The 71,703-nt window shown below is 36.6% G+C and overlaps 4 protein-coding genes and 5 long non-coding RNA genes across 25 annotated transcripts; 3 read left to right on the top strand and 6 right to left on the bottom strand.

The window, feature by feature from the left end:
* Window positions 1-2,686: 2,686 nt before the first annotated feature.
* Window positions 2,687-4,638, bottom strand: LOC147515699 (uncharacterized). Its single transcript, XM_086593012.1, has 3 exons — window positions 3,474-4,638; window positions 2,876-3,385; window positions 2,687-2,736 (listed from the first exon to the last, which is right to left on the bottom strand). Exons 1-3 carry the CDS (start codon window positions 4,636-4,638, stop codon window positions 2,687-2,689), a joined length of 1,725 nt encoding a protein of 574 aa, XP_086449138.1.
* Window positions 4,639-6,827: 2,189 nt separating this feature from the next.
* LOC147515698 (uncharacterized) lies at window positions 6,828-7,385 on the bottom strand. The gene has a single exon (XM_086593011.1). The coding sequence runs from the start codon at window positions 7,383-7,385 to the stop codon at window positions 6,828-6,830; it is 558 nt and encodes a 185-aa protein (XP_086449137.1).
* Window positions 7,386-28,070: 20,685 nt separating this feature from the next.
* Window positions 28,071-32,272, top strand: LOC147515697 (uncharacterized). 12 transcript variants are annotated; one of them, XM_086588546.1, is made up of 10 exons: window positions 28,238-28,378; window positions 28,497-28,552; window positions 28,682-28,774; window positions 28,888-28,978; window positions 30,473-30,550; window positions 30,634-30,745; window positions 31,319-31,371; window positions 31,481-31,517; window positions 31,618-31,780; window positions 31,946-32,272. In XM_086588546.1, exons 3-8 carry the CDS (start codon window positions 28,753-28,755, stop codon window positions 31,512-31,514), a joined length of 390 nt encoding a protein of 129 aa, XP_086444672.1. In that variant the 5' UTR covers window positions 28,238-28,378; window positions 28,497-28,552; window positions 28,682-28,752; the 3' UTR covers window positions 31,515-31,517; window positions 31,618-31,780; window positions 31,946-32,272. The 12 variants fall into 12 exon arrangements, 7 of the variants coding, with proteins under 7 accessions (XP_086444671.1, XP_086444670.1, XP_086444669.1 ...); XM_086588547.1 differs by having other exon boundaries at window positions 28,682-28,787; XM_086588548.1 differs by lacking the exon at window positions 31,481-31,517 and having other exon boundaries at window positions 28,210-28,378.
* Window positions 32,273-35,760: 3,488 nt separating this feature from the next.
* LOC147515696 (uncharacterized) lies at window positions 35,761-36,340 on the top strand. The gene is made up of 3 exons (XR_015213499.1): window positions 35,761-35,899; window positions 35,981-36,148; window positions 36,244-36,340. It is a non-coding gene; the product is annotated as an uncharacterized LOC147515696 (long non-coding RNA).
* A 9,607-nt stretch (window positions 36,341-45,947) lies between these two features.
* Window positions 45,948-50,099, top strand: LOC147515695 (protein DETOXIFICATION 32-like). 4 transcript variants are annotated; one of them, XR_015210782.1, is made up of 8 exons: window positions 45,948-46,134; window positions 48,192-48,253; window positions 48,518-48,666; window positions 48,816-49,054; window positions 49,181-49,299; window positions 49,395-49,452; window positions 49,539-49,625; window positions 49,771-50,099. XR_015210782.1 is itself a non-coding variant. In XM_086588541.1 (8 exons), the coding sequence occupies exons 3-7, from the start codon at window positions 48,572-48,574 to the stop codon at window positions 49,594-49,596; spliced, it is 582 nt and encodes a 193-aa protein (XP_086444667.1). In that variant the 5' UTR covers window positions 45,948-46,134; window positions 48,192-48,253; window positions 48,518-48,571; the 3' UTR covers window positions 49,597-49,625; window positions 49,771-50,099. The 4 variants fall into 4 exon arrangements, 3 of the variants coding, with proteins under 3 accessions (XP_086444667.1, XP_086444666.1, XP_086444668.1); XM_086588541.1 differs by having other exon boundaries at window positions 49,382-49,452; XM_086588540.1 differs by lacking the exon at window positions 49,395-49,452.
* Window positions 50,100-54,183: 4,084 nt separating this feature from the next.
* On the bottom strand, window positions 54,184-56,376 carry LOC147515694 (uncharacterized). Of its 3 annotated transcripts, none has more exons than XR_015213497.1 (6): window positions 56,316-56,376; window positions 56,145-56,223; window positions 55,353-55,430; window positions 55,232-55,270; window positions 54,527-54,765; window positions 54,184-54,432 (listed from the first exon to the last, which is right to left on the bottom strand). It is a non-coding gene; the product is annotated as an uncharacterized LOC147515694 (long non-coding RNA). The 3 variants fall into 3 exon arrangements; XR_015213496.1 differs by having other exon boundaries at window positions 56,176-56,223; XR_015213498.1 differs by lacking the exon at window positions 56,145-56,223.
* On the bottom strand, window positions 56,376-57,608 carry LOC147515693 (uncharacterized). The gene is made up of 4 exons (XR_015213495.1): window positions 57,490-57,608; window positions 57,275-57,415; window positions 56,924-57,030; window positions 56,376-56,424 (listed from the first exon to the last, which is right to left on the bottom strand). It is a non-coding gene; the product is annotated as an uncharacterized LOC147515693 (long non-coding RNA).
* A 2,391-nt stretch (window positions 57,609-59,999) lies between these two features.
* LOC147515692 (uncharacterized) lies at window positions 60,000-60,667 on the bottom strand. The gene is made up of 3 exons (XR_015213494.1): window positions 60,574-60,667; window positions 60,362-60,438; window positions 60,000-60,064 (listed from the first exon to the last, which is right to left on the bottom strand). It is a non-coding gene; the product is annotated as an uncharacterized LOC147515692 (long non-coding RNA).
* A 2,668-nt stretch (window positions 60,668-63,335) lies between these two features.
* LOC147515691 (uncharacterized) lies at window positions 63,336-65,168 on the bottom strand. Its single transcript, XR_015213493.1, has 3 exons — window positions 64,746-65,168; window positions 64,500-64,649; window positions 63,336-63,755 (listed from the first exon to the last, which is right to left on the bottom strand). It is a non-coding gene; the product is annotated as an uncharacterized LOC147515691 (long non-coding RNA).
* Between the last annotated feature and the right edge of the window lie 6,535 nt (window positions 65,169-71,703).

Below are 71,703 nucleotides of genomic sequence, written 5' to 3'. Positions count from 1 at the left end.
TTAAATCATCCCAAAACTAAAAGTGATTTGAAGGAAAAAGAGAGATTGGACCGATGAAGGATTCTTTTTCTTATTTCCTAATTTTGTGGGTATTAGTAAGTGTTATAATTACTGTTAGATCATCCCAAAACTACATTCTCCCTAACCACTTGATATAAATACATAAAAAACCAAGCTACTTTATTATATAGAAATACTCTCTAAAGAGTTTGTCGATAAGAAGGCTATGCGGATTAATATCATCAGTACATTAGAATTTAGATAAATTTAGATAAGTTAGAATTTAAATAAGTTAGATAAGTTTCATAAATTAAGAGTTTGTCGATAAGAAGACTATGAGGATTAATATCATAAGTTACGTTAGAATTTAGATAACTTTAGATAAATTTAGATAAGTTAGAATTTAAATAAGTTAGATAAGTTTTATAAATTCTAGATAAGTTAGTAGTAATTTCTTTGAGTACATTTTCATAAAGATTGTTTTCTAATTGGAATCAACTTACTCTTTAATCGTGTCGGTCTACCGTTAGATATACTGATTGTATTAACTATTAGTCATCCGATGTAGGCTTCACACAAAGCACTTAAAAACCAAGCTGTTTTATTATATAGACTAGAAATTAACCCGTGGCTATGCCACTTGAGTCATAACGTTATTCATTTTTTTATTAATTAAATTAAAAACTGCAAAAGAAACACAAAAATCTAATAACTATTATTTACAAAATTAATATTGAGTGCTTATGGAGGGTGTATGCTACTTAGATTGTTTTGGATTATGATGACCTTTATTTTGTTATATAAACATATGCATCAAATTCATTCATTTATCAGAAAATTTAAGAAGTCATTATCCTATCAAATATTGTATTTTTTTTATCTAAAAATATTGTTGTCTAGAAACCAAAAAACAAATTCCTCTATCTAGCAAAATGCTACGACATAACAACCAGTTAGCTGATCTAGATTCAAATCCTCATATACAATGAAGGGTTCCTTATTTCCTAACCATATGTATAAAAAGAAATTGAGAAATAAACATCAAAGCTCAAAAGTTATGAAATACACCTTCTCTCAAACTAAAGCAGGACTTAAGGATACACGATATTAGTTGTGTGGTTTGAAGAATCAGGAAGGAGGATGACACTAATTCGTTTTGAAGAAGTGCATCTTGATAACGCCACATATAATTGACCATGGCTAAACACCTGGTTTCGCAAATCAATACCAATGTACTTAACAGACTGGCCCTGTGATTTGTTTATCGTCATTGCAAATGACAATCGAATCGGAAACTATCGTCTGGTCATTTGAAATGGTATTTTATTGGTCGGCTAAGCGCATCGATATTCTCGGGATAAAGCGTACATTCCCTGCTTTTTCTCCAGTTAAGATTAGAACTTGCACCACGTGTGGCTTTGTGCACACAATCATCAGGCGCGTGCCGTTACAAAGTCCATCTGTTGGCGCTATATTTCTCAGCAACATTACTAGGCATTCCTTCTTAAGAGTAAGCTTGAATGGAGGCAACCCAGAAAGATCGAGTGAGTTCAAGTACTATGTCGGATAGCTACTTGCATTACCACTATAAACAACATTGGCAGCGCCTAACTTGTCAGCACCTAATCAAACAATTTCTTCCCCAGGAAACATATCTAGTGCCGTAGCATTTATAGTGCTAACGTCATCGTTGCGTGCTGAAAGGATAGTCCGCTCGGTCAAATAATTTGGATCAGCTTCATACTGCTCACTTAGATCGGGATATATATTATTTAGCAAGTCATGAAGATTGCTACAATTTTGAATCTCTGGCGGCAATTGAACACTTTCTTTTGGTTTCATTCCAACTTGAAAATTTCAAATGAGAGCATATGAGATAAGTGATTGTGTATAATTTAAAATGGTCAGCAAAAAATATTTTTTTTTTCAAGAAATTAAGTAATACCTCCATCAAGAAATTGGAGAACAACACGTTAAGTCACTGTCTAATCTCATATTTTGTACCAAAGATAAAACATTGACGTGTTTCCAGAGCAAAGACCTTCTCAGTGATGCACCTACAATATCCTCACGTTCACTTTGTGGTACAACTGGCAGAATTTGTAAGAAGTCACCGCCTAGAACAACAGTGATTCCACCAAATGGTCTTTCATTGTTACAAACATCTCGGAGTGAACGGTCAACTGCTTCAATACAAAACCTATGCTGCATCGAGACTTCATCCCAAATTATCAGGTTTGGTTCTTTAAACAGACCTGCTTGGAGCGAATCCTTTTTGAAGCCGCACATAGAGTTCTCCAACACATCAAAAGGAATAGAGAAAGTTGAATGAGCTGTTCTACCACCATCTAATAAAAGTGACGCAATACCAGATGAGCCAACTGCAATCACAATATGACCTAGATGACGACATTTAGCTGCAATTGTATTATACACAAATGTCTTTCCTGTACCTGCAGCTCCATTTAAGAAGAAAATTCCCCCTGCATTTTGCATGACTGAATCAACCATGGTATCAAACGCATGACGTTGCTCATTGTTAAGACGATCAATGCTACGGTTGATTTGTCCATCTTGTAAATCAAACTAGAGTTGGCGTTGCTCCCAAATTTGTCTATTTCCAATCCCTTTGTTCCATTTTTTGAGTGGTCGGGGCATCGGGGGAAAATCTTCTAGAGTTTTGTTTTTAGATTCCATGAGGAACTGCTCCAATAGATGCAACCCGTAATCTGTCACCTGCAGGAAAATTGTGTATTAATAATATAATATAGGCTACATGAAGGAGGCATTAATATAATATATGTCACCTGCTCTTTTGATAGATTAGGAATGTTGAAGATAGTTCGTAATTTGTGCGTCAGGTCGTCGCATATACTTGTTGAGAATCTATCCCACAATAGATGTGGTTGCACTGGATTGCATTCCAACAGAATAATGTCGAACAATCTCCTTAGCTGATATCCAGTATTCATTATCGCCGCTTCTTCTAAACAATGTATCCACTTTCCATCATCTTCAAGAAGTCCATGTGCAACACACGCAGCCTTGAATGTTGGATAAGGAATACCTTCAAATTTGTGTAGATCCTCAAATGATGTTGGGCCCTTTACGATGGTCAATAGTAGACGCAAGTAAAACCTCTCTCCCTCATTGGGCTTGGCAAAATACATCCTGCCAATAACATAACCACTACTTCTTTTAGTCCATACCTTTTCTGTTTTGTGCCAAACAAAGTGCTCGGGGAATTCTTGGTAAGTATAGGCCCGAGCATATGGATTTGAAGCACAATGGTCAAAGAATGAAGTGAGACTCGACTTTTGTCGTTTCGCCCTCTCAAGAATATTCTCCATCGGTTCCTTAGGGTTGAACACAACATGATGCATACCTGGCAACAAATCATAACTTAACAGTATGGCATTCCAGTATAACTTAATAGTATATTGATGAAATTTGTTTAATCAAGTGTTAAATACATGGCAAGTGAAGAGATAACCTTACAACAGTTGGAAACTCTTCATGTAAGGAAAACCCAAATAGCCGCCAAGCTGCTTCTGGTGGTCCAATATATCTGGCATCAATGTACTGTTTAATCTCATTTCCGCCGTCCAACACCATTGTTGTTCTGTCATTGCCCTTGTAGATGTACTTGTGGATGTACTTAACACATTGCAATCCCGCACACACTTCGACATTAATGTGACAATTAAACATCCTCACCAACTGTGGATTATATGGGACAACGTTCCTATTGTCAACCTCTTTATCTTTCACCATATAGACACGTCCCGTGTTGCGGCGCATATAAAGTGGATAACTGTCTTTTTGTATGGTTGTCACGTCTATAAACTCATGTGGAAAATGTTTTGTGCACTTGCCATTTTCCATACACGGTGAGTTCATATTTTTAGCACCACACGGTCCATGGATCATATAACTCTTTATTGTATCAAAGAGCAAGGGATCCTTATCTGGGTCGGGAAATTCTGTAGATATAATTTGATCAATTTGGGCTGCGGTATGAATTTTATCTTCATGGTTGAGGAAAAAGAGTGCATGCATGCGCGGGAGGCCACGCTTCTGAAATTCAATGGTGTACACATGAGCTACTTCACGGCCAAACACATTTTTCTTCTTGATAAATTTCATTAAAGCTCTTCTCTTCAGTTCGAAAACACGGGCAAGAACATCAGGTCGATCAAACACATTTTGGTTCTCCAAAAGGGCTTCTTGCACTTCTGGCCAGTGAGGATTAGCCGTCATCGTAAGGAATATATCTAGATGCTTATTGTAACGTGTTATAGCCATCGAGTCTTGAAAGATCTTATACATGTACCTTGGACTTCCAATGAACGATGATAGCAAAATAAACCGTTGACCAACCTGATCAGGATCCGTACCCTCAGCTAAATCTGTCAAACTCATGTACACTTCAGCACGAAGATCCGTTTGGTGGGTATAATGATAGTATAGCCGATTTTCCTCAGTAGAAGCCCAAACATCACACAAAAACTCCTGAAATAATTTTCCACCACAGAGTATTGCTGCATATTCAGTATGACGTTCGAACAAACGATATGCATAGAACACCATCTGAGTCAATCGCCTCAAATCGTCGTCATTGACATCATAATGTTTCATTTTGGTTGACCACCCAATCTCACCCCGAGGGAAAAACAAAGGATAATGTAGGGGTAGATAAGCGGGATTACATTCATCAATCCGCTTCAGTGCATTGCCTGATCTATAATAAATAATGATATCTCTTGTGCTTCTTATTTCAGTTCCATCCCCAGGTATAACAACTACAATTTCATTTACTGAAGGAAGACTTTACTCACAAGGAAGGCATTTATTATAAAGAGAAGACTTATTATGGCACTTGTAGCTCATTATGATTTAAAGTTACACCAGATGGATATTAAGTTTGGTTTTCTGAATGGCAACATTCAGGATACTTTCTATAGTGGCAACCTCAGGGTTTTGAGTCCAAAGACACAGAACATTTGATTTGCAAGTTGAGGAATCTATCTATGGCTTAAAGCAGACATCTCGTCAGTGGTACTTAAAGTTTGATCACGTTATTGCCTCTTTTGGTTTTAAGTTAAATTAACGTGGATCAATATTTATATCATAAGATCAGTGGGAGCAAATTTATTTATTATGGTAATATATTTTGATGATATTCTACTAGCAAGAAGTGACATACGGTGTAGCAATTTTGTTATACGCATAAAGATCACTGTGGCTTTCACAAAATGCTTATGTCAATAAATGTGCTAAGTAGTTCCGGCATGCACAACAATTTACCAGGTAATGCACTTTTTGGTAATGGTGATAAAATTAAATTTGCTTAGCTATCCAAAAAACGATTTATAAAGAACAATTGAAAGATATCCCATATGCATTAGCAGTAGGGAGTCTCATATATGCTCAAGTTTGTACGCCTCCAGTTACTGCGTACGTAGTTGGAATGCTTGGCAAATACTTAATCCAAGAATGGATATGAAAGCGGCTAAAAGATTTATGCGGTATTTGCAAAGAACAAAAGATTTCACACTCACATGACGAAGAACCAATCATTTGGTAACCGATTGGATCTTATCGGATTCCGGTATTATGTTGTTAGTTTCATTTAGAAACTGTTAAAGATTTATTGTGATACTAAAACCGCTATTTTTTTTTTCTTTGAGAATGACAAGAGTTCATTAGCGTCCCGTAGGACACTGATATAAAGTTTCTTGACATGAAGAAAGGGTTCAAAATTATCATTTATCATTTGACAGTTGAGTATATTAGTATTGATCTCCAAAATATGGATTCACTTACTAAAGGCTTACCACTTAAGGCATTCAAAAGAGCTTATAGCTCGTAAAAGAGTGGTTAGTCCTTGTGATATTTCATTTCAGTGGGAGTCTATATTACTAAGTAACTCTTGCTTGTCACTTCAGTAATTGATGATTATTTTGAAATAAAATTATCTACTTATTCATTTATGGTTGCGCATATAAAGTTTGATTAAGTAGAATAAAGAAAATCACTTTAAATCATAAGGTTGGACCAGTTGAAAATGAACATGTTCAGGGATCACATTACATGTTATTTTCATGCTACACATCCATACTTAATCTATGTCATTGGAGATATTAGTATTGTGACCACAGATGGGTCTAGTCATGCTAAATGTGGCAAAGGCCGCTGTGATCCTATATTTTTGTTTTCAATGGACCAAATTGTGTTTTTGAGACGTCACTCATTATTTCGACAATAAAATTTAGAGCTCTTAAGGTCAACATTGTTTAATATCAGGTTATGACCTATGTGGTACAAGTGGGAGATTGTTAGAATTTTTCTCTTTAAGGTGTACCTACATAGATCATACACATTACACAATTGTTAATTGTCAAACTACGTCTGAGTGACATTAGGAAGACTCACTAAACCGTGATCTTAAAGTAACATGACTGAGTCATTTACATGTCTCAAATCACACATGTCAGGTCATGACACATGTATAAAGTGAGTATGGGCTTAACTATATGTGCAGATACTTTTTTTGGGCTTAAGCGTATTTCTATTATCATGATGGGCTATAATAGAAATACACCCATAATATATAAGTTGAGGTCCCCACCCCAAACCCTATTCTGATTCTCATAAGTTTTCCATCCAATGTGAGAGAACACAAGAAGGGTTTTGGAGTGGAAGACAACAACGTTCCGCTGCTGCTTATAGGACTTGCTTGATCAACGTTATGGTTTCAGGTATGTCCTATTATAATTTGGTTTTCTTTATTGATTGACATGCGATTCTATGTATTAGAGAAATCCTCACAATTGATAAGCTGCCAAGTCATTTTCCTTAGCTGTGCGAGCACTCAATATATCATATGCTTGACGAAATTTTTCAGCAAATCTATTACAATCCGACAGTGTACTCTGAATGACATCTAAAACATCACGTCTCAATTCTTGATTTCGGCGATGACGCACATCAAGGGCACTGGCTGGGTCATAAACATAAAGCTGAGCATAAGTCTGATCTTTCTCAGGTTCTGGTAGTAACGATCCAATTTGATGGCGTAATTCACCATGAACGGTGAATAGAATAGGACCGCTACCACTGAATATTCGGTCATCTGGTTGACAACCGAGACTGGTAAATGCATTAGCCAAGTTATACTGACGAAGATGTTGTCTAAATGACCTGGCTTTGGCATCACTACCATCATATAGATCTTGAATCGCAGGAGGCAATGGACTAAGTAGAGGAAGACTGACTTTTCCTTGTTTGCAACACATCCCGAAAAAGGGTCTTTTGACTAATGTATTTGCTAGCCTTTCATCTTTCCAGTGCAGAGCTTTACAAAAGGAGCATTCCACATCCATCTTTCCCAGATAATGGCGGAGACATTGTTGTGCATATTAGCGAGGTTACGCCATATTGACACCCGTAAGAGGCTGAAAATAATCATCCACATCCATTTCGCTTTGGGTGTCACTAACATGTAGGAAAAAAAATCCTAATGAGTTAGGAATGGATTTTTTTTTATTGAAAACAATGTTATAGAAAACACAATGAAATTCAACTTACATATATGAAGACATTGATACTGGAATATTGTGAAGGTCTGCTTCTAATTAAGTTCCTTCTAGTTCGCTTGTTCATTCTACCACTTATGTGCTCTTTTTCTCTTCTATTGTGTTGGGCCAACTTGCATCGAGAAGTATGAGAAAGTGTATAAGCATTGGTCGGACTAACACTAAGATCATCCACTTCTATTTTGTTTTAGGTGTCACTAACATGTAGAAAAAAAAATCATAATAGGCTAGGAATGGAAATATTTTTGACTGAAAACAATGTTATAGAAAACACACAAAGAAATGAAACTTACATATGGGAAGACATGGACACAAGTATATTTTGAAAGCCTACTTCTAAGTTCCTTCTTGTTCGTTTGCTGCTTCTACCACTTATGAGCTCTCTTTCTCTTCTATTGTGTTGGGCCAACTTGCGTCGAGAAGCCTAAGAGGGTGTAAAAGCATTGGTCGGACTAACATTAAGAGTGGATTGTGGAGGAGTAACTACAACCTCATTTTGCACAGGAGGTGATTGGACTTGATGACCTTCATTTCCTTGTTTTTCCAAAACCTGCATTTTATATTTGATAAAACATAACCATCAGAAGGCAGTAAACAACCACCGCATATAATGAGCGTATATATGTTACATACCTTAGCAAGGGTAGCAAGCACATGGTCAATAATCCGTTGTTTATGCTCACGTACTCGATTTATATAATCTAATTCTCTTTGCTGCATGATGCAAGGTACCTGAAAAGTGGCATAAAAAATTAAATGAGAATGCTGTCAAATTAACAAAAGAGTTTTCTTTGTTACAAAATTTAAAAGTTTGAAATCATGTAAGAATCAAACATAACTAAACTATGAAAAAGGAACTTCAAATACCTGAACAGATGCAGTAGGTTCATTGGTAGATTTAGGTGGTGCGTCAACAACAGAAACATCAAATGGACTTGCAGGTGGTGCCTTATCCATGGCTGATAATCAAACATTGATAAGGAAATTGCAGCAAATAAATGAAAGTGGTATACAACTATGATCAGGAACAACTATTAAGGGAGGTTCGGAGTCGTGCAAAATGCAACCATGTCACCAGTACCTCCAATTAGAGTTATCAACTTTTGTATAATTAAAATATAAAGAGTTCTGATCCAAACAACATATATAAAGAAAGTGTAAGAATTGAATAATGGCAATGTTCGTTTCGCAAAAGAAATAAAAACATCATATATAGCCTAAAAAGATTGATTCCCTTTTGCCCAACAGCATAGTCTAAAAAGATTGCTTCCTTTTTTCATGGGAAATCGAGTTTTCTAGTATTAGATCGGTACAATTATCTCCAACATTGGCTTTCTAATCTGACGGGTCATAACTTTTTGGTTTATGCAGTTGTTATTATACTGGGACAACAGAGTATGATAAAATGTACAATGCAGTATGAACTAAATTCGTCCCTGACTAATAAGACGCCCATTAGCCTTTAGGCACACAAATTAAGATTTTATGCTGGGACAAAAGTGATAATGGTGAGGTCGATGTAAGTAATTATATTTAGGCACACAAATTGATTTCTCATTGATGCTCACTAAAGCATAGCCTCCCTTAACTGAAAACATAATTCTAAGTTTCTAACACAAAGAATAGTAGAAGTTATCAACCATACTGGAGTTAACTGCTTAACAAAGTTTCTAACACTTTTTTATACCTTCTAAGCTATAAGGAAGGGCAAGACCGTCAGCATGAAGGACTCATAAGTGAATGTTGCTGATCTAGTATAACCAAGTATCCTTTTCCTTAAACTTTTCAAGAAGTCCACGCATGATGATGTACAACAAAATCTAGATTAGTATGTTGTATACCGTAGTTTTAAAATTATATTAAACTCCAAAGTTAAGATCGAACATTACCTTAACAAGAAGACAACATCTGCAAGGCAAAAAAAAAATAGAGAAGAAACAAAGATAGAATGAGTAAAAGTCGACCTGCAGGAGAAACGAATAAAGGCATATGTGTAAACGATACCATCAAGTCAGTTTCAGTGTTGCTTTCAGGAAATACTGATAGCAAGTTCAAATTTATGATAACAAACTAAAATATCAATCTTCTTATAATATAGTTTAATATAAGATCAAGAATCAAGATAATTGCGAGTGGCGACAATACCAAAATCAAGAAAGTTGAATTTCATACAGCACTTGTCAATAAGCTTTTAGTCATAAAGAAAATCTTATCCTAGAGTGTCAATGCAGCACTTGTGATCATGATGCATGTCAATTGTCACCAAAGAATTGGATTATAACTTATATTCAAAATAGAATCTGGTATGCACGTTAGTTCCAAAATTCATCTTTGTCCACATCGTAAGTTCATACCGATCTTTGTATAGTTTTGTTTTGTCTAAAGGGAATTTGTGAATAAAGTATAAAAGAAATTGATTTATTACCTTTATTACCGTAGGATCGTACAAACTCTACCACATGTCACATACTACCATTCCGTATCTTTATATAGCGTTGGATCAATCAGTATCTTTGAGTAGTAGTTTCCTAATTGGAATCAACTTAGATTAGATTTATATAGTTTTGGATCGCGTGGATATATATCCAAATGAAGATATCGATATAATTTAATATATATATATATATATATATATATATATATATATATATATATATATATATGAGGATTAATATCAAGTTGGACTCTTTAGTTCTAATTGGAATCAACTTAGATAAGATTTATATAGCTCTTAAAAGAAATTGATTCATCACCGTAGGATCGTCCCAAAACTACTTTCACCCCAACCGCTTGATATAACAGCATAAAAAACCAAGCTGCTTTATTATATAGATAGATTTGAGGAGTAACAAACCCAACTATTCTCGGCAACTTAAAGTACCGCCGAATGTGGTAGTCCTATTCACACGGTTACTTTTACCAAACAACCCATGACAGTTAACCCCCACTCTCTCTATCCAACTCGTCTCAACAATTTTGCTTGAAATTATTGAGCGAAAATCATCTGAGAAGGTTGGGTTTGAATTTTGCATTGTTAATTTAATTTAATTGTTGGGGTGTGTTTTTTGCTAGTAAATTATTATAATCCATCTTTTAAGTTATACTGAAATTCTGTGTTTGCTAGTGAATAGATTTACTACTTCCTCTACCTATATTTGGTTTTGGTTTGGCAGTAGATAATTTAGGGTTTCATTTAATCTGTTATTGATTGTTAAAAATCACAACTGTGAATGTATTAATTAGATAGGTGATAAGGTTCCAAGTTTGAGGTTTTGTGAATAATTCATGTACTAGAGTATCCTTGTATCTAGTGTTCATGTTTAGCCAGGGTATGTAGTTAACATAAAGTTTTAGTTCAATCAACAGTTTCACTTCAACATGTTAGGGCATCTCCAATGGGGGTGTATGTAGAAAGCTGTATATATATTCTAAATAGGAAACAATATATTTATGATATATTTAGAATATTATGTATTTAGAATAGTGTGTCTTGGTAGACAAGAAACTAACTTGTATATAAACCCATGTTTTGGGATGAATCATACAATACACTGAATTGAATTGAATTGAAGTCTTTTAATTCTACATGGTATCAGAGCATGTTCGATCCTTTGAACTTGTTTTTTCTTATTGAATCTTGAATCCGCTGCGTACTACAACCATTGAAATCAAACCATCCTTGAATTCTTGAATCTCAAACCCAAATATCAAACTTTTTCCCAAACCTAAATCTCATACCAGTTTTTTTTTCTGCAACAAATTTCTGCAATGGCTACCGAAAATCCAACTGTGCCAGAAAATCAATCATCCTCACAAGTTATTCATCACCACTATACCCCACAAGACAACTCGGCGTTTCCAAAAACTATTTCATTAGATGAGTCCAACTATACCATATGGGCTCCTCTCATGCGGATGTGTATTGGAGCAAGGGGAAAGATTGGTTATTTGACTAGCACAAAGGTTGAACTGCATATGAATTCTCCAGAATATGAAGTTTGGGCAACAGATAATGAAAAGGTGAAAAGTTGGCTTATTGATTCCATGGAGACTTCTCTTATGAACCGATATATTCGTCTTCCTACTACAAAAGACATTTGGGAGGCTGTGGAGAAGACCTTCTATGATGACTCTGATGAAACTCGAATCTTTAAATTGAATACGAAGTGCTTTGAAGCAAAGCAAAATGGGAGACCTATTCCTAACTATTACAACGAATTGGTGGCCATGTTCCAGGAGATTGATCAAAGGGTGACCTCCCCGAATAATAATGTTGCAGCTGTAGTCCATGAAACGTCCAAAATGTCCAGATTGCATGTTCATATGTTTTTGCGTGGACTAGATTCAAAGTATGATCAGGTGCATGGATAGATCCTTCGCAAGGAACCTAAATTTTCCTTGGATCAAAGTTATGCTTACATTCGCAAGGTACAATCTGAGAAACAGGCTATGGGGCGCTTTGTATCAGCTGAATCCTCTGTCTTGGCTGTTCATAGTAAGACAATTACTCCTCCCAGTTTTTCTGGTCCTTCACGCCACCCTAAAGGTAAATCAAATCCTTATGCAAATAAAAGGTGTCGTGTTTGTAGAGAATTGGGGCATAGCAAGGAGATATGTTATGAAGTGATCGGCTATCCTGATTGGTGGGTGATAAAACATAAAATGATAATTAGTTTACCTACGAAATGAACGATGAAACTCAAAACATAAGTAAACTAAAACTTTATTATGTGCCTATATTTATCAAAGATTTCTACTCTCAATCCTATTGAGATATAGTGGAGTAGAAAGTTCGTTCCACTCCTAGTCCTTCCGCATGGTAATGTTCTCTACGTATAAGTAATCTTACTAAAGTCTAATGAGAGATTTACGAAATGGCAACTAAACTACGATGCAACTACCCACAAGATGCAACTAGTCGACTATTTAAACAACTATGGGAATACTACGTTGATTCTATGATAAGGAGTTAGAGGGGGATTGATTCCACCTTAGCTCAACTTAATCCACTAACGACGAATCGTCGTAATCTGAATTGAACTGCTTCGTAGAGCAATCTGGTTTTTCCTAATCCCTAATTACACATGGCATTTCTACCAATTCATAACTAGCATGTGAACGATTACACCCATTCTCATGGTGAACTAATCATTTCTAGAGTGGAAAGGAAATTACGACTATTCAACATTAACACGAATCAAGCTTTCATCAAGGCTTCTCAACCCCCTCTAATGGAGGTTTAGCCGAGAATCATCACGCTATCATTCCCAATGGAATTCAAACAAGACATGATATAAAGATTTGAACTTACTTGTTTAAACTCAATTCAAAACTACTCATGCAATAATTGAATTAAACTAATAATGACAAATAATTGAATCTAAGAATTGAAACTAAACAATTAATGGAAATGAAACTAGATTATCAAGAACACGATTTTATTAATCTAATGAATAATAAAACAATTATTCAAATACTAAATTAATAATCTACTTGTTCTAAAGTAATTAATTAAACATGAAACTAGATCTAAAACAAGATATGAAAAACTAATTAATTGACTAATTGAAATTCTAAAACTAAGTTCTAAAACTAATTAATGGAGGCTAACTAATCTAGGTCTAACTATCTACCCTTAACAAAGAGCTAAGCTTTTGTTTTTATATGTTCAGATCCAAAAATCGTGCATGGGCTTGGAGCCATGTTTTGGGCCTGATTCGCCCAAAACCCAATTCTTTCAGTCTAAAAAGGCCTCTTCAGCTGCAGTTGGCTTCAATAGATTTTTCATCCACTTTTGATCCTCTGATTGGGTCAAGGCTTAGACCATTAGAAAGCTCTTTCCGAGCCGGTCGTTTTGACATAAGGTAGGCCCAATTCCGAGGTCTGAGTCCAAAGATACGGCCTTCGAAAGTTCTGCTGACTTTGAGTGTTGTTTCTGCCCGTGTCGACTTTTCAGCTTTTAACCGGGCTTTAGAAAGGCTTTGTCTTCTTGAATCTTGGCCTTTAATCACATAACTCCTTAGCAACCGACCTTTGCTCCTTTATCTCGCTAAAGTGGCACATTTCTACACATAATGGACTTTGAAGCCTGAAATGCATAAAAACACGTAATCAGTATTAACTCTTAATTATTACTCACATAATTGGTCTAAAAGTATGACTGTTACAGGGTTAAAACTACAGTTTTGGGCTCTTATCAGTGGGACTTCACAAGGAGGCCATGAACGAATATAAGCAAGGCCGCCATTGCTAATGCTGTGAATGGACATCCAAACAATGCTTCGGCTAATGTAGTGCAATCAGGTATTAATGGTAAGGTTATTTCGAATAGTACATGGATAATTGATTCAGGTGCATCTAACCATATGACAAATGACCCTAGCCTTGTGGAAAATTTTAGAGCTTCACCTCAAAATGTTGTTTCTACTGCTGATGGTACTCCAACTCTGGTTAGCGGAGAAAGTTCTATTGTGTTATTTGATACCCTCACTCTTGAATCTGTCTTAGTTATTCCACCTCTTGCTTATAATATATTGTCTGTGTTTTGGCAGTAACCTGCTTCAACACAACGAGAGCAATGGTAAAGAACGCACTAAGAAACAGAGGAATTTGATGTTGGGGGGAGATGAAACTGAACCAAACAATGGCTGCCTACATATCCAAGATCTATTCTCTAGGGATCAAGTTTCAACGTAGCTCCTTATGAAAAATAGTTTGGTATTTATAGAGGTAGAGTAAAGAGTCCTTGTAGCTCAAGTAATCTTGTAGCTTGACTAATTGTGATAGACTATAACTCTCAACTGATAATTATCTCTTTGATAAGAAATGAATCTGGACATAAATCAATGTACATTAGTGGCAAACCATGTGGCTAAGGTTCAACCTTAGACACATAAGTTAATGGGCATGTACATTGATCCATGGTATTGCAAATTGGGCTTTAGCCCTGTCGATTAAATGAATAAAATAGAGACCCCTAGTAATGGACGTTTGCCACGTAGGTGGGGGTCGCAACAGTCTGTTTGTAAAATTATTCTAGCACTTGCATGTATTGTGACGTTCTATCCATCTTTCTGTGTTTTTCAGGACATTCTGACTTGACGGGTCCTTGGTTATGGTGTTAGAAGAGGGAAACTATACTATCTAGATTTGACATAAACTGGAGATAAATAGAAGAATTTTCTGGGGCAAGCTAATCAGGTCAATAGGGTCGAGAATGCAAATAAAAAAAGTTGTGTGGTTATGGCATCGTTGTTTAGGTCATCTATTTTTAGTTATCTTAAGAAGTTGCAACCTCATTTATATTCAGTTGTTAGTAATTTTGAGTTTCATTGTGACATTTGTGAACTGGCCAAGAGCCACCGTATTTCATATTCACCATATTTTAATAGATGTCCTATTCCTTTTATGAAAATTCACTCTGATGTTTGGGGTCCTGCAAAAGTTTCTTCATTTTCTGGAACTCGATATTATGTAACTTTTATTGATGATTGCACTCGTATGACTTGGGTGTCATTACTGAAAAACAAAAGTGATGTATATGGGATGTTTACTGATTTTTACAAAATGGTGGCGATGCAGTATCAACAATCTATCAGGGTCTTTCAGTCTGATAATGGTGGAGAATTTGTGAATGGCTTCATGTCTGAATTTTTCTGGTCAATTGGAATTCGTCACCAAACCTCCAATTCGAGTCCCCAACAAAATGGTTTAGCAGAACGGAAGAACAGGCAGTTGTTGGAAGTTGCTCGTGCTTCCTTGTTTGGCATGAATGTACCTCGATCCTATTGGGGTGAAGCAATGAAATTAGCAACATATGTTATCAACCATACTCCCTCACAGGTAATTAAGTTCCAGAATCCTTATCAGAAACTCCATACACTTTTGTCCATCCCATCTATGCCTAACTTGGAGCCTCGGGTGTTTGGATGTATAGCTTATGTCCATATCCCAAAACCAGAACAAAGTAAACTTGATCCTCGTGCGAAGAAGTGTATTTCTGTAGGTTATGCAGAGTTTTAGAAAGGGTATAGGTGTTATGATCCAATTACTGACAAAATGCATATATCTCTTGATGTCTCATTCCATGAATCAAACCCGTATTACTCAGGGGGAGAGTGGCGGTGAAGGGAATCCTTGGTCTATTGACAACTTTGATGTCTTTGAAGAATTGGAACACTTGGAGGAACGATTTGATCTTCCTGCAGCAGAAATTGATCCTAGCAGTTGAGAGAATAATCATGAGCAGACAATCAACCATTTGGTTCCCAGCGATCAGATAGAAGCACATGATCAGGATGTATCTGAAACTGTAGCACACGACATTTTCCCTTCTACATCAACAACTGAAGATCTCGGTCAAAATGATCTGCCTCAGGTACCTCCTATAACCTTTAATGAGTCTGTTGGTAGAAAATCACAAAGAGCTAGTAAAGGAGTTCCTAAGAAACAATATGAACCAGACATTAAAGCCAATGCTAAATATCATATAGCTAACTTTATGTCTAACCATAGGCTTTCTGAATCACATGCACTTGTTATAAATCAATTATCTACTGTATCTATTCCTAGTAACGTGCAGGATGCTTTGAAAGATCCAAAATGGAAGAAAACAATGAATAAAAAATTGAAAGCCCTTCAAAAGAATGTAACATGGGAGGTAGTTGATATGCCTGTTGGAATGAAGACTGCTGGATGTCGTTGGGTGTTTACCGTGAAGCTTAATACAGATGGAACAATTGATAGATATAAGGCAAGATTGGTTGCCAAGGGATACACACAACGTTATGGAATTGATTATGAGGAGACTTTCGTACCTATGGCGAAGATCAATACGGTCTGAATTTTAATTTCGCTTGCAGCAAATAAAGATTGGCCCTTGCACCAGCTTGATGTGAAGAATGCATTCCTGAATGGGAATTTGGAGGAAGAAGTATACATGGATATGCCTCTAGGTGTGAATAACCATCCCAAAGATGTTGGGAAGGTGTGTAAACTGAAGAAGTCTTTGTATGGCCTGCAACAGTCTCCAAGAGCTTGGTTTGAAAGATTTACAAAATCCATGAGAGCTTTTGGGTACAAACAGAGCAATTCTGACCATACCTTGTTTATAAAACACAAGGATGGTAAGATTGCAGCTCTAATTGTGTATGTTGATGATATGATCGTTATATGGGATGATCTGAAGGAAATAAATGAATTGAAGAAGTATTTGTCGAAGGAATTTGAAATGAAGGATCTAGGACAACTGAAGTATTTTCTGGGTATTGAAGTTGCAAGGTCTAAAAAGGGGATTTCACTCTCACAGAGGAAGTATGTCCTTGATTTGCTTGCTAAAACAGGGATGTTGGATTGCAAACCGATGGAGACACCCATTGAAATGAATCATGGACTCGCCATTCATCCTGACCAAGTTCCTACTGATAAAAGAAGGTATCAGCGCCTTGTAGGAAGGTTAATTTATCTCTCTCATACTAGACCTGATATTGCTTATGCTGTGAGTGTGGTTAGTCAGTTTATGCATTATTGTCCGAGTGAAGAACATATGGATGCAATCTTTCGTATCTTGAAGTATTTGAAGAAGGCATGCCTGTATATTATTTGAATTTGAACCTTTGTAATGTTGTTGTTTGGGTTGGCTTATGATTGGTGGTAGTAGGGGTGTGTGAGGGCTGTCGAATGGGGGCTGTTGAAGCTTAAATGAGCAGTAATGGCGGCGCGATCCAGTTTGGAAAAGAGTGAGTGATGTGGGGAAATTGATTTTTGTGTTAATTAAAGTTATAGGGTTTTTCCAAAGGAGTCAAAACCGCTTGGATGAGGGTGGCGGAAGAGAGGAGTGGTGGTGGTTGGAATTCGCGCTGGTGCGCTGGTGAGGGTGATTGGAATTGGTATCCAGTGCTCCTAAGTCTATTGTTTTGGTTTCTATTTTGGTTAGGTGGGCTTGGGCTGGAATAATGTCTTTTGTTTGGGCCAGTTTCTATTATTGTTTTTAGGCCGGACCACATTAGTTTTGTTTCTTTGGGCCGATTCTATTTTTTTTTGTTTGGGTTGGGCTCACATGATCTAAAGTGGGACAGTTTGAGTTCTAAATTTGTTTAGACTTTTGGGCCAGATTATAAAGGCTTGGGCCTTTGTTTTGGATTTTGTTTTTGTTAGTTAGATTAGGACCATGGGTTGAAGAGTTTTACTCACGGGTTTGCGTCAGGACCTGTTTGGGACTGGTGACTGTTGGGCTTGACCTATTGACCAGTCAACCTTTTGATTTTTGACCGTTTACAGTTAACTGTTTATTGTTTTACTTTTTTTTATATATATATATTAAATTTTATAGACTAATCCAATGGTAGCATGTTGTGAAAGCATGTATAAACTGTTTGTCATTATCTAAGAAAGATTTGACGTTGATATTGTGCAATTATGGACACGTGACGAGAGTGAAATTTTAAGAGACATGATCCTAAAATGCTATAAAAATATTATGGGGTACGTTTGGAGCAATTGTGACAATATGTTGTATGTTGTAATTGTGGTTCTGTTAAATGATATGATATGTTAGGATATATATTAAATACAATATTTTTGAGAAATAAATGTAAACTCTCCATCATTATATCTGTGAGATGCTACTATGAGGTAGTATAATATTTGTGGATATTTTTCAAGGGATTGTGGCTTAGTGCAATAATGTATTTGGCATGCATGTGATAAATTGAAATGGTTATGACATATAAATGTATGATACCTGAATAAATTACGTAACGAAAATCCTAGAACCTAGCTACCACAACTCATGTGATTTGGCCCATGTGTAGGGCGTATGTGATATGATTGGCCCTTGTATAGGGTGTATGAGATGTTGATTGACCCATGTGTAGGGCAATCCTAGCCGAATAGTGGCTTGATTATCTCGTTTGCAAAATTAGAACGAGACGCGCGATATTTTATGTTGAATAGTGGTAGTACCCACTTTATGGCATTCGTGTGGGGATTACCTGGTATGCGATATCCCGCTTAGGGTAACTACGCACGGAGTGGTTCATTACGTGAGGGGATGCATGTGGATGTACATGTTCGGCTTATGGGAGCGATTGTGGTAGCCAGGGAAACTAGGTAAGACATAGAGACGACGTGATTCTAGAGACACTTGAAGAAACTCTAAAAAATAATTGTGATGATATATCAAAGTGTACGTTAAATCTATAATAAATGATTTATTGAAATTTATGTTACATTCACAATGGTTTTGTATAAGGGTGGGTTGAATTGATTATTTATGCAGGTGTGACCCACTCTGTGATTAGGCATACAACAGTTTAAGTATAGAGTAAGTTTTAGTTTTGTTATTTTATTATTAGATAATGTTGAACTAGTACGGTTTGAAACTAAGGCGCATTGGTGGAGGAACTAAATGCCTTATTATTATTGAATTGGAAGCTAAGGCGCCTCAGTGGAGGAACTACCTGCCTTAATTATTGTATTTAAGAATGTTGGATTATTTGTTGGAAGCTAAGGCGCCTCAGTGGAGAAACTAACTGCCTTATTAATTGTGTATATATATGTATAAGTATAATTTGTATTTTAGGGCTACTCATACCAGCATTGTTTATAATGTTAACCCGATTTGCATGTTTGCTTATCGAATGTGTTCATAAAATGAACACAGTTGATAAGTCTTGATAGGATTTGTGTTGAAGAAGGTTGATTGCTGCTTTTGGTCTGCGTTAGCGTTTCATTACAGGATATGTTTTATTTTCTCTTGAGGTGTAATAGATTTTTAATTGAGACAATGTTTTTTTTTTTGTATTTTTAGTTGTAATTATAATTAAAGAGTTGTTGAAAGGAAATTTGTAACTTAATCATATTTGTGAATTTTTGTAATGAAGAGAACTTTTGTTTATTTAATTTTTTTATTGGTTTCCAATTATTGGAATAGTTAAACGGATAATGGATTTTTGGGAAGTTGAGAGTGCATCACACCTTAAAAATCAAAGAGTCGAGAACAAATAGTGTTTTTCTGATTTTGTCGAAATTCGGGGTGTGACAATCCATGTACTTACTCTGCTTCATTTGCATAGCAACTTTAGTTTATTATTGAAGTTCAATTTATAAAAAAAAAATGTGCGAAGTGGAAAAACAAGTGTAGCACGTACAGTTAAAGAAGAAGTGTTGTTTGAATTTCTCAACAAACTCAAGTGGTTTTTGAAGTGGCACGTGGGCTTTATAGCATAGGCCCATGAAGTTTGTTGTATAGTGGTAAGTTCAAAGTTTGATGAGGTTCACCATAGATTTTTAGAGATGGATTGATGGGAGTTTATGAAGGTGAGAAGGTAGTATCCTTAAAGTTCATGACTTGTTTTTGAATGAATGAAACTTGTATTGAAACTTGATTAAAACTTGAATGAAAAACTTTGTATTGAATAACAAACTTGGATTGAAGATTGAATAACAAACTTGAATTGAAACTTGTATTGAAGAACAAACTTGGATTGAAGATTGGATAGCAAACTTGAATTGAAAAGTTGAATTGAATAACAAAAAGTAAATAAAGCAATAAAAACTTGAAAATGTGAAGGACTTGAAATTAAAATCTACTATACTCCTACATGACCATAGATTAAGTCTAAGTGCCTTCTCTCCTCCTACTTTTTGGCTTTTATATTACACATTTTGCCAAAGACTGATTTTGCCCTCTCCCTCTACAATCAAGACACCTCACTATGTTGCTTTTTGTTTTTCCTCTATGCTTTTGCTTTTTCTATATCTTCTTGAGCAAGCTAGGTGTTTTAGCAAGTCTTCTTTTGTAGCAAGGACATCCATCTCCAGTCTTCTGAGTTAAGGACATGACTTTTAGTCCTCTGGTTTTGAGTAATTAACCTTTGACTTGACTTTGACTTTTCCAGCACTTTTTCATAGCCGCTTGAGTCTTCATAATAAGCGTTAATAAGGCTCATTTTGGCGCTAAAATGCAGCTTTTAAGTGATCTGAAATGGCCTATAACCTGAAAAAAGCAGTAAAAGCTATGAGTTGTCTGTTTATTATGCGTAAGAAGGGCTGTAATGCAGTAATGTAAAGGTAATAAAACACACATTTGGGAGCTGATCAACCACCCCCAAATAGCATTTTGCTTGTCCTCAAGTAAGGATGAGAGAGAAAACTAATATCACAAATGAATGATTTATTATACTAATATCGTTTCACAGAGTGCGATTGCATTGACCATATGCAACAAGACATTATTAAACCACTAGGAATTCCCTAGTGGATGAGCTTAAGCCTCGTGAGAGTTTTCAAGATAAGGTACTCACAAACTTCTTCTATCTAGTACAAAGGGTCTTGTCTCCTTATTTATTCTCAGAAGTTTATACATCTCATTAGCGGGGAATAAGAACAAGCTCCTTTGAACTTAGAATAACGTATGTACAGTAATTAAATCATCTAAAGATAAATGCGCAAACATGAGCAATGAAATGCAAAAGCAAAGTTATTTCCGAAACGTTTGGAGAGCGTCTTTAAGGTGGGTTTTCACAGGGATGTGTTAAAACACAAACTCTCTGATAGATTCACTCAAGTTTTGTTCTTTCAAATGCAGTGGGCAATTATATTCCTCACATACACGAATGACGTCCAAAGGAAATCGGGGTTGTTCACACTTGTCACTTACTATCACACCATCATATTCCTAATCGAGCTAGATGATGTCTTTTATTATGAGTTATGGGGCTGGGGTGACGGTTTAGAAAGAAAAAGAAAGGAAAAACAAAATCTGATAAGTTGAGAAATTGGGTCTTCAAGATACTTGTAACTAGAGAAGAACCTCTTTTTGTCATTTACTTCCGAATTGTGATTAATTATTTAACCCTTTAGCTTTGTGACTCCATACGATTTTTATTTTTGGGAGTTCTAACTTTGCTTTTGTTTATTTTTGCTTTGTTTTTTATATCGACTCCTTTTGATTTTGAACTGTTGGGAGATTCGATTTCTAACTCCTTTGATTTTATTATTATTATTTTGAGTTTTGGTTTTTAACGGGTCTTTATTTTCTTTTCTTTTCGAAGCAACTAACTGATCTGTTTTTGTACAAGATCTTCTATTCTATTTTCCTGATATTCATCCAATTCTCAACTCGTCAGCTGGGTAAGCTTTTTATTGTGTGTTGTAACGGGTCAGGAATTGATGGTGAAAAATAAAAATGCTTTTAGAAAATTGTTAAGGCTCAAAAGGGGTAACTAGAGGAAACTATCTTTTTGGGGTTTTAACGTTTATTTGGCTATATCGATCCAAAAATACCCTAAATTCTCTTCTAGGATATGGCGTGGTGATCAAGCAAGTGGGCGTGTGGTCTTTTTATCTGGACATCCTTTGTGTTATCACTTAGAGATGTATATGGGTCGGGTCGGATTTGGGGCTAAATCGGTAACCGAACCGACTCTATCAGTTTACATTTTTCTAGAACCAAACCAAACCGGCTGTATTATACTAACCGAACTAATTTCCAACTGAATCGATATCCGAACCGAACCGATTGGGTTATGGTTTAACCGATACTAACCGACCAGAATCGGCCAGTTTTTACATATTTTTAAATTAAATTAATTAAAAATATATATTATATATAACGGGTCGATTCGGGTCAAGTTTGGGACTAAACCGACAATCGAACCGACCCTATCAGTTTTCACATACACTGGACCAAACTGAACCGACTAATAAATATAACCGACCTAAAACCCACTGGTTCGGTTCGGTTCGGTTCGGTTCGGTAGGGTTTCTCAGTTTGACTAGTTTTATGCACACCCTATCATCACTCAATAATTATTCAGATAAGGCTTCTGGTTAGATTCTCACAGGATATGGAACTTAATTGTTCTAACCTTGGTCTTGGAAACTCAATGCTATATACAATCAAATGCTTATGCATATCATTCATGAAAAGATGCATAAACTATTGTACATATATTAGTAAAGTTCGAAAAACGAATCCTTACTCTATTGCTATAATGAGACTGCTAGACTATTTATTCATCATGGAAAAAGGAAACAAGACTTTTAGTACTAAACAGAAAAAATATTTTTGCTCTTTTTCGAAAAAAAAAAATTAAGAAAGGAAGAAATATACTACTATATCTAATATAAGAAATGCCTAGTTTTTGCAAAATGTTGTTATACCACCCCCAAATAGAAATATGTTTTGTCCTCAAAGTATGAAGAGATAAGAAAAGAGATTACCATAGAAATATGAGCAAAAACTACAATACACCTGTACTTTGTTCTTCGTGATGAAAACATACCACCCCCAAATAAGTTTGGGGCGTGGGTTGTTTGATATAAAACGAGAAATATATGGTTTATTGCACTAGTAAGCTACGTAATTATTCTATTATGAAATTTTTGGGTTTCTGTATTTTTAAAAATATATGTAATGCAGAAAAGAAAAGTGGAAATTTTTTGCATGATGTATTTGTATTACCTTCTACTCATATACCAAATTTCACATAAGAAACAATTAAAACAAGCAGATAAAATTAAAATTATACTAATAGTTATAATTATATATAAGTGCGAAAAGAAAATAAACATCTATCTATACGGACACTAGGGAGCTGCCTAGTCAGAATTCGTGTGTGACTCGTCACGACGTCGAGAAGATCCTTCTCTTCATTGACATCGGGTCCTAGAGTGTCTATCACTATGTGGAAGCACATCTCTAATGTTGTGCAGTGTCCTTGTGACACTGCTGAAAACGTCGATGCTCCTGCTAGAAAGACTGTTGCTCCTCTATGAGGGTTTGCTGTGCCACTATAAAAACTCGCTGCCCTTGCCTGAGTTGGTGGATGTGTTGGTGCAGAATCCTCTAGCCGTCATGGATGAAATGAATTCTGTCCATGGGCTGAGTGAAATGGTGAGTGGCACCTTCAGCGAAGTAGTCCACTGGCATAGGTGTGGGAGTAGTGCATGCGTGCTCGGCGGCAGGTGGATGCTAGAATTGCTGGACGCAGTAGGAATAGATAGGACCAACAGTAGCGTCCTTGACCTCCACTAAAGCATCTGTAGCAGCGAAACCACAGTATTGCATGATCCTAGTGACCAGCACTGGTAGAAGAGTGGTGGACCTCCTGGGTTTGCAAAGTTGCTCCCAGACGAAGGTGGCAATGCAGAAGTTGTTCTTCTGCTCCTGAAGAATTCACATGATGTGGAGTATCACCTTACTACCGATATCATAGAGCTTGACTGAGCCTATCAAGTTGTAGGCTGTCCATTGAGATACTGCCAACTGATTCCTTCGTAGCGAACTCTTAAATGCGTAGTGTGACGTGGGGTTTTCCTACCCTCAAGAAGGGTTTCAGCCATCATAACGTCGATGGTCTTGTTGTCTAAGGACTGTTCCATCTGTATATTGATAAGTGCCCAAAAGTGTAGTTTAAACCCCTTAATAGTATTATAATTAGGCCAATTATGTTTATAATAAATAAGAGATAGAACTGTTTACGTGTTTTTGTATATTTCAGGTCTTAAAGCTGTTTATGTGCTTAAAGATGCCATTTTGCATGAAAACGAGTCAAGATGATTGCTAGAAGAGTTCTATGTTTGAAACCCAAAAATTAAGAAGAAAAAGTCTTTTCAAGCCTAGTCAAAACTGGGAAGTCAAAGTCAATTCGCATAGAAAAAGGATAAAAAGTCATCAGAACTTCAAAAGGGCATATCTTTGGACCCGGACCTCAGAAATGGGTCTACTTTATGTCAAAACGACCAGATCAGAATAAGCTTTCCAATGAACCTGCCCTTGCCCCATTTAGAGCTGTAAAAGTAGACAAAAAGGGTACTAAAGTAATTTCTAGCATAATTGGCATTTTAGACTTAACCTAATAGACTTTGGGCTCACATTAGAGGCCCAAAGTCTAGCCTCCAGGCCTATGCACGAAAATATAACCCTAATCCTCTTCTATATAATTAGAATGAAGGCTATACCTAACTTGGCTACTCCCTCATTAGTTTAGTTTTAATTAGGTCTCTCTCTCTCTCTCCCTTCTTTAGTTTAGTATAGTTTAGTTTAGGGTTAGAATTAAGGTTTGTAGCCCCCATTAAATAAAAGTTATCATATTCGATCAATTCTCCTCTTACTTCAAGTTCTTTTATTATGTTTTCCCTTTATTGTTTAAGTAATTTTAGTCCAATGAATCAAAGCTAAACTCCCATTAGAAGGAGGGTAATGAAACTTTGAGTATACTTGATTTGTTTTGTATAGATTTGTTGATCCTAGGGTTTAAAGTTTGGATTTTTCTTGACTTAGAGATATGAAGAGAAAAATCTAAACTAGAGGATTGTGAGTTTTGCCATGAGAATGGAAAACAAACATTCTTCTCATGCTAATTTGATTATGACTAGAGATGCTATAATTGAATTAGGAATCATAAAAGTCTAAAATTTATATTTAAGCTTTTAGTGAGAATATAAAGATTAAGATTTCTTAACATATATGCTTTCAATATTAAGGAATCATAAAGTGGATTTTATTTCTCTCTCTAATTTCCATCACATTTGATTTACATCATTATATTGTTAGTTAAATTAGTATTAAGATTAAATTCGTAGAATAATCACATTAGTAGATTTCACATCATAATCATTACTCTCACGTGTTCTTCCCTTAGATTTAATCTAGTTGAAGTCATATTTGTTCTTGATAGTTAAGAGTGGAACGAACTTGTTACTCATAGTATATTACATGATAATATATTGAGAGTAAAGAAATATAGTTGATAACATAAGAACGGTAATATTACGCGTTAGTGTTCTTAGCATTAATTGTTATTATTTAATTGTTTTTATGTAGATCAAATGGCGCCACTCGCCATCTTGTTTCCTCTAGCATGATTAAACCTTGAAAAAAAAAACTATTTTCACTATTCTTCAAAACAAAACACTATTTTTACTGTTCGTATTTTTTCGAATTATTTCTGTTACTGTTTGAGTGCATACGAGTTGTGATTCTAACTCCTTGCATCTCCGTGACCTGACCCTAAAAAAAATCAAACTCCTGTTTTTACATACGAGCGCGCCCCCTAAATTTGCCCTACCACAGCGCTCCCCGCGCTCTACACCATAGGCACGCCCGCGCCTTAGTTTAAATAAAATCAAATAATTTTTTTATAGTAACTGCAATATTACCTCACGGGTACAGTACAGTACTCGTATGCCAACCAACTTCAGTAATTCAAAATTAATTTTTCATATTATATGGTGTCTAGAAAAAAATAAAGAATTGGGGTTCTCTAATTAAGGAACGTGCACGCACAAACAACCTCCATTAATTCTTAAGTGGCCTGGCCGTTGGTTTGAAAGTTTTAATAGTTAACTTAGTAAGCTCACCCACTACCAAAGCCCGTTTCACCATTCGACCACAGGCTTGACATCTAGGCCCAACACGAAGCCCACAGTAAAAGACCTTTATTTTTAAACAGTGTGAGGGACTAATTAATATACACAACCAATGTATATTATATACGTGCCCAACACATCACATAATTATACCAAGACCTCAACCAGGTCAATTATACCAAGACCTCAGCCAGGTCGCTCATATCAAGACCTCAGCCAGGTCAATTATACCAATACCTCAACTAGGTCGCTTATACCAAGACCTTTACCAGGTCTTGTAACGCTCAAAGATAGAAAAGCAGACGTTACATCAATTCTGTAACAGCAACCATGCACTTTATGGCATCCGCATTTAAGTTCATTCAAGAGCCACATTGACCAAGGGTCACATGCTATAAATGACTATGGAACTAACAAAGGAAGGGGGGGGGAGCTCCGTGCTCACATTCTCTCCATCTCTAATTCAATCACTCAATTCCAATATGAACTACGTCCGATTTGATTCCAGTTCACCGGAGAACTGGATATGTAGGCAATTCGAACATTCGAACTTAGTCATAACATCATCTTCCCCAATCATCTAGATTCATAAGGTCGTGACCAAAACATACCTTTACATACAGAGCACGCCCCACGCCATATTTAGCCTTATAGAGAGCGCGCCTGCCCTTTAGATTATACTGATCATGTTGAACTTTTTACAGGACTTCACAATCCACCTCGTGAACATGGCCCAGTACTCGTATAATTGTTCAAGTATCAATAAGACGTGCTTCAAAGCTGTTGAAGGCGCTATTTATATGCTTAGCAAGGACGCTCCAGGTAACAACTCTTTACATCATCGCATCTACTGTAAGAGGATTCTATTTCTAGTAATAATCATACTATTTTTGCATATTCATTAGAAATTGCCTATTAGACTTAAAACTTGCATGAGATTAAGATCTGATACGCTTAAACCTGCCATATTAATTTATCGTAGACGCAAAAATAATCGCCTATCTAAAAATTCACACAACAACACACACAACACCTATACCCACCAACACTACATCTGTAGCAATGGGTGAAGAAATAGCAGAGAGACCCTTCTGTGACTTTTATAAGGCTTTAAACGATGGACCTAAGTCATGCATCATTCTTGCAGATACTACGGGAGATTTTAGAATCCCCTATAATATATAAGAAAATGAACTTTTGCCCACGGATGCTCGGTATTGTTTGCCACGATTATGAACCTTTGCTGCTTTGCCCACGATTTTTGACTGTAGAAAATAGTTTCAGTCACTTTTCACTTCGTAGGCATACTTAAGAGGCCGCGGTATTGGCAACCCCATAAATGGGACTAGCACCCCTTTGATAAAAAGTAAAACAATAATGGTTATTCCTTATATGTCTTTTTACACCCCACATGTCCATAGTTCTACGGTAGGCAGTTGTCGCGAGATCTCATATCCCACGGCAGGCAGTTGCCGCAAGATCGCACAATCTACGACATCGGGTTGCTGCGAGATCCCATATCCCACGACAGGCACTTGCCGCGGCATATTTTTTTTGTATTTTTTGTTTTTTTTTTCACTTCAAATTTTGTGTATTGAACACACACGATATATAGATACCTCATTTTCTTCTTTAAAATTTCTTTATACACTCCAAGAACAATACCAAAACCATGACAAAAAATATACACAATCGAGTCATAATTTTGCTATCTAGCGGCAAATATTTTCATATTCTATAAGAAAATTTTGTGATCAAATTAATGAAAAAGAGTTTTGATAATTAACACAAGCAAAGACTCTATTTTAGTAAACAAAATCATCTCGCAACAACTAACGTTTTTTACGGTGGCTATTAAAAAAAGAGAACCCACGGGAGCCACCTTCTGTGGGATATGGCATCTCGCGACAATCTGATGCCGTAGATTGTACGATCCCGCCGTAGCTGTTTTCCGTTAGTATTTTTTGTGTATTTAATGGAAGGGTGCTAGTACCGTTGAATTGGTCAAAGGGGTGCTAGTCCTATTTACTTGGGTGCCAATACCGCCCCTACCTAAATACCCTTTTATCCACGTTTTACGTTTTACTTGGGCCGTGGGTGGCAGCCACGAGAGAAACCGTCAGGGATGCTTTTTCTGCTGTAGATTCGTTTCAACGCTTTTTCCTCGTGGGCTTAGGGCTCGTAAAAATGGTTATGTAGACGACTGTTGCTTCCCCTACCTATTTTTTTGATGGTAGTTGCTTGCTTCCCCTATCAGTTGTTTTTAACTTCACAAAACACAGATACTCGTCAGTTAGGCTATTTTCTCCTTCCCCACCACCGCTTAGCTTCGCCCCCACAATTAGCCACTTACTTATTTTTTCCTGTGTTTCCCCCCCTCTTTCTCCTTCTCACATCTCAACAAGGTAATGAAATCAAAATTTTTATTTCAAGCACCAATTTTTTTAGGGTTTTATTTGACAATTTTTTTCAATTATAATTTTCTTTGGATTTATAATCTCTGTTTTTATTCACTACTCGAAGGCCCGTTCTTCTTCCTTCGACGTCTCAACTTGGAATCGTTACTGACCAAAACCCAGGTCATTTTAGTTTCTTCAAGGGTTTTCGTATTCATTTACTTTACTCTTCTTCTTAAAGATTGTAGCTTGCCTTTCCAGTTTTCTCGGGTTTATTGTGTTAATTAATGTGTTTCCTTATGTGTATACCAGACAATAAGTAAGGTTGGTGTTTCGGTGTTTGAATAGCTAATTGAATTTGTCATTGTTGGGGTTTTAAGCCGATGTATAAATCTGTAGATTTGGGTAAGTTGGTTGGGTAAGTTGGGGAAAGTGGGTTTCACATACTGAAAATTTATTTGTTTGTATAAGGTCTAATTGTTGATGAATAAGGTCTAAGAAAATTTATTTGTTTGTAGAGATGTGGATTTTTTTCAAAGAATTGGAGCTGCTACTGCTCTTAAAGTGCCTGCAACTGGTGTACATTGTACTTTTGCTCCTTGTGTTGTCGTAAGTTTTTATGAACCACTCTTATTTTTGTTGTGGAATTTTGTGTAGAGTGGTTGGTGCATAAGTTCTTTTTTTGGATTTTTTTTGAGTTCTAAGTCCCATGAAGTTAAATGCATCAACCACGACCATATAGGACTTGCATTTAAATGAATTATGAATACATGCTGGCGTTGGCCTTAGACAAATCATATATACTGCAATTAGTTAGGTAGTCGATTTTGGGGTTTGAAACAGGTATCTGTATGTGTAGTTTGAAGCGCCCACAATTATAAAATTACTCAGTATATCTAGTTTTCTTTTAGAAAAAAAGATCTAGAAGTTGAGTGTAAAATTTAAATGTTGGAGTGCCACTGAGTGTATTGAACACTTTTTTGCTTATCTCCTTTATATTTCAGATCATGTAGTTGTGTTATTGTCTCCATGATTACGAGTCACATTGTATGTTCTGAGTGAGTGCGGTATTAGATAACTAGTTTGGAATGTTGAAAGGGAAGTCAACCATCAAGATTAGTATTTTGCTTTGGGCAATTGATGAACGAAGAATAGGAGATTTTTTTCAGGAAAAAAAACATATAGATTTTAAGTGTGTTTGTTGAATTTTTTGGCAGAAGGATAGAACATCAAGTAGTTTCAAGACTTTAACAAGTTTAAGGTTATAAATTCAGGAGTTGAGGCTCTAGACAATTATTGTGAAGGGCTCATACTGGTCAGAAGAATGCTTTGGTAAAATGTGGATCAGTAAAATTCGATTAAAATAATATATTATACTTGCATGTGAAATATTAATATAAAGATATACATTTGCAAGGAGATGGATAATTTGATTTCGTTTTTTTTTTCACGTAGTTTGCTTCTTTAGAACATATGTTAAACATAAAGAATTGACAGCCTTAGAAAGCATGAGACAATCTTTATCAACTATTGTTTCTTGTGTCAGCAGATGTGGAGTCAGTAAACAATGTCTTTTGCATGTTCCTTTTTCATTTTTGTATATCTTCACATTCTAGTTTAAGTTGAGCTTAACTTGGGTGATGGTTCTCCCTACTTTTAGAAGACGTCCATTATTCTTTGTTGGTAATTGTCCTAGAGTGTGTTTCCATTCACAATATTAACTATCAATACAAGTAGCAAACCTTTACAAAAATGAGGCTACTATAACCTATGATTCACGGATATGGCTAAATTACCATTGCACCCGTGTCGGTCGGGTACAACACAAATATGGCTAAGATACATGTTCACTCTGTAAAGTGCTTGGTTTTACTTTTAAAAACTACCCAAAAGTAAAAAGATAAAAATATATAGAGTTGGGTTATTATTGGAAGCAATGTTGCAAGAAGCGGAAGCTATGGGTTACTAGATGCATTATTGCAGGAAGTGGAATCTTTGGTAGGAAGGGAACAAGCGAGAAATGTGGCAACTTTGAACCCCCCCCCTTTGAAGTTTTTGTTTCTACTTTCAGAGTTGTTGGAGTAAAATGCTGATGTAAACCAGAAAACAAGGGGATGTACATGCACCAAAGATGCTTTCCTACCAGAAGAGTCATTCCAGAAGCGGGGAAACTATGGAAAGGTATGGAAGCCAACATGACGGATCTCATGTGGTTTGGTATTGGTGTTGTTATTGGTTCTAGGATATTTGTTCTTACTGGTCAGGAAGCAAAGGAGATTGTTGGCCCTGCAGTGGTTCTGCCCTACGCAATTTCTGGTCTCTCTGCCATGCTCTGTGTTATGTTACACTGAATTCGCAGTTGAATTCCTGTTGCAGGTACATTTCTAATAGAAACACAATGATTCATACCGTATTTTCATTCTATATGAAGAACTAGCATCTACTAAAAATTGGGATGTCTCTTTGAATGGATCCTTCTAATTCACTTTTTAAACGACTCAATCTGAAAATCTGTTTAGCATTTCTATTTTGATAGTCGGGTTATAAATTCAGTGTTTGCTTTCTAGTTTAGTTGGTAATGACTAATCTTATATCCATAAATAGATGAAATCCATTCGGACGCATTTTTACTTTGAGATTTGGAATGGTTGGAGGTAACCTTTTACTGAAGTGCAAAAGTCATTGAAATTGGAATAGAACATCGGTCCTTAATAGTAACTTGTATTACATAAACAAGTTATAAACGTACTGTAAACAATTTAGTAATTTACCGACCAAGTAAATGTTATAATTGTTTCATTAGTTTGCTTCTTTAAAAGACTGCAGTTACTTGAAGTTATGTAGTCTTGTTTATAGAATTTGCTAAAATTCTGTAGTCTTGTATAATGTGCTAGTAAGAGCTATCCCTGTCAATTTAGGGTTGACGAAGTCTTTATTTCTTTCTCACAGACGAATATCCTGAACATGAATAGGACTCGCTTAAGCAACGCTATCAGGCCAAGGTTTTCAATGCGTACCCTTTTTTATTAACATTTTCCTTTCTAGATATTCAACTTGGACTTTGGTCTATTGAATCATTATGTTTATATTATTGAATGTAAATAATTTTAGGACATTGGAACATCCAGATGCAGCCACATGTTAAGAGGTCCTTGACACTGCTAGTTCATGTTTTGTAGGATCTTTGATAGATCATATTCTACTAGTGGGACACCAAAGTTAAGTGGAGCTTGTTGATTATGTTGCAGGGAATAGATGTTTGGTGCATAGACGTATCTATGAAGCTGCTAAGGGGATATATGAGCAAAAACTTCCAGAAATTCTAAATCATTTGAAAAGATATGGAGAGTGCGAATACTCAAGGGTCTAAATGGTTCATTTCGATGATCCCATCCTTGCCTTAATAGAAATGTAAGTATGTTCTTAACCATTTACTACAAGGACTGCAGTTCTTAGTTCGTTAAAGTATTTTAAATGTGATTGAATTTCTGGCCACCTTCCATTCCTTTTTATGAACTGGAGAATATGATGGAGTGTTTCTTTTCCTCACTTTATAAATCATGTTAATTTCTGCAGAAAATGTTGCGTACGCCACTAGGACAGTTCATTCAACAACCAGATGAGAATGAAGTCATCTCTCCCTCCTGGAAGTGCCCTTTATGAGCTGAACAACGCTTAGGACGACTAGCTCCTGAAGAAGTCATCGCCAAGTTCAAAAGTGATTGGCGTTCAGAATTATATATATTTTATATTACTTGTCAGTCTCTGTTTACAAAAGTGTTTATATAATACACATGACGTGATGCAGAGAGATAGTTAATTCAATCCTTGGCTTTGTAAAGCTCTTTTTTACATATTTTTTGGGTTAATTAGGATGAATAAAAATGGTGAGTTTGAGGTGTAGGATGGTTTTGGGACCTTTGCTAGGTGTAGTGATTGGTGGTTCATTGTGGATTGCAGGTGACCCAAAAATGAATATTCGTATGTATTTTTTTTTAAAAATAACTCTGCCACGGTCTATAGCCGTAGGAAAAACATTTCTATTCCCACATTTAGTGACTTTACCCACGGTTTTATATCTTACTAGCTTTGTGCAAGTAGCAAAACCACGTTTTTTAATGGTGAGTGGAGCGTAGCCCATAGGTTGACAAACTTTATTTTGTTTTTTAAAGAATATTTACAACTTTGCCTTTGCAAGATGATATTAATAATTTGAAATTGTCATGGGTAAGCTTTTCTACCGATATGTTTGACAAATAAAAACAAATTTTAGAATTGTTAAATTACATTTTTGTCCTTAAAATTTAAAAAAAAAAAACCAAAACAAACTGTGAAATTACACTTTTGCCACCGTGACAGAAACAGAATTTACTGTTGTTCGCACCCAGATTTTTTATACTGTTTAGATATTCCATGCATTAAGATCGTAGGAAAAATTGATCTTTTTCCACGGACAAAGACCGTAGGAAAAACTGACCTTTTGCTGCGGATTATCCAATGGTTTCTGCCGTGGCCATACCGACAGCAATAACTTATGCAAATGCCGTCGCTACTGGCAGGCTTTACCGACGGTCATGACTATGGGCAGATCATTATCCACGCACAAAAAGCCCACGGTCGTGCGACGGGCTAAGGTCGTAGGGAAAAGGCTTTTCCCACAGTTTTGGTCCGTGGCGTAAAACCTGTTTTCTTGGAGTGTTTCCCATTAATTATTATGAGTCCTGTTACTGCCATACCCCAATTTGTGTTGGGCCGGGGTCTGCCCATTGTGTTGGGCGCAACTTCGAACCATACACCCCCCAACCAAATACCCAAGAAACCGAGAAACCAGCGAAAACCAGTTCCACCTTTCGTCTCCATAAAAAACCCTTGATTTCGATTTCTGCTCCCAAAAACACACCGCAATTCTCTCTTTCGATCTCAATATTCTTTATCTAGATCAGATCTATAAGTTTTCATTATATTGTTCTTGATCTTTAATGTTGTTTTCGTTACAATTTTGCTATATTGGTTATTAGATCTGTAATCGATTCATTGTATGCCCTTTGTATCTGGCACAGGTTATGGTTTAACATTAACCTGAATTTTGGATGCTTAGCCTTCGTTGTTTTCGTTACAATTTTGCTACATTGCTTATTAGGTCTATAATCGATTCATTGTATGCCCTTTGTATCTGGCACAGGTTATGGTTTAACATTAACCTGAATTTTGGATGCTTAGCCTTAGTCATTTCGCCATATTTTGTTCAATCACAGGCAAAAACAAAGTTGATTGGGTTTTTATTCATCTTATTAAGTTATGTCTAGATGATTAAAGGGTTCGAAAACATGGAGTTTTGTAGTCTTTGCGTTTAGGTGTCATTTGTGAAGGCCCTTGGTGCTGAACAAGTAGGTTTTCTTCTGTAATCTATCTATAACGAGATGCCTTAGTGGCGCCTTACTTGTAAAGCTTACATGCTTTGTTCCATTACAAAATTGAATTTCCATTGCTTCCCTCTCTTCTCTAATACTTTTCCTTCTAGTATGGCCTGTGAGTGAATTGATTTGAGTAGTATGCTACATAAATTATTACACTTGACTACTTGAGGTAGCCCTTGTACCAATCTAAATAGGGAGTTTTGTCTTGGTATATCATGTTAGATCATACGAGTATATCATGTACTGTTGTGTTAGATAGTTTGAATCTGTTGCAATTCATTTAAGAACAAACTTCTTGCTTTTTTCTAGTGTCTAAAGCTTTTGTTTGCTTAAATATTTTGTGCTCATGTTTTCGGGATTGAAGTATGCATGCACCTGGACAATGAAACTGAACTGGACAATAGTAGTTTGTTTGGATGGGTTTCCTATCCAAAAGGTTCTTCTCATTCTCCCTGTCTCCTAATGATCAAAAGGCTAAACAAAGATAGGAAAAATCCTACAAATATGTTTGCATGATTACTAGTTTTTTCCCTATGTTGAAAATGATTTCTCTCTTTTCAGAATTTTCTTTACCCGAGGATCTTTCTGCTTACGAAGGACTAGAATTGCGAGTTATGTGTTTGTGTTTGTGTTTCTCGGCAAACTTATTCTTCTGTGTTTGTGTTAGTTATATTTTGTAGCAATGCCTCGAACAAAGAATGTGAAGAATGTAGCAAAAAGTGTTTTCACGGGTGCTAAGAAGTTGTTAGGTGGGGGGAGTAGTAGTTCGGGTCGCGGTGACCCGCTTGAGAAAAAGAGAGGAAGGGGAACAACCACCTCGGCATCAGTCCGTAGAGGGGATCGGAAAGCGGATGATCCCAGTAATGTAGTTGTGAGTGGTGTAGAGTTAGGAAATCGAAAGAGAAGAAAGGGGACAGTTTCGAGTGATGTAGATGTAGATGTAGATTTAGATTTAGATGTAGATGTAGATGACATAAATATGGATCGTGGGAAGAGTGTAGTTGTAAGTCATGGTGATAGTGAAGAAGATGATAGTGAAGAAGATGACGAAGAGGGTGTTGATGATGCAGAAGGGGAGAATGACGAGGAGGAGGAGGACGCAGAGGATGAGGAGGAGGAGGCGGATGATGACGAGGAAGTCCCTATACTTGTACCTCCAGTGAATATTGTGAGAAAGTCCAACAATGACTTGGAGTTCCAGAGAGGTGTTTATGGCGGTGGCCCTCGTGTGCCACATCTGTTGTATGACTATGCGGTCCACGTGGCTCGCGATGTTTGGAAGGGGCAGGTAGTATTATCATATAGTGTCTATTAGTATTTAAATTTTGTATTACGAAACCTTATGCATACATTAATATTGAGTTTTTGTTGTTTTAGGCGGAGCGAGGGGTGTTGAAGTGCCATGGGCACCTAAACAAGTTGGTACAATGGGATATCATCGGAGAGTGTTCAGACTGTTCTAATTTTCACGTGGAGCTTCAAAGGACCGGCTTATGTGCTATGGTCTTAGGTGTATATAGGCAGCAGGATCCTGTGTTGGTCTCTGCGTTTGTGGAGAGGTGGCATCCAGAGACCAACATGTTTCATATGCCATGGGGTGAGATGACAATCACGTTGGACGATGTTTCCCAATTCTTAGGAGTTCCGATCAGAGGCAAAGCAGTGACTGGGGACACTGATTTGACCCTGGAACAGACAAAAAAACTCCTCCACAAAGGTCTTGGCATACCCATGGACAAGATAGATGCGGAGATTAAATCCAATAAGTCCACTTCCAAAGTGAGGATGGATTTCTTGATGAAGCAGCTTGCTTGGAAGGTAGCAGATGAAGATTTACGTGATGAAAATGGGGTTGTTGTGAAGAAGGCGTCAACCCAAAAAGAGTTGCAGTTTGCTGTTAGAGTTTATCTGTTATTTTTCTTTGGATGTACCATCTTCACCGACATGTCTGGAATTGCAGTTCCCATTTGTTATCTGAGACTGCTTTCGAAATTTACCGAGATCAGAGACTACGCGTGGGGTGTAGCCTTACTGGCTTACTTGTACAGGGGTCTTGGGGACTGCCACAAGTGCCAAGGTGAAGGGTGTTTCAGGCTATTTCACTCTCCTACAGGTATTCGTTTTTTTGTTTTTCTTTCCAATGTCAATTTTATCTATCTATTACAATGTTAACTGGGTGTCTATATTACTCTAGGCATGGATTTATGAGTACTTCCCGGTGTTCAGGCCATTCCTAAACTTGGACTATCAGTTGAGCATGTCGCGTGCTCATAGGTACTCAGTTACTCAGTCTTTTTATGCTAGCACAACAGCTGCATTGAAGCATACCCGAGCGGTGATTGATAATATGACTTGTACCGATGTAAGCATTTTTGTTTGTAATTAGTTTTATTTATTAATTGATATTATTAGTATGTGGTTAATGATTAATTTCCTCGATCATATGCTATTTGACAGGTTGAATGGTATCCCTATGTTGAAGTCCGAGCTACATGCCCGGTGGATGAAATAACATTTTTCGAGGGATTTATATGCTTTCTTGATGATGTCGAGCATCCCCCAAGACCAAAGACCTCGACGCGAACTACTTCCGGATGCGGGCGGTACGATGTGAAATTTAATATTGCGTCTTCCTATTGGAGTAAATGGCAGAATCACTTAATACAACCTGAACATCGAGGACCCATTGCGTCTTATCCATGGCAGTGTGTGAGTAGATACATGAGTTGGTACGAAAACAATAGTCATATTCGAATGATAAACTGTGATCATCCTAATCACTACTCCCTACAGAGTCTTCCATATCATAATCTGGTGAGTTAATACCTTACAACATTAGTTTTTGTTATTTTTTTTGTTTTGTTATTTTTTGTTTTGGTATTTTATAAATGTATATACTAATGTAGTTTTTCGTTTTAATTTTGACAGCACCCCATCGTCGATGAAATTTGTCGCTTGCTTGATCGAGGCCTGCAAATGGGTGGGACTGCGATTCTAGACGATGCACGGAACGAGTTCATGGAGGCATACAATTTGACCCGGTGCAAGTTCATTAGTGGACGATATCGTGAAGAAGCATAGGTGAAGAAGCAGCCTATTCTTGACCATTGATCTCAACTCTTGGAGTTCTAGTAGTATAGGGCTGTTTAGGTTGCTTTTGTTGTAGAGAGTGACGTTGTGATATCTGTACCCAACTTTATGAATACTTGATTTTGTCATATGTTATTTCAAAATATTATTTGATGTTATGTGATTCTCTATTTTTTATGTGTTTGGTTTTGAATTTGGAAGTGTTAGAATTGTTGGAATATGAAAGTTAAGAAAAAAAGAAATCGAGGTTCGCCAAATTTCAGTCCCAAACGACTTGGCCACACCGTTTGGACTAAGTCCCAAACGGTGTGGCCAACTACGCAAATACATCAGGTCGTACTCAAACGCTCTATGATCTGTAACTTAAAGACGACCTAGCAAAGTCAAGAGGACTAGTACTATGCAGCACAAGTCGTCAAATAACAAATCAGTAGCAACAAAAGCAATCACATGCATACTTCAAACCAACTTCAACAAGTAAGTAATTTAAATATTTCTACTTCAATACAAAATCGGTTAGATACCGAGGCCCCCAGGTTATCCCGGGAAAACGACCTCAGTATCCCCATAAAAAATAAAATAAAATATTGTATCAGTATCAAGAGCAAAGAGTTGTTTAAATATTGTTCAACGACCTCCCAACCCAAGAGCAAACACAAGACGTTTAGAGTCAATTCACACAAGGAAGATTCTCCACATTCAAAGGGTCCAAATCACCACCTTCTACAGCACCAGAACTAGTAGCCTGATCAATAACAACTTCAGAAACATCTGACCCAAAAACAACAGGAGGAACAGAAGGAACAGCTGGAGCAACCGGTGGCACAACGACTTGGTCAGATGGCAGATCAGATGGTCTACTAGCATCTACACCAGCATCTGCAGTAGACACTGTTGCAGCCCCACTTTCAACAGACATCTTAAGGCAATCATACTTATCCAATGCCTTAATATAATCATCCATCAGCACATAAACATCGCCACTCTCCACCGTGTCCACCAAGTCGTTATATGCAGTCTCAGCTCGTTCAGCAACGGAGCGTAGCCTCTTGCACTCATCGACCCATTGCTGAACCTCCAGCTTTGCAGAATCCAGAGCGAGTTGCAACAGAGCCACTTTACCACCCAACTGCTGCACTTGATCCCTCAACCCTGCAACCTTCGTTCTCTGCACTTGCTGTTCAGCCACCAGTCTGCTATAAGTTTGCTTGCTGACATCCAGCTCCTTCTTGTAACGGTCGGAGATAGACGCCATATCCTTCAGCTTCCTATACATTGCCAGAACCTAGCAAACAAGATAAAAAATATAGTCATTAGAGTGGATCAAAATCAACAAGACCCAAAAGGAGCAAGCTCAGAACGGAAGAATACTCACATAGCACAACGACCATTCCATCTCCACCAAGCTTACTTCCAGGCCCTTATTATCTAGCTTGCGCCTATCCCCGGCAAGCACAATACTCTCCAACAACGCCCTACCAACCAAAGGGGACTTAAAGCTATAGTCACCATTCTCAACAAACTTCTTCAACCCACTATAGGGGTCCTTATACATAACCGTCCTATCAAGGACAACACGGCCACTCTTCTTACTTGGGTCCGTACTTTCTGACCCCTTGCCCTACTTAGCAACAGGCTCTGCCTCACCAACTTTCTTCTTTCCACAGGCCTCAGCCACCCCAGCATCATCAGCTAAATCAATCAGATTCATCCTCTTCAGGGGAACCTGACTTGAAGACGCATGACCTTTAACAGAACCAAGTAGGTCTTTAGACTCAGATCGAGCCTTCTTAGCACCCTCCGACTCAACCACTTCGGAATGCCTTTTCAGATTAGGCTTTCAGAACGAAGTGGGAGCATCACCCTCCCCACCAGCACTGCCACCTGCAGCACCACCAGCACTTCCAGCACCCGCATCTCCAGAGGAGAAGCAACTGGATGCAGAACAATCTGCATCACCAGAGGAGAAGCGGTTGGACGTAGAGCGCCCTCCATCCCCCAACTCGGAACGTTGGGGGGCCAAATGATTTGCATCACCCAACTCAGAACGTTGGGATAACAAACGATTTACGTTACCCAACTCAGGACGTCTGGAAGGCGTCACCCCTCCAACCGTCCTCACCGCACCAGAACGATGTTCAGCGACCCCACCCGACGTCCTATCTCCACTCCTTTTCACTCCAGAAACAGGTGCTTTCTTTTGACTCTTCCTCTCCATTGCAGATTCCGAGCTAGAATCAGAAGTTCAACCACTATCTTACGATCCCTAGCCTTTTGCTCCAACCTCTTACGGTTGATTTTCTTCCCTCCACGCCTCTTAAAGTAATGTGCAACCTCCCCCAACAAAGCCTGCTTATCCTCCAAACTTAGACAAGCAAACCTTTCAATAACACCGTTCTTCGTACGAAAACGGATTGTAACCTCTGCAAAAAAAAAATAAAATAATAACAAACCAGATAAATCAGAACGTCCAAATTATAATTTAAAACACACACATTACGACCTACAACCAACGACCTACCACGAGATTGTACAACACGTTTATCAATCTCTAAACCAGGCGGGCAATATCTACCTACAACCAATAATGGCTTACGCCCCCATTCCTCCTTACTCACCCCCATAATAACAGGAGACTTCCCCTTATTAACATGAAAACTAAAGTTCACAGCACCCGACTTCGTCACAACAAAGTGCTTCGTCACATCGTTTAAACAGATGTTGTAGCCCCTGTCATTCAACAAATCCAACACATGGAGAATCCTCCAACTGTTCCCCACGAGTTGATAGGGGGCTTTCCCCAAAAAATTCAAAACCTCCACAGTAAGACGGGAAAAGGGCAGCCTCATCCTAGCCTTCAACTGCCCATAACAATCAACTACTCCTCCACCCCAAGGAACGTAGTCGTTAGTATACAAATTCTTCTCCCCAGCCAGATCGTACACAGACAGATAAAATTTCACCCAACCAAACTCCTTCCTCAAAGCGGCATAACAATCTACCGACTTAGGCTTCCTCTCATCCACCATCTCCAACGAAGAAGACGACGAAGCCTCATCACCACTACGAACCTTATCCTCAATTTCTTCGTCACTTACCATTCTCTCTCTCCATTTACCAACTTCAACCTCACCACTAAAACTATCACTAGTCATAGACATTGCACAATCAAAGAAAGATGGAAAACTTAAATTTCTAAAGTTAAAAACACGAACCTGATGGCAAGGGATGAGAATTTTTTTTTTTCTTTACTTTCTTTCCTTTTCTTTTGCTCTGGATTTTTTCTTTTTTTTTTCCTTTGGTTGAAAAGTAAACAAACAAAAAGCTTTTACAAATAAAAAAACCCCTCAACTGCCCAGACACCTCGAGACAATCAAAGCGTTTCATGTTCCCAAAACCTAAATCATTACTCACCCACAAATCGCCGTAACTCCGGGCCCACGAATCCAGCCCAACAGTTCCCACACATTCCCCAAAATCTAAATTCAAAACAAAACAGCTGCCAAACACGTGCTTTACAACTTTACTTTTTAACCGTTCTCCTTCCACGCAACAACTATCCAATGAACGAATAAAAAATAAAGGGGGTTGTGTAAGTACCCGTCCGTTCTACACTACAGAGCACATGTCCACATGGCAAGACGTCTTACTTTAGCTCGTCCCACAACATCAGATCGTACCAACGACCCAACATCCAGGTCGTCACCAGCAGCAGTTACAGCCATTAATATATCAACTAGCACAATTTTGGAGCTCAATCAACGCCACAATCAAGAAAACATTAACTTTGTAACAACACATTAATGGCGAATCACCAAGATAGCACACAAGGTGGATCTGCAATCCATAACGGTTCAAGCACACATCTATAAATAGATAGAGATGAACTACGTAAGGCTTGATTCAAGTTTACCCCCAGAAACTTGATACGTAGGCAACTCTTATCCCAAGAAGAGTGCATCCATTTCCTATCCAACAAATCATCAGGTCGTAGTCCCAAAGAAACCAACATCTACACTGACCCTGTTTTTGCCAAACTCCACCTCAGTCATCAGTCAAATGAATCCAAATTTCACATTACTAGTATTCTAGCAAAAGAACATTCTGAAGGTTCGAATTTTCAAAACACCAAATTTCACTTGGCAGAAACCAGCGATAATTCAAAACTTTTTGAACTGCCATTTTGTCTAGATGCTCTTTCCTACTATTTTGTTCATGCAATTTGTAATGGAATGGTATTGCTGCGCTCATTCGAAAACCTCTATATCTGGAATCCTCTCACCAGAGGCTACATATATATCCCTTGCCCACCGAAATCTACTATTCCTCTTGGTCATAGTAGGGGTATCAATTTTGGGTTTGGTTTAAATCAAGCTACTAACGAATATAAGGTGGTAGGATATGTTGGTTATGAAGATAGAAGTGACAATAAAAATTTTTGCTCTTGTGTCAGTGTATGCACTTTAACCAGTTTAAGCAGAGAGCCGTCATGGCAGACTATAGAACCACCATCATGGAGGACTATAGAATCATTTGACCAGTACAATACTCGTCTTAGAGATTGTACCATACCACATGTCAATGGAGCTCTTCATTGGCTTGCAACTAGGATTCCGCGACCTCGTTCGAGAGTTATCCTTTCCTTTGACCTGAAAGACGAGGTTTTTAAAGAGATACGACATCCACATCCGACAGAGTTATTTTCCAAGGATGTTTATTTTGAGCTTGTGGAATTGGGTGGATTACTTTGTCTGTTCGGCATTCAACTTAGAGTGGAGCTTCATATTTGGGTGATGAAACAGTATGGCGTGTTTGGCTCTTGGACAAAACTATCACACCCCAAATTTCCAAACAATATTTAAAACAATGATATTCAATCATCTGGAAACCCGGGGTGCAACAAAACCCAATACCCTGTTATCAAACACGATATAAAAAAAAAACTAAAATCAAAGGAAAACTAAAAGGAACAACTCTTCATCACATTATTAAACTACAAAGAAACTAACCAACTCTATTACATCTGTCTCAAAACAAAATCGTACACTTCAGAAAAACTTAAACCAGAAGACTCCAAGAGCAACTCCAAATCACGTGTCCTCATCCACTACACTTCACCATCTATGTTTCCAACACATCCACATTGCAAATTAAACAAAGCAAACATGGGTCAGCAAATTGAATTTGCGGGTATGAGTAAGACTAAATATAAAATATAAATACGTTCATATCTTTGGAAGACAAGTTAGTTCCGTATTCTCAATACGGCAAGTAGTTTTTTCCCAAGTAAAATTTCAACCCCCAATATACATTTCCAAGAAATCTCAGATAACAATATTCATCATGCTCAATTTCCAAAATAACTCACAATATAATTTCTACTTACATTCAACTTATTACATACACATATGATAACTTATTTAAATATGAGTTTGATACACTTTACCTTTAAGCCACCACGTCGTCTTAGGGTAGGACAATGTCTCTGCATAAAAAGTTAATAAGTCCTACCCTCCTGCAAAACAGAGTTAGATTTCCCAAACGTAATCATTTATAGTATACATCTATTTTACTCTCACTGTAACCATCATGGGTATATATAATCTGGCATAACATATCGCCAATATTAACTAACATTCATATCACACCACCATATCCATCATATCACGCTAACCATATTCACATTCCTTCGTAAGAAATTATATGCATCATATCATAATATATCACCACTAGGGAGTACATTCATCCCTCGTGAGTATCAACTCACATAAACCACGTATACATTTCCTTGTAAGAAATCATGTACATCATAATACATAAATATTCATATGCAGTAACTCAGTCACATGTAAAATCAATGTTTTACTTTGCTTATTAATTATCTCGTTAACTCATTTATTAAAAGACACAGCCCAACCTTTAGTTCCTACTCCACGATTTGCACTGCACATATTTGCCAAATCACACATATCCGTATGCCTCACTCACACCGAGTACCACTATAAGACATATGTCCCAAGCGGGGATATCGCCTCTAGGAAACATATTTTCATCTTGTAAACTCGTAACTTGTGAGTCACAACCATCTCTGGGCTTTCCATATACATAATCACAAAGCCTCCTTTGGGCATAACAAAATATCAGGTCATTCATGGCACATTCAATGAATACCTTGGGTCATTCCCGCTACATTCAAGGAATACCCATCATAATACTAACAGGTCCATTCATGGCACATTCAATGAATACTTTAGGTCATTCCCACCACATTCAAGGAATACCTATCATAACAATAACAGGTCATTCATGGCACATTCAATGAATACCTTGGGTCATTCCCGCCACATTAAAGGAATACCTATCATAATAATAACAGGTCATTCATAGCATATTCAATGAATACCTTGGGTCATTCCCGCCACATTCAAGGAATACCCACCTACATTCCCGTACATTCAAGGAATACAGCCAACCCACAAGGCGAATGCATTAGTTCCTCTCTAAGGCGGCTTTTCACATGACATCATTAGTCATAAACATTTCATTTCATTTCTTTTCATCAAAGAGGCATGGAGAGATCTAAAGATGTGGACGATACATTAAATTTTCACCAGACACTTTTACACCGGATTTTTAACACTCAAGAGTTCTCATTTATTATAATATTTTTATTACAAAACAAATATCGTCTCAAACAATAGAATCATTACTTAATATTCCAAACACAATAACTAATCAACTCACCTCATTATCAATTATATAAATCATAGATATCAAAATGTTCAATCAGGAATAACGCATTAGTTAAATGACTCGTGAATATATTTTAAACAACCACAATCACGTACACAATTAAGTACTAATATTGTACATATATAGTTATCACAATAACTAAGAACTAATAACTAATATATAATATAGTGTAGTGGCTGCATTTTTGCTCAAAGCTGCCTACGTATCCAAATCTGTTAAGATTGGAATCAAGCCTTCGTAGTTCTTATCAGCCACATAGTCAATGCTATAGTTTTTCCTACATTCATCCAAATGACATGTAACTTAAATATTTAGAAACTAGGGTATGTAGAAATACTTTTTCATGTAGAACTCGAAATCCCAACCTCAGCCCATCTAGAAGAAAACTTAAGTTGAAAACGGTAAAAAATCCTAATTTTTCAGCAAACTAGATTTTTGACGGACTATCTTCCGAATGACACAACTCTTTCCACAGGTGTCCAAATACATCGAGGCTTTTTGCGTTGAAAATCTAACACACAGAACTTACTTTCTTATGTTTTACAAAAATACTCAATCTCATTCTAAAAGTTCAATAACTAAACTCGAACACAGTGCGCAGAAACTAATTTCTGACGCACTATTTTCTGTCAGTCAAACTTCCAAACACCATAATTAATTCCATGGGCCTCAAAATGCGATGAGGCCAATTGGAATAGAAAGCAGACTTCCAAATATTACTTTTTCATGTTTCCATAAAAATCTAGTTCAAACTCTAACTAAACCAAAATTGAGCTCGAAATCAGACCAGCGCTAAGCTTATACTTTCTGACATCTAAAAGAGAATATCTAAAGTACTGTAAGTCAATTGGTATAAGGGTTTAATACCGACTGTACCATCTAGATCGACCCATCCACATATATATATCAAAAAGATAACTTGCGCCAATAGCTAAACTCATTCAAAAACAATAGAACCCAATTATCTAATCTAAGTGCATAACAGTTCAAGGTAATAAGAGAAGTGCATATCACCGTCTACTTCTCATTGTATCTGGGACACCTTTTAGTAACAGGTATTGATTCTAATCTAGTTCGTTGTATCTGTTATCTCTTTTGTAAGATTAAGACCAAGGCTTTTAGTGGCTATTCCCATGGATGATAATGAAAAAGGGGTTCAATATCTACAAGAACCATCTTCGCCTAAAGTAACTATTATATTTGTAACCCTTTTAAACCAAAGTTAATAGAAGGTGACCTCTGGGAGTAGATGCCTGTTTCCTAATGAAAATTGTATTGGCAACTCAAACGGCAGAAGAACCAGCAGTGATCTCTACGTTTATAAATATTAAAAGTTTATACATTCTCAAACTTGGTGCTTTACTAGCTCAAATCCAAGAACACTTTACATTGGAGTTTCTCAGACTGTGGAGTGATCGAGTATAAGGGTCACATGAAATCAGAAAATAAAAAGAAGCTTGACGCCAGTTGCTATAACAATACTTTGGTCTAGAAAGTCAAATACGCTGGTCTATTATGTCGGCCATCCTTGACCACAGAAACCATACCCACGAATAGTTATGCCTAACCAAAGTGAAACTTGAGTTCACAACTCAGAATGCCATTTAAATATTTTTGACCAAATCAATATTTTCATCACAAGGTTCCAATAAATAAAATAAATAATAAAATAATATGATTATCAATCAAATACATATTTAAAGAAAAGGTTTAGACTACTCACCGAAATTAATCAAAAAGCGAAAACATTTGTGTACATAACGAACTTGGAAACTGACGTCAAGGTGTTGTTTTCCTCCGTCCCTTTCTCTTTCAAGCACTCTCAAGCAATAACTATTTCTCTTTGTTTTTTCTCTTGTATTTCAAACACCCAAAAAGAAACTAACAAAGATGGAGAGTTCGGTTGTAACCAAACCCCTCTAACTCTCCCACGTTTTTATCTTATCTTATTTTATTTTTATCATTTTCTTTTCTTTTTAATATTATTATTACTTTTTAAATCCTAATAAATAAGGAAAAATAAAGAAAATAAATGGAGTGTTATAAAAACAATTTAAGATTGGACTACTTGGAGTATGTGGGTCATTTGAGTATTTGCCACCAGTTGGCATTGCAAACAGTGGAGAGATTATTCTAATAAAATGTTATGATCTGGGCTACCACGAGGATATCCCTATAGGAGCCCACGAGGATATCCCTATAGGGATGAGTGTTTCGAGACCGTTGGATCCCACGGTCTGAAAATCAAAAACAAAAAGGAAGAGAGAGAATATGGATTTGTTTTTGACAAATGTTATACCCACTCTATTGAAAATGTTGTTTTGTATAATAAAAAAATTGCCAAAAATGTTGTTTTGTATAATGTAGAAACCGACTCGGTTCGTGATGTTAAGATATTTGACTCTCGTCGTTGGAAAGCGTACGCTTATACAGGAAGCCTCATCTCACCCAAATTTATCAGTGGACTCAATCATAACAGGACATAGTGGAAGCTGGACGGCAAAGGTAAGCTAATAAGGCCCTACTGAAATATTCAATTTTTCAGTATGTTCTTTTGCATTTTCATGATTGAAATATTGTTAAGTTGTTATGTGTTTTAATTTACTTCGGCTAAGTTAAAGAGAAAGTGACTCATTCCACAAGCCAAATCACACAACGTAAACACATTATTTGCACAAACGCATCCAATTAAACAACGGATTATCCAGACGTATGTCGTGTATCCCTTACATTTGGAAGGTCTAAAACCCATTAAGGCTGATTTGTGTTATGAAATAACTAAAGAAGCAGTTCCAAATGTGTTTAATAGCATAGCACTCAGTTAATACTAGCTACAAGGAGAAGGGTTGTCTGGGGAGACGTACAGTTTCCCATCTAACCTTGAAACACCGTGACGGGGGAAATCTGTCTCAAAGACATAGTGAATCTTCAATAGGTTTGGATTAACATTTTCGTACTTGGTACATTTGAGAGAAAGGTTTGTACAATTGTGGTAATTGGTAAAGAATAAGTATATTCAAGTTGTAGTTCTTAACATTAACGTGTGTCGTATATCCCTTACATTTGGCAGGTGTGAAACCCATTAAGACTGGTTTGTGTTCTAAAATAACTAAAGAAGCAACTCCGAATGTGTTTAGTAACACATCACTCAGTTGATACTAGCCACAAGGAGAAGAGTTGTCTTTCAGATTGTTATATTTTTAAAGGTTGATTTTTTAAATCAGGAGGAGTCACCCAGAAGGTCTTTTTTTTTTTTTTTTTTTTTTTTTTTTTTTTTTTTTTTTTTTTTTGCAAATGGCTACCATTAACATTGGCTTGGGTGGTGCATTGTTGAACTAGAGTCCTGAATTTCAAAACAAATAGTTTGGTACTTGCATGGTTTTCCTTTCCACTCAACAAGCTTGTCTTCCGTCTTCATTAGGCAGTCAGAAAAAGACCGAAAGGCAGACGATGAGAGATGGGAGAATTTTCCCTTTCTCAAGTTATCTCTACCAGTTTAAATGATCTTATAGATATTAATGAAGTCGTCTTTTTCTGACTTTTTGTGGATCATCTCCCTACCTATCAATGTGAGGAGTCGCTCACTAGCAATCCTCAAAATGAAAACATACATTAAGCTACTAAGATCATAAACAGATACGAAGTACAACTCACATTGTATTTATCATTCTTAATATATTACAAGTTCGTCGATGGAATGTGTGTTCGTGTCGCCTATATTGTTATATTAGTCTTTGCTCTCTAGATGTCTCTGAAAAGCTTGTACAATATATTCCATTGCTATGCATCAGATTATATATATATATATATATATATATATATCGGTTAGGCTATAGTGCCACCCTTATAGTGCCACTGTTATCTCACACCCCTCCTGGTCCCTCAAATCTCTTCTCAAGATCATCAGATCTAATTCACTCAAAAATTGCGAAATTTTAAATTTTAAAAGTATTTCAAAAACAAAAAAACGAAAAAAGGAAAAAAAAACGCGAAATTGGGTTCTTCTTCTCCAAAATTCATAACCCAGAGACTGATCAAACCATCTTGCTGATCCAAAGAGGTCGTGGTGGAGGTGGGTATTTCGACCCCCACCTACGTGGCGAACGTCCATTGGTAGGAATCTCCACTTTATTCGTTTAATCGACAGGGCTAAAAGCCCAATTTGCAATACCACGGGATCAATGTACATGCCATTAACTCATGTGTCTAAGATCAACCTTAGCCACATGGCTTGCTACTAATGTACATTGATTTATGTCCGATTCATTTCTTATCAAAGAGATAATTATCACTGAAAGTTATAGTCTATCACAATGACTCAAGCTACAAAATTACTTGAGATACTGAGGACTCTCTACTCTACCTATATAAATACCAAACTATTTTTCATTCAACTACGCTCCTCGAGACTTGATCCCATTGATAATTTCGATGATTAGTCAACCGCAGCAAGGTACAAATCTCATCATTCTCCCGATCACCATCATTTTTCTAATTACTTTTCTACATTCTTCGTCTCTTTTATCAACACTTGATGTTTTGATCATATCTGGTTGAAACAGTGGGTATGGTGGCCATGGTGGTGGTGGGTATAGTGACGAAGGCCCTCCTTCTGAAGTAGTTGGTACAATTTTTTCCCAACTCTCTCTATTACTACTTTATTTGATTGCTTGCTTCACTGTGAAAACCATATAAAACTCTAAAAAATGTATCTTTTAAGTGGTACAACAATCTGAATATAAGATAGGTATGTTTACTTGTTGGTTAACAATCATGAGAAAGAAATGGGTTGTTTTTATACTTTAATGAGCTCAATGCGAACCCTTTGTTGTTTATTTAGTTGGACTGGAATTTGTATGCTTATATGAAGTTTGATTGTAAAATGCAGAGGCTGCTTCGTTCCTTCATGCTTGCGAAGGAGATGCTGTAATTAAACTCACACATGAAAAGATACCCTATTTCAATGCTCCAATCTATCTACAGAACAAGACATAGATTGGAAAGGTGGATGAAATTTTTGGTCCTATTAATGAATCTGTAAGTAGTCCCTTTTGTTGATGTATGGTAGTTTTACTAATGGTTGGAATTTATGTTATTGATACATGCATTTTTTTTTAGGATGCAGTTGTTTTCAGTTGTACAAAACTTACATGCGTTTGCCTAATAAAAGTGCTGTGTTTAAATAGTGTGAGAGTGTCAAATGAGCTAGGAAGAGGGAATCCAAAAAGGGCGAGGTTTTCAGTCTGGGTAATGGTGATGATGGCAGTGGTCATACAAACTATATTTGCTGTCATGATATTCGCAACGAAAAAAGATTTCCCATCAATCTTCACAGAAGATGAGTGGGTTATGAATAAAGTTACCAAACTTGCTCCCTTTCTATGCGTATCAATCTTTCTCTCAAGTGTGCAACCAGTTCTATCAGGTTAGTATATTGCATTGTTGTGCATATATGTTTTTCCTTGGTACAATTTGAAAGTTCTTGCTGAAATGTTGAACTTGTACAATGAAATTAGTAGACCTCATGTATTAAACATGACTTAATTTGCAGGTGTGGCCATTGGCGCTGGTTGGCAAGCTATTGTCGCCTATGTAAATATTGGGTGCTATTACCTCATGGGATTGGCAACTGGTGCTATTTTGGGCTTCAAATTCCATCTTGGCTTGGAGGTTAGCAAAACAGACTGATAACTGTTTTTTCTTAAAAAGTCGGGTGTTTTGAAAGTTCCCTCAGGACATTGAGCTTCCTTAGGTCTTCACCGTAGGATCAGCATCTCGGAGACGTATATGTTGGCATTATGATCCTGTAGTAAGGCGATGGAGGTATAGGACTACACTCAGTCTCTGGAGGGTACTTTTAAATATGAAGAGCACGAGGACTAATACTATTTTATGTTTTCTGTTTGAAGGGACTCTGGGATGGGGTACTCCTTGGAATCGCTCTACAAACAATCATCCTTATTATAATCACTTTGGGTATAGACGGGGAAAAAGAGGCAAGTGTTAATAGATGTTCATTCATTTCTACTTTGCACTTGTATAACAATTTTGTTCCAAAAATATTTGTTACTTTTTGGTGCTTATTGAAATATTGACCGTTTTAATTTAGACATTACTAAAGGGTCTAGAACTGTTCTGCAGGTATCACTGGCGAAAGAGAGAGTGGCTTCTTGGGGAAGCTCGGATGTTGAATCCACTTTTGATTCCAATGTGTTCTAAGACGTTCAAAAATAAAAGAATTGAAGTATGTTCTGCCATTTTGGACTTGGGAGGTTTAATGAGGTTCGGGAAGAAATCCAACAGTTTAGAACACCCTAAACTGTTAAATAGCCCACTTTCTAAATGCTGAATGCTAAACTAGGATTTTGTATTCATCTCTGAAGAGTGTTTAATTTCATATTTGTACAAGAAGTTGCAGAAAGTGGAGTTTATTTCGACAAATATGAATGAGTTCCTCATCCATGTTTAAATGATGTGCCTACCCTCAAGAAGCAGCTCTCATGATAACAAAGTATATTGGTGTACCACTAGAAATTCAAATAGAAGTATTAGTTTTTTGATCCATAAGCACCGATGAACCTAGCTTCCAAATTTCTGTTTTTGCCTCATGGACTGCATTTTCGTTTAGAGAAAATACAGGAACTGAGAGTGAGAGGTGTTGCAAACTCCTTCCTCTTTCCCCATCCTAAAAAGCATAGTGATGCTCTCAATTTTCACCCTGTTTCACGCCAAGGATAAGTACTTTAAAACTCACTCTCTTGTATCAACACTAAGAATTATCATCATCGCAGCTGTATCTTTCGCATTGTTTATACGAAACCTCCCTTGTATTACTAGAATAACAGAAACATAAGACCATTGTGATTCGTTGGTTTCACTTGACATAACTCAATTTATTGGTTAAAGTTAAAACCGATTTGAGTTATAATTGAGGATTCGTCTTTTCCATGTATGGATGTGAGAGTACTTCTAGTCGTCTCTTGAGTCCAGCAGCCTGCTCATATTGCCAGATCAGTACATATTGTGACTGAAGATGCAATTAAGGGCATAAACGGTAGTAAAAATTGAAATGACGAAACAGTCATTTTTAAAGGCATTGAATAATTGGTTTGAATATAGTAGTAAAAAAAAGAGCGCAGTATTGGCAGTCCCATAAATAGGACTAGCACTCCTCCATTAAATACACAAAAAACACTAACAGCAAGCAGCTACCGCGGGATCGCACAATCCACAACATTGGGTTGCCGTGAGATCCCATATCCCACGGAAGGTGGTTGCCGTGGGTTTTTTTTTTTTTAAAATATTTTTTTAATAGCCACCGTAAAAAAAATTAGTTGTCTCGAGATGATTTTGTTTACTAAAATAGAGTCTTTGCTTGTGTTAATTATCAAAACTCTCCTTCATTAATTTGATCACAAAATTTTCTTATAGCATATGAAAATATTTGCAGTGAGATAGCAAAATTATGACTCGATTGTATATTTTTTTTTGTCATGGTTTTGGTGTTGTTTTTAGAGTGTATAAAGAAATTTTAAAGAAAAAAAAATGAGGTATCCATATGTCGTGTGTGTTCAATACGCAAAATTTGAAGTGAAAAAAAAACAAAAAACACAAAAATATGCCGAAATCGCCTTTTGCCGTGGATTGTGCGATCTCTCGCCAAGAATCGCCTCCCGTGGATATAAGATCTCGCGGCAAGTGCCTATCGTAGAACTATGGACATGTGGGGTATAAAAGGACATATAAAGAATAACCATTATTGTTTTACTTTTTGTCAAATGGGTGCTAGTCCCATTTATGGGGGTGCCAATACCGCGACCCATAAAAAAAAGGCTAGTCCAATTTAAAAGCTCATGTTAATTATGGTGTACTCTACTAATTGAGATATGTAGAGGATTTACAAAGAGAAGGTCATCTCTAACCCACAAGTCCACAACCTCTCCCACCCTATTATGAGTTAGAACTCAGGGGTCATGCACTCATTCATGCCAAAGGATCTGCTTGGCAAGTCACGTTTTTCATGAATCACAAAAACTTCTTTCAAGATGGCATGACCATAAAAAAATTCATTATTACGGTATTTTCATGAATTACCAACACTTCTTTCTGGCATCCAAACCACTCACACATACTGTGTACAATTGTGCTTGGTAAATGTTTATATTCTCAGAAAATTGAAAAGACTTAGCAAAACGTTTGCACATCTGAAATCCTAACTGCAATTTTAACAAATAAAATATTAACACTCAGAGAACTACAACAGCTGGCAATAATCCATTGTGCCTGAGTAGCACCTCTGGAGAAGGTTCACGACCTCGGAATTCCACAAAAACTTGGAGTACACAGGTAATCAGTACGAAAACACCATAGCATGGAGGAAACAATAAAAAAACAGTTGTACAATTGTTTCTAACCCGCCCCCCCCCCCCCAACTTAGGCCACAATTAGCTTTACCCCCTCCCCCCCCCCCCAGTTCTTTTATCTAGAGATTTACCCCCAAAATTACACCACATCCAAGTCAACTGTTATCTTTTTGGTCAATGCATGTAAAAATACTTCATTGCTCTTTGTCATTTTAATAGTTTTCTAGCTTTACCCCCCAGAACTTAGGTCAATTAGCTTTATCCCCTCAGCTCTTTCATCTAGAAGTTTACCCCCCCAGAACTTAGGCCAATTAGCTTTACCCTCCTAGTTCTTTCATCTAGAGGTTTACCCCCAAGACCACAACACATCCAAGTTAACTAAGTTTGACCGTAATGTTTCTGGTCAAGAAAAATAAAAAGACTCTAATGCCCTTTTCTATTTATAATTACATAAATACCCTGTGACTTTGGCAAATACAAAATCTGAATTCAAATCATCTAGGACAAATATCATGATCTTGTGAACTCTATCTGACGGCTACCACCAATCTTTATCAAATGACATCCACGCCTTTAACATTATGAAATTACATAATCAACCTCATGGTTGTTAAAAGCTACATGTATACTAGGAGAAAACCAACCGTGAAAGGGCAATGAAGTCTTTTTATATAGTAGTGGTGGATAACTTGGAGAATATAATGCTACAGTGATGGTAGTGATGGTGTATGGCCGTCGGATAGACCACAAGATCATACATGTGTCCTAGATGATTTGAATTCCAATTTTGTCTTCGCCAAAGTCACAGGGTATTTATGTAATTATACATAAAAAGGGCATTAAAGTCTTTTCATTTGTCTTGACCAAAAACATTACAGTCAAACTCAGTTGACTTGGATGTGTTGTGGTCTTGGGGATAAAGCTAGAAAACTGATAAAAAAAAGTGACAGGAATATATGTAATGCCCAAGTTCTTATTTTTGACAATTGCAACCACCAATAGGTTCACATTTTCAATAAACAGGAAATGCCAAGGAAAATTCAATGATTTATTCTGACATCAAGCGGTGGTTTTCCACCTCCAAGAGCAAGAACGGTTTCTCGGAACCTTTTACCGGTTTCTCTTTGACAACCTTGAATGTTCTACAAACAGGAAAACCAATATCAATTTCATGTTTTTTTACTTTTCCAACTCAATAGAAAAATATGCAGATGACTAACTAGACTAAAAAAAATCTCAAAAAATTAAGCTAAATTTACTAGTAAATATGGATATAGAGGAAAGTTGGGAAAGCCCCTACCTGAACCCATTCAAAGTAACTCACAATGACGCCTCCTGAATTGGCTAATATGTTAGGAAGTATCACAACACCTTTCTTTGACAAGATCTGCAGATGGAAGTAGCCAAGTTGGATGGTTTCATTATGTTGTTTAGATGTAAATACTAATTTACATTTCTTTTCTTCCACTTAGTTTATAACAACAGACCATATCTTATATTCAGATTGCTTTACCACTTAAAAGATACATTTTTTAGAGTTTTATATGGTTTTCACAGTGAACCAAGCAATCCAATAGAGTAGTAAATAGAGAGCGTTGGGAAAAAATTGTACCAACTACTTCATAAGGAGGGCCTTCGTCACGAAACCCACCACCACCACGGCCACCATACCCACCTCCACCATGACCTCTCTGGATCAGCAGGATGGTTTGATCAGCCTCTGGGTTATGAACACTACTACAGAATGACACTTATACCACTGTTTTTAAGTGTGGTATAAATATATTTACCACTGTTATACACCCGTGACAATAAGTGGTGTGGTATATAATAATAGCAAAACTGTGGTATATATGTTTAACGGATACCACTGTTTTTCAAAGAACCGTGGTTTGTAATGCCCATTATATACCACGATTGTCAACATAACCGTGGCATATAAGCTATTGAAACCGTGGCTTATATTAGTGTATGTGTTATAATACCGTGGTATATAGTTATACTAAACACTACGGTTTATGCCAAACCGTGGTATATATATATATATATTAATAATAATGCTAGTAACAGTCTTCCACTTAAAAACCAAACCTGCATAACATAATTTACACAGCCTGCCTACATACAACATTTCCATCTTCCCAACAAATTCCAAAATGTACAATAAACTATCAAACATTGCAAAAAAAGATAATAATAATAAAAAAAAACTTCCATTAATTTTTTGAGTGCACTAAGAAAACAAACTTCAAATTCCTTTTCATAAATTAAAAAGGTAGGACTCATAAATTAAACTGGAGGGGTCCGAACATTGCTAAAACTCATCCTCATTCGCTTCCGACTGAAACACCCCATTTTCCTGGATGAACTGAATAATATCGAGTTGAACACCGTCAAGTTCATCTTGCGTGTATGTCTCCTTCAGTTCTAAATTTATTATCTAGATGAGTCAAAGCACAACATGTAGAGTTACTATATAAGAATAAGGCGAAGTCATTGAGCCAAATAAAGTGTTTGTCAAAACTTTCGAATACCTTATTTTCAAATGATCCAGTTGAACAAGCTTCTACTATTTCCCTCATAAACTTCATTGTATAATACCCACACTCTGTGCCACCTGGTTGATATGGGCCCTAACATATAGACTCACAACATATGTGAACATTTACTTTTCAAAGAAAAAGACAATAATGTGTAGGATTTGTTTACCATGATCTTGTCCCACTTCAGCGGAACTCGTTTCCCATCAACCCTTTGTAATGTGAGGACCGCACTTCATAATAAGATAAATGCAAAACATTTAATTCACAAGGTTTTGAGACAACCAATAGAAACTAAGCTACGTTCTATTAAGCGAAACATGATTCACTCCCACATAGTTTGTACATACAGGTTTTCACCTCACACATGACTGCCAAGAGGTTTGAGAATAGATGCATTGAAAGAGAATCGAAGAAACTAGAAAGATTAAAGAAAAACACCACCAGGTAATAAGGGTAAACAAGTAGGTCCCTCATCAGACGATTTACTCCATCCATAAATTAACATTTTTTTATGGTAAGGATGATCAATGATAATCATCAACTTGACACATTATGAAACAAAAAGGAATAAGGTGGTTCGCAGTATCTTCAAAACCAAATTAATATGAATGGAAAACCAGGAAAAAAAAATATCAATCATTTACTTCCTAAGTTGCACTGCAATAAAAAAAGTAATATCAGAAAAGGTGTCCTTACCGGAGAGTTGATGTAGCTTGCCCCTTGCCCAAAAGATCCCTGATAAGTGAGTGTGAAATTCAATTACCCGTATTTACAACAACTCTTTAAATCCCAAAAGACCATTGAAATGTAATAATACCTGGGAACTTTGACCCGATTGAACTCCAGCAGCCTCTTTTCTACCATGACCACCCTTCACAGATCTTTTGCTATCACCCTGTCGAAATTGCAATTCCTCAGATAAATTAAATATCGTGTAGAAAATTAAGCTACAATTGACAAGTCACGAGAATGGATCAAGCTATTTTGTAGTGTCCTCTCCATTTTCGAGAGAGAGAGAGAGAGAGAGAGAGAGAGAGTTACCAAGTCCAACATTTTTTTTGTATTATGTAAGACAACCTTGCAAGAAACCCAAAGAAAATGATGTAGCCGGCTTTGGAATATATGTTGTTTCATTTTTTTATGTTTCAAAAGAAAAGTAATCTGAGGGATAAATAAATTCCATAGTCTCTAACAAGTAGATAGATTCAAAAGAATAAAAAACACAAAATGTAATGAGAAATATTTGATTTTTCTGTTTCTCCAGGATCAAGCTTATATGTTGAGAGCAATGAACCGCTTGTAGGATCAACACAGCAAATGTCAGACGAACTAAAATAAGAACCCACCTACAATATTCTTTTATTCATCCATAAATCTATCAATCTCTACCCCAAACACCATTTCCAACATAGCACAATCACAGATACATTACACACCAAGATGCTAGTAACCGGCGTAATATTATAAAAGAAAGCAAGAATAAGATATACTCATATATATCTATCTTAATTAACACATTTGAACTACTAAGAATTGGCAATTTCCATTGAAGTTCATAAAATACAAGATGAGAACATAACTACATAACTTTAATGGTAGATTTACATACTAATTAGCAACCAATTACAGATGAACCATACATTGGAACATAAGAATCACCACTCATGTTCTAGTTCCACATCTATTTCCTATAAAAAAAACAAAAAACAAAATATTACACTACAAAAAAAACAAAAAGGCCTTTGATATTGGAAGATTAAGATCAAATTTGAAGACTTACTCTATTACTCCTCTTTTGTTGATTGCACAGGGATAAAATGCAACTCCAACTATATTCCAATCTTCGACTCCCGTTTCTAGCCCGGTCTTTCCTCGCATTCGCAAACCTTCTTCATAGATCATACAAAATATCAAAAACCCATGTTATTAAGTAGGCTTTACAACTAAAATTAATATACATCTCAAAATTATATCAAACTTTTCTATCCCGAGTCATAAATTTACAATCAATGACCAAAAAACAAAAATATACATCAAACTAAACTAATTCAATCACACCAAACAAGTATTTGCCAACAAAGCTAGACCCACTAAGTGTATATGTACCGGCACCAATAAATTTGCTAACGTCCAAGAAATTATTTATCATCAATTCCTTGTCATATATGGTGTTATTAATACAAACATGGCTCAAACTAATCTAACTCTAGCCAAAAAGATGAACTGAGAAGTTCATGTTAATTGGCATAGTGACTTACAAAAGAATCACAACTTAATTAATTCATTTGCAGCAAGCAAGCTAAATGGACATAATTCTAAGGCATCAACTTCATACATTTCCAACTTTAATAAATTGATTAAATAACTAGTGTTAGTTTAAAAGTAAACCTACACATGGCCAGTAGCAGCCCATGATGCACATCCGTGAAGATTTTGCTCCATTACTCATATGGCATTCACACAATCACATTCCCTTAATGTACGACCATGCATTACTGTTGCAAAAAAAAAAAGGCAGATAAGAACAATGTGGTAATCTGTTTGATCGTCTGGCTCGTCAATCATAACATATACCAAATCAAACCTTAATAAGATAGCAGGAGGAAGAGCCACATTGTACTGGAAAGAAGAGATGCAGGTCATTTTTATTTCCACATTTCATAGATGATACACACTGACATAATCAGTTCTCTACTATATTGGTCTTAAAATCAACATAAAGGTGCAAACATTTCTCACCTTTAGTGGTTTTGACTTGTCATGCCGGCCGCCAGTAGGGTTGGCAGCAGCTAAAATTGATGTTCAAGCATTTAATGTCGCCTGTATTCCCGCTTTTGTGATACTTATGGTCTGTTGTTCCATGGCTTCATGAATGGCAACCTTTAAAGAGATCAGACAGTTAGAGAAAACTTTCAGGGCCCTCAAAAGCTGAAGTCTAAATAACAGATGGTTACTTGATCTCTAACATCCATTTTATCAAATTCATCTATGCAACAAATTCCATTATCAGCAAGCATTAGAGCACCAAGAGCAGTAGAGCAAGCATATTCCCTCGAAAGCATGTTCCATTATCGCAAGCATTATCCGTAAGCATTAGAGCAACATATTCCCTCAAAAGTCAAGTCTAAATAATAGATGGTTACCTTATGGTTTGCACATCTTTTTGTCACTCTTTGGTAATCGGACCACTTTCAATTCAAACACCAAAAGTCCTACAATCACCTTAAAACAAGTAAACCTTTGATAACTTTGTAGGAGTACCAAGAGGAGCTGTAATATTGAGCAACTCGACCCGACTTACAGAGTATTTAGGCATAGCGACAGATTTTTAGCATAAATTTAATGTGTTTGTTGAAAAAGGAAGAAGTCTATATAGCATAGCATTTCTAAGTAACCAAGAGCTCACCCTGAACTGTTGGCTACCATCATCCTCCCCATCCCTCTTGCTATTTCTTATATCGCTATCTCTTCAACCATCAGATATCTGATTAAGAGCATACAAAGAAAACAATTTAAATGAAAGACTACTACAAATACAAATAAATAAAATGATGAGCTAGGAACATAAAATGGGCACAAACCTTAACAGAGTTTGCAATGAACGCAAGGCGATACGAGAGGTCTCTCACTCCTAGTGCCCGAAAGCCTCTTACACCTTCATTTCCGCCAGAAGATTTTGGGCGCTGAGACCTCTCTCCTACATTCTGCTCTTTCACCTGGTGAAGCAAGTGCCATTATGTCTGGTATTACAACCAACGTACCCGTGAAAATGACCCTGTGGAAGAGAAGAATTGCCAATTATCCAATCACAATCAAAATTCTCTCACTCCCCCAATCAATTATCATATAAATTAATAACTTCAGAGCCATATAAAAAACAAAACAAAGATCTTAACAATACTTAATTAGTTTTTATGTGTCCCATCAGATGGTAGAAAGATCTTGGTTTACCAGATAAGTTGGGCCTTGCCAGAGACAGGTTGGTGGAAAGTTTCTTAGCGTCAGTTGGAGCAGCCTATAAAACTCAGTACCACTATTGTAGGGAATGGATAACTCGAGCTATTTTTCTCATACTGATAATTGATGGTATCTATGAACTAAAACTTTTTAGAGACTCATGTGAAAGGTTGGTGGCTACGTTATATAAATAAGTTCGAATGTCGCAACTAGTATATAACTAAAAACTTTCCTTCAGGTGGGATCTCAAGGCAATGGACCTAATGCCATACTACATGATAATATGTTTCTTGGCTCTTTTCAACATGCAGAACAACATTGTCTACTTGACATACAAAGAAAAGGGTATTGATATCTTACCACATTTGACTAAAGCGGTATTTCATCAGATTATATATGCACCTATCACATTCTAATTGGTATACATCATCTACACTTTGTAATTTGCGGTGTTTTTTTCTTCTTTATTATCCCAGTGGGCAGATTTTTTGTAAAGCAGTCAAAACCTACACTTTTGTTAACTAAATAAACTATTAACATGATCAAAGGCCTACACCAGAAGGGAGACAAAAGTCCAAGACATTTATGGTGTCCTGAGTGCAGAACATACCGTCATGTCCTTCGACTTCTTATGAACTTACCCTGCATTTTAGACAGAAGTTAAACAACAGTAACTCATCAATCACTACGCCTACGCCAAAAGAGAACAATATAAGAGAGATTAGTTATTCTAGTTTAGTCTGAAATAAGAAATAGTTCTTCCTATGAATTATTATGTGGTATCCTCTTGTATATTCCAATTATCCCGCCTTAGGTTCTTTTCACTCCAAAGGAAGTGATTGATGCGAATATAACACATCTAACAAGTCACATATTCTTTTTTGGTATTTCATTTCATAAATGAATTTCTAAGTCTGTTTTCCAGTTGTTATGAACTACTCTTTCTCAACACAGATTAAGAAATATATCCAGTTAATATGACTCCCAAAAATGAATATCCTCTCCCAGTCAATCCATTAAAGTTTGGGCCAATGTTTTGTTTCATTACTTGAGATCCATATCTCTAGAAAACACCCGCTAAAGTAATAGTTCTACATTAACTATTTCATTAGTAGCATACTTATTTATAACAACCCATGCACTCCTATGTTATGGACAGAAAATGTGTAACACATGAATTGCATGTGCCAATCCACTAATAGTGTAATAGATCGTAAAACAGTCAAGTCAACAGAATTATATAAGCTAAAAAAAATAATGTAATCTCTAAAAACAATTCATAGATGGGAAAAATAAAGTAACAAAATAACAGAAACGGTGGTATTACATGATAAGTTAAGCAATGAATTGCTGATAAAACATAAATAAATAAAATAATAAAATAATTATCTCAGCAATAATAAATTTTACTTTCTGTGAACACCTCTACCTAACTCAGCATCAGTGTTATTCACATGAAGTGCGGACACCTTTCTGCCAGACGAAAGCAATGGACAAGAAGGTTCACGGTGTGTGAGTGAGTTCACATCCCAAAGACTAATGGCCTCTACTTCAGCTATAACAACCTTCCCTCTATTTCTCCAGTAAAAATTTAATAGATTTGTTATAGTAATTAGGTGCCCAGAAATCAAAGGGAATGAAGCAACGTGAGCAGATACACAATACAACATGAGAACATTTAAACTAACTAAAATCTATCATATAAAAATGCAACCTTTGGCCATCGTTGACAAGTTATACCAATCTATTGTTAACATACACCCTGAAAATCTTATGTCAAGACAAACCCAAAAGCTAATTCCTAAATTTTCGAAAAATGGAAACAATAGAAATTGTAAATAAAAGATGATTCACTATACAAAACGCTACCTTGGACAATGAAGAAGCTTTCTTGAGTAGATTGAGCAATTGATTATGCAAATCCAACTCCTTAGCCAAAACCCTAACTGTTACAAAGAAAGAAGAAGAGAAGATTAAGAGAATTGAAGGAAAGAGAAGAGAAAGGAGAAGATGACTTGACTTCGATGGAGGCCACACTAGCGGCAAGACGATGCTTGATGGCGGTTTTCTCCGATGCTTACCTCACTTTTCTCTTTTTTATTGAAAGGGTGTGAGAGATGAGCACGAGAATGAAAAACATCCTCACCCTATTTTCATTTGTTTTCAATTTTTCTTTTCTTTTTTTGGCAATAGCTCACACTTCCTATCCGTCACCTAATATTGGGTAAATGTTACTAAATCAACCAAATATTTGCCTACAAAAGTATGTGTGACAAACATTGTAACGGATGAATAAGTGTTAGCAATCAATTTTACTAAATGTTGCAAAATCAGTGTTATGGTGTAGTGGAGAGATCGAGAGAATAGCAGGAATCCAATTTGAATGAGTTTCGTACTGTGTATTTTTTTTTCCGCGTATTTGACTGGCATAAAGTCATAAACCACTGTAGAAAGTGGAAAATTTATATACCACTGTTTATGTTTAAGGTAGTGGGGATGTGGAGTACTCTCATGCTGAAAAAAAAAACTAACCATGGTATATGGCCCAACTTATCCCACGGTTTTCATATAACTGTGGCATATACTAGTAAACCAATGACCAAAGAAATTTTCGCCGTGATATATAAGTATTTCCCACGGTTTTTGGAAGAACCGTGGTATAAACGTTCTTATTGACCGTGGTATATGTGTCATTCTGTAGTAGTGGAATTTTGGGAGAAGAAGAACCCAATTTCACATTTTTTTTTTTTTTTTTTTTGGTTTTTGGTTTTTGAAATACTTTGAAATTTTGAATTTTCATAATTTTTGAGTGAATTAGATCTGAAGATCTTGAGAAGAGATCTGAGGGACCAGGAGGGGTGTGAGATACGAGTGGCACTATATCCTAACCGATAGTAGGCTATAGTTACACAATTATAATGCCACCCTTATCTCACTCCCCTCCTGGTCCGTCAGATCTCAAGATGAGATGATCAGATCTAATTCTGATAAAAACGCAAAATTTCAAACTATTTCGGAAACCAAAAAACCAAAAAATGTGAAATTTTTTATTATCTCTCGTGGTCTTCTTCTTCTCCACTCCAGAAGCTCAAACGGTTTCAAGGCTAGAAATCAACTGAATTTTATGTTTCTTGTACAAGACTGGAAGAAGTAATGAATCGAAATCAACTTGTTCAACTCTCACTACCACCGAACTAGTTTCTTCTTTTTTAAATTATTTAGATCTGATATGAAAATCAACTTGTTCAATTATATTTAAATCTCTGGTTGTTCTGTTTTTAAATCTCCAATTGAAAATCAACTTGCTCAATTATTTGAGAAAAAGAACTGAAAGAATTTTGAAGGTTTTAGCTCGTGGTTGTTTTTCAGAAACTCATATTCGAAAAGTTGCATCTGGTGAAGCATGAAGCATGAGATTTTCTCTCTATGCCTAACATGTTAAAAAAAAGTGTGACTTTCATTATGATTTCGTCTTTTGTTCTTTTGTCCATGACAGATTTCAGCTATAACATGAAAAAAGGAAACCAAATTAAATGTCGATACTTACACTTGTTCGTTCTTGTTGGATGAAGATTCCGTGGAGCAAATTCTTGATGTTTGTTCAAGAAACTAACCCAGGGGAAAAAGAAGAAGAATGTGGGCTGTAATAAATTGATCAAGCTATCAAAAAGAGTTGCTTTCGAGTGCTATTCCAAACTTAAACTTGATGAAACTGCATGACAAAATGAGAGGGGTGATCTTGACGTTAGTCTGAGACTGGATTTCTATTTTGCATTTCCCCTACAGGACCACGGTACAATTTCATATCAATCAGCGGAAAACTCTTTTAACATCTTCTGGCTTCCGACCTCTTAATGATCAATTCCAGAAAGCATTTCAGCATTGTCTAGTCTAAGCCATCTAAACTTGTCATACAACAACTTGTCAGGGCGAATTCCATCAGGCAACCAGCTCCAAACCTTTGAAGATACATCCATTTACGAAGGCAACCCCGAACTCTGTGGACCTCCAATTGAGAAAAAATGCCGAGGAGACGAGCCATCTCAAACTCCAGCTCATGTCGTTAGCAAGGACGACGATGAAGGTGATGATCTCGAAATGAGTTGGTTTTATATTGGCATGGCATCAGGATATTTTGTGGGGACTTTGGGAGTTTTCAAAAGCTGGAGGTATTCCAGGTGGGCGTAGATACCATTCATCTCCAATCACTCCATTTGGTGGCAATGATGATATGTCATGGCAAGGTGAAATTTCATGGACCTTTGAACCGATGGGGTGGCGAGATGGTCGTAATGATCTGGGTGTAGCACTTAGTCCATGGGCGGCTTCTTCGACTCCATTGGGTAGTCGACATGTCTTTCGGCATTCGGCTAATGATTACTATCTCTCTCACACTTCCAATGGTTACAATATTTATGCAAATCCTTCTTCTGAAACTTCTTTTTTTGGTGGTGTGACTTCTGGTGGAAGAATTAAGCTTCAAAGCTTTGTCGCTTGTTATAAGAAGTCTCCAAGACTGACAACCACATTGTATAACTCTGACAGCCACATTGTATAAAATTCAAGCCAAAATTGTATAAAACTTTGACAACCAAAATTTAAGCCACATTGTATAAAACTCTGACAGCCAATTCATTGAACCAATCTAACCTATGAGAATGGTTTCTCCAAGAGTAGAAACAAGAAGTGGAAAGAACTATAGAAAGGTTTGAAATATAATTTCCATAGTATCACAAAGTGACCAACATAACAAGCCGTGCAAAGAACTTTTGGGTGAGACTCTGATACGCAGTCCCCAAGCTTCCTCAGAAATATGGAGTCCAATAACCAAAAAATACGACCTTAAATTAAACAGATTTTACAACAGAATTCTTGAATTCTTCTATTGCCAGCAGCCCAGCACTACTAAAAATCAAGTTACAGTAACTTACACATAAGACGTCCTACTTTGAACATTTAATCTTCTTTGAGGCATCTACAACAATTTGGCCCTTCTGGGAGTGTTAACTTTAACAGATTTTGAAGTCAAGGAGTAGCATCAGTTGAGCTTAGCCTCATCGGCGTCCTACTTCAAACAGTCAATCTTCTTTATGGAATCAAGAATAGTTTGCCCTTTCTCGGCGTGAGTTAACTTTAACAGCTTCTGAAGTTGAAGAGTAGCATCGGGTGAGTTTGCCTCATTGACAGAGAGGGCCATGGGAAGGGCAAAAAGAACCTCATTCACATCTTCCTCAAGCTGAAGGCAATATAAGTCGTTGAAGACCTGAAAATAAGTTACGCACCAAGTAAATACCTACCACTTTTAAGAAATATAAAAGTAGAGCTGCTCCAGCTTCTGCCTTGACCAAGTAATGTATGTTCTACTGCTCGAGTATGAAAGAAAAATTAGTTTATTCTGGCTTAAGCCAGAGGCAGAGAGAGGAAAGGGCATTTAACCCATGTGATTCCCAAGGGAAGCTGCATGGATACTAAACTAAAGGCCGAATCTCAGGGTGGAACCAACAAATTGAGTCTAGGTCACTACAGCCAGTACTTCTGACAGGTACCAGACCACAATTGTGTCCCTAGGATACTAAACTGACGCCCTTATATCATTAAACAACCAAGGATGAATGCTTAAAAAGATGCTCTAGGATGAACTTCATGGTCACAAAGGTGTCCCTAGTAGGTCTTTTCTTTGCATGAACTAGGAATCATCCCAGGGATACGATCATACTTATGGTGCATAGTCGGGCCACAGAGAGATTGGCACCATCAGAATGGTCAAAATAACAACCACCCACTCTATCACATGCAAATGAAATATGTTGACTAGAGATTGATAACAGACAATTTAATACATCTGGCATGGGAGAAGAGCTAGGTAGGACTAATTATAGAAGTGTTCCCAACCTTTGCAAATGATATGTGTAGCCAAGTTGTTGTTATGGCACCCAATTTTTCTTTACAAAACATGCCTACTATTTACTCTGGGTAAATATTGATGCTAAACAAAATCTGTTCTTACTGTTTTAATTCTTGAAACAACCGTCTTCCTTATAGCTGTGGACCTCGGGACCAAGTTAATGACAAAGAGACCTCCTTCAGAAAGAGATTTCTTCACAGACATGAGAAAAGACTCTTCCACAAAGTCTGGATGGGACATGACAATCCCGAGCTGCAAAGGAAGGAACACACCAGTACCATTATAGCTTCCTATTTCTTGATAATCAGATAGTAAAGTTTACATCATAGATATAAAAACTATGGTCACCTTGCATCAGAAGAGTCTATGTCAATAATTAAAATGCTAATTTTTGTGCTTTCCTTGCCTTCTAAAAGGGAAGTACTGTTTCCATTTGAAAAAGGCAATTTTTCGTTGGATATCAAATTTTCACTTTCATGCTTGGTAACAGCCCCACTATAAGATGTCGTACTATTGGCCAACCCTTGTACAAATTTAATTCCATCAGCAACATGAACCTACAATAAAATGAAGCAAAACGATTACTGATCCAAAAGTTCCAAATAGTATTCATACGCAACATTGTAACAGGTCATAATAATACAAGAAAAACAGAATACATAAGCATCAAAAAAATTGAGCAATATGATAACCAAGTAATCCAAATTTTGTAAGTGAACAAGTGATTGTTATAAATATAAACTTTAGTTGGAAAATCATAATTTAGAGAGGTATTTTAATTTAAAAGGCTTGGAAATTCAAGAGAGAGAGAGAGAGAAAATAGATCGAGAGAGAAACCGTACCTGTTTGAAGCCTTCTTCGTCGGCACTTGAAACGGGGGTTGAATTTCTATAGATGGTTCATTTGTAGATTCGAAAATTTCTGGAGTGGAGAAGAAGACCACGAGAGATAATAACAAATTTCACATTTTTCGTTTTTTGTTTCCGAAATAGTTCGAAATTTCGCATTTTTATTAGAATTAGATCTGTTCATCTCATCCTGAGATCTGACGGACCAGGAGGAGAGTGAGATAAGGATGGTAGTATGGTACTATAACTGTGTCACTATAGCCTAACCGATTGTTTTTCAACATGTTACAAGTTTGCTCCAAGATGACAGACAAGCCAGCTGGAGGCGCTTTGCATGCCAGTTCAGGGAGTTTGTCTTTTCATTTGGTTTGTGGAGACGAAAGTAGCATAATTTTCCTTTTTATGAGTCGGTTAGCTTCAATAGTTTCTTTCTATTTGGTTTGTAATAAACGCAACAGATGTTTGTTTTGCCCAAAGCATTTTTCGACCCTTTTTATCTAATTGTCAGTTGGAGAATTGTACTTGGTTCTTGTTAGAGTTCTTGTAAGCCATGACAGAAGGGACACGGAACCGTCCTCTTTTTACATACTATTTTCTTATATAAGAAAAAGTGTGAGAAGGGGTTGTAACTCAACTAAATCGTCTTCTTTTCTCTCTCAACTTTCTTCTTGATTAGCTATAATAAAATTTCACTTGATGTCATAGCATCAAATTAAAAACTGATCCTTTCATTTCCTTTCCTTCTTTTTATTTTCATCTTTTCTGAATCTACAAGTTTGCTGGTTTTATTGGAGTTTAGGGAAACCCTAAATTTCATTTTTTTTTTTTTTTTTTTTGTAACCCTATTCTAGTGTTTCAGCGATCAATCTGTTTGAAGGTTTGGCTAGAGTATTGGAGTTATTTTGTTTTATTGTTGTTGGAAGTTAATTTCGTCTACTCAGATTTGTGGTGGATTGTGATTTTTCTGGGTTAAATCTCAATTGTCTTTCTCCCTTCTTTAATTTAATTTAATTTGTTTTAGGGTTTCAAGTAATAGAAATAGATCTCAAACTCGTATTTAATTAAAACCTAATTTTGAAATACATATTATGACCATATTTGGGCTTCTAATGGGTATCAAAAAGGCCCAAAAATCTATGCTAACCCATGGACTAACTTTGAAATGTCAAACAAGCCCAAATATAACTCTAACAAACCCATATTTGATTTTTATTACTTTTAATAAATAAATTTTACACAATACAACATTCAAAAAGTGTGAGACATATGAAGTTTAATTACATTTTCAATTAAATTTTAATCATGTATGCATATAGAAAAATAGCGTTCATTACAAGTTCGGTTCGGTTTCAGATGAAATATAATATTATCGGTTCGGTTCAATTTCAGGTACCCAATTATTTTATCGGTTATGTTTTGGATTTTCCAGAATCCGACCCATGGACAACCCTAACTACTTGTCCCACATCAAACACACCATTTCCTAGTCCTACCATCAGAGAAATTCCATTGACATTAACACAACTCAAATCAACTGTAAAACAAGACGTGCCGGTCGAAGCGTTGATCTATCTCCACTCGAGTCTATAAGGAAATTAATAGGAGTCTCTTTCTTCACTTGTACCCAGCTAAAACGTATCACATAAAATGTCTCTAACATAGTCATCATGATACTTGAAGTTTGAAAAATGTCTACATTACGCTGCATATATGGTTTCCAAAAGTGTCAAGCAGTCGGTGCTTCTTACATACATGACAAAAAACACCATCCCTATATAAATCAATTGTGAGTATGTCATAGAGAACGACACGATATTGTCTAAGCTAGGCCTTCTATTGGGATAGTAAGGACCAAGTCTTTAGCATGTTCTAATTGTAAACACCCAATTACTGCTTTTCTGGTGAGCAGATAACTCGAATTCTATATGCAGATTTTTTATTATATTTATTTCATTTTGGTTTTTTTTTTAATTGGCAAGAATGTTTTAAATGAGATTAGTAACTCATTGATGCTCGAATTCCATCCGAAGATTTTTAATATTATTTATTTCATTCTAATCTATTTTTTAATTGGCAAGCATATTTTAAATGAGATTAGTTAGGGGTGTGAAAAAAACGAGGGAACCAACTAAACCGAACGAACCGACCAGTTTTGGTCGGTTTGGCTTGATTATTGGTTCGGTTCGGTTAGAAATATGTGAAAACCGATAGAGTCGGTTCAGATTTCGGGTTGCAAAAATTAAAACCGGCTAAATCCAAACCGAACCGTTTTATAGTGGGTTTCCAAACTTATACAGTTTTAACCCTTAGATGCCAAAGAATCAATATTAGCCATAGATATTTCCTTAAATAAAAGTAAACCCTACTTTCATTTTCTCATTCAATCTCCCCTCTCTCTCCCCATCTTTAGTTCTCTCCCTTCTCTCTCACCCAATCTTCTCTCATTTTTCATACAAAATCAATTGTTCTGAAAAAGCTAAGTTGTTGATTAAAGTTGTATTTTGACATTCTCATGATAAATTTGATGGGGGAAAGTTTTTTTTTTTTTTTTTTTTAAATGAGAGAAAACTAATTTGAAAGGATTATAGTAGTGGTAAAGTTCAAATTCGGTGGATCTATACCCATTTTCATAAAAAACAGATCTATATAATATTTTTTTATTTTATTTTTCGTTTTTTTTTTCACTCTTATTTTGTTTGACACAATGGATACTGATATACAACCGAAAACCAAGGAAACCGATCCGAAATATCGGTTCAGATCGGATCGGTTAAGCCTGAAATATCGGTTCAGATCGGTTCTTCTAATGTCTAAACCGACAATGTCGATTTGGTGGTCGGTTTGAGCCCAAACCCAACCCGAACTGACCCGTGCACACCCATAAGATTAATAACTCATTGATGCTGGCGGGGATTGAGTCCCAAATTAAACCTCTTGTGTCATCACCCAAAAGTTTTACAACAAGCTTTATCTTCTTTAAAGAAAAACGAAAGAAATGAAACCAAAAGAAAAAATACTAAAGAAATGATCGAAGAAGCAAAAGCTTCTTAAGAAAGGCCTCTGTAGCTTGAGAGGTCCAACATACCAAATTCGTATATATGCATTATGTAACATGCATTGCAAGTACTAAGAGCATCTTTAGGAGCGATACCAAAAAAACACCAAAATTTTTAACCAAACCAAACTTACACCAACCAATTTCAAGAGCGATATGAAAAAGTTGACATCAAATGCCGCGGTTTTGGATAAACTGTGCCATATAGTCCACGTTGTTTTCGCAAAACCGCGCCCTAGACACCCACCACAGAAGTCCAAGCTCACGCGGTTTTCCAGAAATCGCGCGTTGTGTCATCTTACTTGGTTATTGTTATTCATCTTACTTGTAAACACCGCGCGGTTTTTGCAAAACCGCGTCATTGAAGCCCACACTCTAGCCCAAGCCTATGCGGTGTTCAAAACACCGTGTGGTTTTTCCCAAACCGCGAGAGAGATTTGATACAACATCAAAGCAAACACCAAACAAACACTAAATTTTGGCCGATTTGGTGTTTGCTTTGGTGTTTTTTTGGTGTTTTTATCAAAAGGTGTCTTTCCTGAAGATGAAAAAACACCAAATTATTGAAAATTTAGTGTTTGATGCTATGATAGTGTCTCTCCTAAAGATGTTCTAATTAGTCGATCATAAAAAAGCTTAATCAAACGTATTTACATGTGCCTATGATCAATAAATGACTTAGTGTTGTTTCGGTAAGAGACTAACAGTTACCAAAATTTGGGGTAGGATATCTAGCATATTTAATGGAGAAAGCAATGTTACAATTCTAACTTCCAGAGGTGAAAGACCATTAAAACTTGCAAAAAGTGCCAGTATAGAAGATAATTAGCCTTTTGGAGGAAATAGTAAAAAAATGACAGTTCCTAAGTTCGATGATCAATTGATTCACAGGGGCTCCTGAGCGATTCACATTTCACAGTTCATACCACATTCGCTATTTGATGTATCTTTGTCGCAAAATACTTTTCGATTAATTAAGAAATTAATATGGGTGGGTGATCCGAAGAAGTTAGTTTTCAAACTAATAGCAACAAGAATTGCAAGATTGTTGGGCATTATGCCACACATGTTTACAGCGCCCGATGGGCCAGTTCTAGGCTTCTATCACTTTGAGTTGTAAGATTGACACTATTTGTAAACATTTCCGAATAAATTTAGCTAGAACAGGGAAATTATATTTAATTAGAATAGGGATGTCACTAAGTTGTTGGTTGGTATTTCTGCTTCCATAATCCGTCTCAAAAGGATCCAGATTTCCACACTTTTGAGATGGCAGTAAAATGTCTTCTGAATTCGCATCTTTTCTTTTTGTAGATTATTAGTGGTGGAAGTATGGAACTGCTCAAGTTCTCATCAACTAGTTAAACATCATCCTCAGTTCTATTTTGTACTTACATGGGAAAAGTACATTGCTTAGATAGAAATAGTTACACAAGCTAGATAAGTAGATAAAGCACTAATCTTAGGATGAGTTCTACTACGTACTTTATCAAGTTAATTAATTAGGTACTTTGTGAATGTTTGATCCATGGCGATGATAAGAGCTCAAAACTGTAGTTTTAACCCTGTAACAGTCATACTTTTAGACCAATTATGTGAGTAATAATTAAGAGTTAACACTGATTACGTGTTTTTATGCATTTCAGGTTTCAAAGTCCATTATGTGCAGAAATGTACCACTTTAGCGAGATAAAGGAGCAAAGGTCGGTTACTAAGTAGTTCCGTGATTAAAGGCCAAGATTCAAGAAGACAAAGCCTTCCTAAAGCCCGGTCAAAAGCTGAAAAGTCGACACGGGCTGAAACAACACACAAGTCAGCAGAACTTCCGAAGGCCGTATCTTTGGACTCAGACCTCGGAATGGGGCCTACCTTATGTCAAAACGACCGGCTCGGAAAGAGATTTCCAATGGTCCAAGCCTTGACCCAATCAGAGGAGCAGAAGTGGATGAAAAGTCTGTTCAAGCCAACTGTAGCTGAAGAGACCTTTTTGGACTGAAAGAATTGGGTTTCTGGCCCAAAACATGGCTCCAAGCCCATGCACGATTTTTGGATCTGAAAGTATAAAAACCAAAGCTTAGCTCTTTGTTAATGGTAGCTAGTTAGACCTAAAATAATATAGATAATTCTAGATCTATTTTCATTAATTAAATTAAGTTTTAGTTCCATTTTCAATTCTTGTTTTAGATTAAGTCTTTGAATCATTGTTCTTGATTGATTAGATAAATAAAATAGTTATTTTATCAATTTCGAATTGTGTTATTTCAATCTATTAGATCTAGTTTTAATTGTTGATTGGTTACCATTTCTTAGTTGTTAATTGGAATTTAATCATTGTTTAGTTTAGATTAGTAAATTTCGAATCTTGATAATATGTGTAGTTTAGATTCATATGGGAATGATTGCGGAATGATTCAAGGCTAAAACCTCCATTAGAGGGGTTGATGAAGCCTTGATGAAAACTTAGTGGTATAGTGTAGAAGCATTGTAGAATCTATTCCAATCTAGAAGGTCGTGATTAAGCCATGAGAATGGGTGGACGACCTCACATGCTAGTTAGTACTCGGGTAGAAATGCCATGAACACTAGGGATTAGAACTCGAATTTCTTGCCGTAAGAACGTAAGAATCGAGAAACAAGAATCTATGCTAGGCTATTAAGTTGGATTCGAGGTGGATTCAATTCCCCTCTAATCCTTTATCTAGATTCAAAACAATCATATTTCCATAGTATTCGTAGTTTAAATTCAAATAATCAAATTCAGTAAGTATCATAGTATATCACCTTTGTAAAGCTCTCATTGACTTTAAGATTGATCAATTAGACTAGAAAACATTCCATGTTAGAGCACTAGGAGTGGAACGAACCTCTTACTCCACTATATCTCAAGGGATTGAGAGTAGAGAAATCTTTGATAAATTAGACACTTAAGATTAGTTTTAGTTTACTTACGTTTTGAGTTTCATTGTTCATTTCGTAGGTAGACTATTCAATTTTATCTTTATCAAATGGCGCCGCTGCCATCTTAGTTGCACTTTAGCATTGTTTTCATAGTAGAATTAGTCATTTCTAAAGTCCCATGAAACCCACCCACCCTTGTTTGATTCATACTGTGGTTGTCTATTTCAGCGTTGAAAAAGTTCCGCAAAAATATACACTGAGTGCGACCGCGCCTATAAGGAGCGCGCCTGCGCCCTATACTCTGGACCTCGAGCGCGACCCGCCCTCATACCAAGAGCGACCCGCGCTCACTTACTGGAATAGGAGCGCGACCGCACCCTATCCGAGCGCACCTGCGTCCTAAGCCAAAAATCCCGGATTTCAACAGGTTTGTTTCAAACTTCGATTTTTAAGTTTTTCAGTGCTCTAACTTATTATTTACACTGAACACGCATAAACAAGACGC

The sequence above is a fragment of the Coptis chinensis genome, chromosome 2, assembly GCF_015680905.1.
Source record: "Coptis chinensis isolate HL-2020 chromosome 2, ASM1568090v1, whole genome shotgun sequence".
Taxonomy (NCBI): domain Eukaryota; kingdom Viridiplantae; phylum Streptophyta; class Magnoliopsida; order Ranunculales; family Ranunculaceae; genus Coptis; species Coptis chinensis.
Note: the sequence above shows the minus strand (reverse complement) of the source record. Positions and strands in the feature narration are given on the sequence as shown.

Coding starts and splice junctions, on each gene's coding strand:
- LOC147515699 (XM_086593012.1), bottom strand. CDS start 4,638: ATGAAACATTATGATGTCAATGACGACGATTTGAGGCGATTGACTCAG. Junction 3,386..3,473: donor GTTATCTCTTCACTTGCCAT/GTATTTAACACT, acceptor ATTTGTTGCCAG/GTATGCATCATGTTGTGTTC. Junction 2,737..2,875: donor GTGGGATAGATTCTCAACAA/GTATATGCGACG, acceptor ATTTTCCTGCAG/GTGACAGATTACGGGTTGCA.
- LOC147515698 (XM_086593011.1), bottom strand. CDS start 7,385: ATGGATGTGGAATGCTCCTTTTGTAAAGCTCTGCACTGGAAAGATGAA.
- LOC147515697 (XM_086588543.1), top strand. CDS start 28,204: ATGGTAGTTGCTTGCTTCCCCTATCAGTTGTTTTTAACTTCACAAAAC. Junction 28,553..28,889: donor CGTTACTGACCAAAACCCAG/GTCATTTTAGTT, acceptor TTGTTTGTAGAG/ATGTGGATTTTTTTCAAAGA. Junction 30,551..30,633: donor AGCGGGGAAACTATGGAAAG/GTATGGAAGCCA, acceptor CTTACTGGTCAG/GAAGCAAAGGAGATTGTTGG.
- LOC147515695 (XM_086588540.1), top strand. CDS start 48,572: ATGAAAAGATACCCTATTTCAATGCTCCAATCTATCTACAGAACAAGA. Junction 49,300..49,538: donor AATTCCATCTTGGCTTGGAG/GTTAGCAAAACA, acceptor TTCTGTTTGAAG/GGACTCTGGGATGGGGTACT. Junction 49,626..49,770: donor GTATAGACGGGGAAAAAGAG/GCAAGTGTTAAT, acceptor ACTGTTCTGCAG/GTATCACTGGCGAAAGAGAG.